At 34.6% G+C, this 72,089-nt stretch overlaps 1 protein-coding gene across 1 annotated transcript; it reads right to left on the reverse strand.

The window, feature by feature from the left end:
• Positions 1-22,148: 22,148 nt before the first annotated feature.
• On the reverse strand, positions 22,149-48,922 carry LOC138711847 (uncharacterized). Its single transcript, XM_069843109.1, has 3 exons — positions 48,825-48,922; positions 34,173-34,291; positions 22,149-23,032 (listed from the first exon to the last, which is right to left on the reverse strand). The coding sequence occupies exons 1-3, from the start codon at positions 48,880-48,882 to the stop codon at positions 22,577-22,579; spliced, it is 633 nt and encodes a 210-aa protein (XP_069699210.1). The 5' UTR covers positions 48,883-48,922; the 3' UTR covers positions 22,149-22,576.
• Between the last annotated feature and the right edge of the window lie 23,167 nt (positions 48,923-72,089).

The raw sequence follows: 72,089 nt of genomic DNA on the forward strand, positions 1-72,089 counted from the left end.
GTCTGTTGGACAGTCGGGCATGTTGGACACTCCGTACTTTAACGTGTTACCACGCCACTTGTGGGCACCACATTCAGCTAGAAGTCAATGACGGAAGTAGGCACGAGTGGGGCTACTTCCGTCATTGACTTCTAGCAGAATGTGGTGCCCACAAGTGGCGTGGTAACACGTTAAAGTACAGAGTGTCCAACATGCCCGACTGTCCAACAGACCCTAGTTTACCCTATGTCATGGTTGTCGGAAGAAAAATAAAGAAGATCAATGCGCGAATACTAAATGAGGCAGCAGGGCAAGTGGACAGCTTTAAATACTTGAGGAGTACTATAAGCAATGACATGAGCTGTTGCCGTGAAGTCAAAGGATGGGTAACAATGTCAAAGGAAGCGTTTAATAGAAAAAGGAGCATATGCGGACCTCTGCGGAAAAAGTAAGGACGGCACTAGTGAAGTGCTTTGTATGGAGTGTGGGATTGTATTTGGCGGAAACATGAAAATTACGACAAGTGGATAAAAGCGACTAGAAACTTTTGAAATGTGAATATGGAGAAGATTTGAGCGTGTAGAATCTACAGATTGAGTAAGAAATGAAGCTGTGTTGGGAAGAATGGGTGAAGAAAGAATGATGCTGAAACTGATCAGGAAGAGAAAAAGGAATTAGTTGGGTCACTGGTTGAGAAGAAATTGCCTATTTAAGCATGCATTGAAAGGGATGGTGAAAGATAGAAGAGTTCGGAGCAGAAGAAGATATCAGATGGTAGACGACAGTACGATACATGGATGATATGCGGAAACTATAAGGCAGAAAATAGGAAAGATTGTGGAAAAGTGAGTTCAGTGAAAGACTTGCCATCAGGCAAAACACATTTGTTGTATAATAAAATGCATCTATGTAAAAAGAGTTATGGCTACAAGACATAAATTTGTGCCATAAACCATTGAATCCTATTTAAATACCAAGCGTATTTTATTTACCAATATCCTAAAATGTTTAATACATTGTTCTATGAGTCACAGAGGAACTCAAACAGGAGAAGTTGGCTTCGAAGCGACGTTCTCATAAATCCTCTTAGAATTAAGAAATAGGAAATACCGGCGTAGGTCAGGCGGTAACAAGTTTTCCTGCTGTGCTAGAGTTGCGCTCGGACGTCGGTTTCATTCCCGTTTGATGTCATCTTGTTGAGTTTTTTCCCCGAGGCTTTCCGCAACCATAACGCAAATGTTAAGTATTCTATGGCGAATCGTCAGCCTTAAATCACCAAATGTCGTCTATCACCAATTCCGGCGACGCTAAATATTCCAGTATACAGCGTTGTTAAATAACTGAGTAAAAAAATTAAGAAGGAACAAGTGAATAATTTAGCAGAGATAAAACTCTGACTTAGCCTACAGCTTAATAAACAACAAATAACTCATTTTTTCTTATGTTTTTATTTATCTAATGTAAGCCAAATGACAATGGCACAAAATTTATATATTTTTCCTTATAACAGTTTCTGTAGAAGAACTCTACCATTTTATGACTCAGAATCCTGGACTCCAACGAAAATACAAACAGAAATAAGTAAAGTTCAAATGACATTTAATAGCTCTGTACCTACTTATATATGAGCAGACCATAGAATAAGCACCGAGGTTAGAAAAAATGTACACAATCAGTTTGAATTCACTTGCACATAGATACAAAACATGTATTGAGACTGGATACAGGTAGTTTATCGCATAAATTGGCATTTCACGGATAAATTACACGCTAATGAACGTTGTATGATTCTTCTGTGGCATAAAATATGATTGCTGATTTTCGTCATAGTTAAACATTCTCTTCTTATCATATGACAACAAACCACAATAAATTACTTCAGTACAGATATATTTACACTGATCTGCCTTACGTAAAGTGTTTATGCATAGACAATAAAAATCGACAGAGTTAACTTTCGCGTGGGATCATATTTTATAACGGTAATTTGTTTCAACGACTGATACGCCTTAATTGTGTTTCTACGGTAAAGCTGTCACCAAGTAAACTGACGGGAAGTACTGCCATAGTGTTATCTATGGTAAACGAAATCGAAAATATCTGTAATAGCTGGGACTGGTCGCGTTTATTAATTCCACGAAGACTGGAGAAAGTTTTGTATTACTACATAATATTTGATTATTTTATTGGTATCCTACAGAATGTAATTAATAAGCTGCGGATTTTTAGGCACTAAAACAGTTGAAATAGGCAGGCAAAATAGGCATTCAAATTCTAAAATAGGCATTTAAAAAGGCACTAACAATTTCTAATTCTTAATGGCTAACACTACTATAGCATAGTATTATACACTAGTTTCTATAATAATGCCATTATGGCAGTGAATAACTAAATTGCCTCCAAATGTTGTAATGAGAACTGATGCCTGTTGTCTGTAAGAATGTTCTTAAATTGGGGGGAACTTCTCTCCACTTCACATGAAGTGATGGGACAATACTTCAGGGATCCAATCTCAGCTGAGGACCAAACCAGTGGGGACGCAGTAATGTCAATGTCATTTCCAATCAGCAATAACACTTGCTCCCAACCAGGATTTCTTTCCACAATTTTCAAATACTTATTTCTCATTGTTTCTCCCACACTGCTTGGTATTTTCTTTAAGAATAGTTTCTACTTTCTTCATATCCTGCACAGCACTGTGGAGTGGAATACTCCTCGTTTCCAGTTTCGTTATGTAAGCAGACAGCTTTACAAAGTTTGCTTTGAAGAAAGCAAGATCAGATGTTAGCTTTGGGTTTGCCAGGATAATATTTGCTAGTGGATAAAAAAGAAACAAATTACAGATTTTAAAAAATCGATAGAATAGTCAATAAATTCAAATATAATATATAATACGGATATTTAGGTAACTTTTAGGCATTTATAAGCAAGTAAGCATTTACTAGTGAAATAGGCAATAATTATAGGCACTAAAGAATTCGCATATAATACTCACAATGCCTTCAAATGGATAGCCTATGTAACCTAAAAGCTCACGTCTTCAGGTTGAGGATTAAAATAGGCATATAAGCATAAATCCGCAGCTTAGTAATCTTAATATATAAAATTGAATGTGGGTATGTATGTATGTATGTATGTATGTATGTATGTATGTATGTATGTATGTATGTATGTATGTATGTATGTATGTATGTATGTATGTATGTATGTATGTATGTATGTGTGTATGTTCTCTATACAAATCTACACGCTTTGACCAATATTTGCCAAAGTTTGCACATTTAATCTTCATAACCCAGAGAAGAACATAGGCTACATAAAAATTGGACAGATGGACGTTAAATTATTGAAAACAATAAAAATTAGAACGTAAAAAGGCCTTTATGATATTAAAATGGCCTCTTCTACAATCAATTTTTTTTATTGACGTCATCCAGTCACGTCTTCTTCCGTTGTAAAAGCGGTCATATTGTTATTGGAATATAAAATAAAATAATATTAAATTAAAACTACGTAAATGAGGGTACGATCTCTTGATTGAATGTATCATAGGCAATAATATACAATACAAAATGACATAAAACACATATTTGTTTAGTTTTTATAAATTCAAAATCAAACATAATAGACAGCAAATGTAAAACATTCATAATGCTTAAATTCAGGCATTTAAATACATAGATTTCTGTAGCGTAGTGGTAAGATGAGTGATTATAGTGTAAGGGATCACAGGTTCGAACCTGAGCTCAACTCCTCTTTTTTTTTGGATAACTTATTTACATTATTTTAGATACGTTATTTTATTTTAACCCGCCATAAAGGGAGTTTATTACATAAATAATACACCCGTAGTATTTTATTTATGCTGTCTCAAACAAAGTTACCATACAATTATACTGATATCTTAATATAGGCCTATATGGTAAACGTGAATGTGGGTATGTATGTTTTCTATACAAATCTACACGCTTTGACCGATATGTGCCAAAGTTTGCACATTTAACCTTCATAACCAGGAGAAAAACATAGGCTATATTAAAATTGTACAAATGGACATTAAATTAATTAAAATATAAAAAATAGAAATAAAAACGACCAAACATGTGATATTAAAATGCTATCTTCTATAGTCAATTGTTTTTTTATTATTGTCTTTTGTATTCAACATCGACTTTCACAAGGCCATGGAAATTATAGCACGAATAACATTGTTGGTAAACATCATGAAGGCTAAAACTATATAATTCGTAGAATAAAATAAATATCTTTACGCAGTCCATGACCGTATTATGAATTTCTCGATGCAATTGTAGATAGTGAGCAGGCTGTGTTTTATGCAACTGAATTCTAGAATTCTTTCAAACTACAAGGATTGCTACCGGTACCACATAATTTACTTAATATTGAATAACCAGACGTAGCCTACTACTGCGAAATATTAACCCACCAAAATTATGCACCAACATGAATTGGTGTGAAGAACCCATGCGAAACGTAATAGAAGTCGCAATATTAACTGGAAAAACGAAAGGATAAGACGTTTTTATTTCACGTATTGCTATGATACCCATTCTATTTAATGCAATTGCAATTGCAATTCAGTGCGACTAGCATTTGTAATGACCATATTAAAATGAAGCTCAAGGACAGTACCTCAAATTTGCAGACATTTACTTAAAAACTGCGTGTTTGTCACATCCTCGACTATATTTTGTACAAAGGAGTGGGGGAAAAAAAAGAAAAGATTTTACACATACCAAAAAGCAATTCAATGATATTTCTGCCATGTTGCTAATGTAGTATGTGAATGTATATAAGCCGACTGACAATAGCATTGTATTAATTCCAAAATATACGTCTCTCAAAATATTGTTGTTCACGTCCGAAAATATGTTACTGCGAAATTCTATCTGTATAATCACGTTGCAAATGTAGTATGTTATGCGTTGTGGAAATAACAATCTCTTAATTTCTAAAATACCTTCAAGCCTATACGTCTCTCAGAATATTAGTCTATAAGTTAAAAAATTCACTTATTGCAAGTTTATATTGTATCTGCATTATGTGTATAAAATAAGAATTAATATAATATGTTCTGAATTTGTGAGATATAATTTTCCAAGTCATATTAAAAAAAACTGGGTATGATATAAGTGGGTGTACAGCGGTCAAGGGGTAAAAAATCTTCCAATATAAATTAAATTATATATGTACATATTGATTCGATGCTGACACTGATCAGAAAGAGGAAAAGGAATCATATTATCGTTGGGTTTTACTTTGTTCATAATTCGATTTTTCTATTATTTTATTTGTATTTCTGGCGGTGTGGAAGAGAAGGCCTAATGGCCTTAAATACATCAGAATAAATAAATAAAAACAAATATATAAATAAAAAAACCTTGAACATCGGGCACATGATGACATGTTTTCTTTCGGTGCCTGATTTACAACTGTTTTAAATTGAGTTAACGCTGGCAGGCACTTCGCTAAGGAGTTCATCAATTCATGTAAGTGACGCTAAGTAAAGAATAAATCTTAGCTTAGTAAAGGCAATTCGTTTTGGTTGTCTATAGTTAGGTTTCCGAGATTTCCGAAAATATAATAACCAGTTTAATTAAAAACGGAAGCAGAAAGGAAAACCCGTGCAACGCCGGTGGTTTTAGCTAGTTAAATATATAAATGTGATTGCAGAAGTATATAATTTGTTATTTACATGCTATATTTCTGTCCTTCCATCCACGTGCTCGATTTCGTGCAGACTTTTTATATCTTATTAAAATATTTCAGTCCACTTTTCGAGTCTGACGTAAGATCTATGTCTTTCGATAATAAAGCAGTTGATTATAATAATCTGTGTTGACGTCATTAACAAAGCTTCTTCTGGAACGTCAAACCTAGCTCAGACGGATTTTTACTCTGTAACTTGTAAGGCTGGCTTATAGGGACTCAGACACAATACGTGTCCATGTCACTTGTTTGTTTACTGTTAAATGTAATTTTATATTTTGAAAGATGTGAGTTTTCGGTCCTTCATATATACTCCATTCATTCATTCATCCATCCATTCATTCATTCATTCATTCATTCATTCATTCATTCATTCATTCATTCATTCATTCATTCATTCACTCAGCAATAATATTATTTTATCAGAGCGATCAATTATAATTTGTAGAAAGTGGAGAATAAAAATAATTTGATACAATGTTTATATTATATATAATACGTTTATATACAGGTGTTTAAAAAATACGGGGCATAATTTCAGGTATGTATTTCCCACATGTAGACAATCAAAATAGTTCATTACAACATGTGTCCGGAAATGCTTTATTTCCGAGTTATGGCCTTCACAACATTGAAATTCACCGGAACGTTTTTCTTTCCGCAGGTCGTTGCCGTCAAAGGAGACATTAAGAGGGCACTCCGACAGTTCATTCCGAGGCGAAGGTTACATTCAGTGTTGTGTAGGCGTTAGACTGTGCGACATGTATTCAAATCAAGAGCTGGCAGAGATACACTTCATGTACGGTAAGGCGGACGGCAATGCTGCGCTGGCTCGTCGTTTGTACCAGGAGAGGTACCCACAGCGACAATGTCCAGATCGGAAGACATTTGTACGTCTCCATTACCGTCTGTGCGAGTATGGAAAATTTAACTCTCCTGGTTTGGGAAGGGGACGACCAAGATCTACAACTCCAAATGTACAGGAGGAGATTCTGGAGGCTGTGAACATGACTCCTTCTATCAGCACACGAAGGGTAGCGTTGCAAGTCAATGTTCCTCATACGACTGTCTGGAGACTGTTGAAAGAGTATCAATTGTATCCTTATCATTTGCAACGTGTACAGGCCCTGTCACCAGCAGATTACCCTGCACGAGTTAGGTTCTGTAAGTGGTTCTTGCAGCAGTGTGGTGTAAATCCGAACTTTCCTGCCTTAGTATTATTTACAGATGAAGTACAGTTCACACAAGATGGCGGCATAACAAATTTCCACAATCAGCATGTATGGGCGTATGAAAACCCACGTGCAACTGTTCCATCTCATCACCAGGTGCGGTTCTCCCTCAACATGTGGGCCGGTATCATTGGTGATGAATTAGTTGGACCCCATGTACTTGTAAACAGACTTAGGGGGCAGGCGTACACAAACTTCCTGGAAATCACCATACCTCATGTTTTAGAAGACACTTCACTGATCAATCGTCAACACATTCACTTGTTGCATGATGGCGCTCCTGCACACTTCAGTCGTACGGCTCGCCGGTACTTGGATCGAAGGTTTCCTGATCGATGGATAGATAGAGGTGACCCAATTGCTTGGCCTCCACGCTCACCTGATCTGAACCCTCTCGATTTCTACTTGTAGGGCCATTTAAAATCATTGGTTTATTCGTCTCCGGTGCCTGATTTGGAATCCCTTCGGAATCGAATTGTGGCATGTTCTGAGGACATACGCAATACTCCTGGAGTTTGGGATGGTGTTCGCAGGTCAATGAGACATCGATGTGAGGTCTGTATTCAAGCAGGAGGTGGACATTTTGAACATCTTCTGTAATGACAACGACCTGCGGAAAGAAAAACGTTCCGGTGTGTTTCAATGTTGTGAAGGCCATAACTCGGAAATGAAGGATTACCGGACACATGTTGTAATGAACTATTTTGATTGTCTTAATGTGGGAAATAAATACCTGAAATTATGCCCCGTATTTTTTAAATATCCTGTATAATTATATGTTTAATTGTGTACTACACAGAGCTTTATCAACAACTATGGTTATCTAGCATCTGAAAATGAAAGCTAGAGAAATCAACACAGAAGGGAAATGAAGGGGGAATATATGAGAAAATAAAATATCAGACGCAAAGAATACTCGATAAGTAAAAGAAAGAGATGAGCTAAGAGAAATAATGCTCAAATTGTCAGGAGTAAATCTGAATTAAACGCAATATAATAATAGGATACAGAAGCAAGATTTAACATAAAAAACAAAAGAAAATGACAAAATACCGATAGGTAATAGTAATACGCGTTACAAGAGCGGTATGTAAAAGTTTTCATGTTCGAGGAAAAGTTTGAAAAAGATAAACGTAGTTGAGCTTTTTTAATTTCCGAGAATTGAAAGAAAACATACCGCTCGTATATCGTACATTGTTTTGTGCGAAGCTCTTTTATTACATACCTAAGAGAGGAATTTCTAATTAGTTGCAATGAAATCTCCATCTTGATTTCTGTTCAATGAAGGCAAATTTGCAAAACAAAAATATCCATCTTCAACATTGTTGTTTTAAAATATTTTCTGTGTTTACTATACTCCAGCAGGCCGTGATATACGTCTGTCTTTTTTTTCCCCCAGTCTATGTAATCTTGTTGATTTTTTCACGGCTTCCTTAATGTTACTTGCATCACGAATGCAGTAACTTCAGTGGAGTTGTAGAGTTTACTTAATTTTTTGCAAGTATTTAGAAACAATAATTAACATTGCAATTTAGGTGAAATTGCAGTGGTAAGTTTCCAATTTATAATTATTACTATATTGAACGTCTCTAAAAATAATATGTTAAAAGCCCAAAGCAGTGAAATCAATATGTCACTTAAGCGGTAAGAAGAGGGAAATTATGTGTGTTAGGTTGGGAATACTGAATGTGGAATTTTAGACTTTCCGCGGAATGGGGTTTGTGCGGAAACCAAGCAAATACGCACGATTTCGCACAAAAGAAAGATAAATTTTACGAGTCAATTAATTACGTTTTTTTCTCTCGCTGATATTTATACTCGCTTTAACATCTTTGGTCATATCACGAGTTAATCTTTTTGTGTGAAATCCGAAGGTACTGTGTACTATTGTTGAGACTGGTTCTATTGTTGTGAAATAAGTAGATGGCGATTGTATATATATTACTGATTTGTTATGAATATGATTTCGGTAATGAATGAGGCCGGTGATATTCAGGGATGTTGTGGCCCGAATTTCCTAGCATTTTGGAATTTGCCTTACGGTTGAGGAAAAAGCCTGAAAAACTTTACTTACTTACTTTTACTTGTTACTTCTATAGGCGTTTCCACTTTCAGCGGTTGCCTTTTATTCCCCTTTTCCATTGTTGTTGGTCATCCCAAGATCCATTTTCCAACCTCCGAGCTTCCATAACCTCAGCAACTCTTCCTCTCCATGTAAGTCTAGGTCACCCTGGGGGTGACCAATTCAAAAATTTTTTAGGCCATCGCTCCTCGGCCATCCTCTGAACATGTCCAAACCATTGAAGTCTTCGACATTCCAAACGGTGGATCACATCTTGCGTGTGCAAACTGTGCAACGAAGTGTGTCCAAAATATAATTTTAGTAAATGTGTGAATAGAACGAAGTCACTGGTGGAATATAGTAAAGATAAGTAACTCATACCAAACTAAATTGCACGTTTGTGCGCACTTCTTTCTTAATAACATCTTCTTGTTTGTTCCACTTTTCCAAAATTGTGTCATTTCTCTTGCCCTCTGCAGACGAGATATGCATAGACTCCTTTCCACAGATCTAATACAGTCTTTTTGTCTTTCTGTCAGAGTCCAGGACTCTCCTCCATAAGTCAAGATACTCTCTACAATTACATCAAGTATCATTTTCTTTGTCTCCATTCTAACATCTCTATTCCAAGGCACACCATTAAGTTGTTTTATAGCATTTCTTGTTTGTATGACTCGATTTTCTATATCTTTAAAGCATGCACCAGATTGGTGGAGAATCGATCCCAAATATTTAAATTGATCTACTGACTTCACTATTCCATTAGAGAATTCCAAATTCCTGCCATCTTACCATTTACTAGATATTCTGTCTTTGTAAAAATTACTACAAGGCCTGCCGAGTTATAATAATCAATTAGTTTTCTCATCGTAAAATTGCCCGGACAGGTGCCAAGGAAATTGTGGGTTTACCGCACGATTGTCCGAATGACATGCTATATGATCCGAAGAATCTTCGTGGCCTTGGTTTATTTAATGCTGAATCGGAAGTACACCTCCAACACTATAACATTGCCAGAAGCCATCTAAAAATAAATGACGAACATCTCCATTTCTGCAGGAATCTTGAAACTGAAAAGCAAGAAGCTCTTTCACAATTAAACATTCCCAACAACGCAGAAGCCCATTCCATGACAGGACGACGTTTAAGATCTGAGTTACGGCGGAGGTCGTTTAATAATTGGTGTGTCTTCCACAAAAAGGGAAAGGAGTTATAAATTACAGTGAAGATCAAAAAAACAACTCTTGGATTAGTAATAGAAGAGGTATATCATCCTCAGAGTGGACCAATGCCATAAAGATGTCCACAAACATCGAAGCAGTACGATCTGTGCCAGGTCGTTCCTTTCAAGATCAAAACTGTCGTCATCCAGGATGCAGTGAAGTAGAAACCCTTGGGCATGTTTTGGGTTATTGCCCTAAAGGAGAACTACTGAGGAACAATCGCCACATAAAGGGAGAAGCTCCATCTCAATCATTCTTCGGAAGGCGAAGTGGGAGGTTTACGAAGAAGTGCACTGCTTGGCTGAGAATGGGTCAACGACAAGAGCAGACATTATAGCCATCGATCGCCGGAATCAAAGAAGCCTCATTCTTGAAACCACTGTCCGTTTTGTGAAGGATGATCAACAAGCCAATAACGTTAACGATGAAAAGAAGTCTATTTACAACCCACGTATTCCTCACTTTAGTGAGAGATACAAAATGAATATTAATATATGGGAAGTGAAAGGACTTCTTTTTGGCGCTAGGGGATCTTCATTTAAGTTAAACAAAACCATTCCCCTTTCTCTTAAATTTTCTAATGAGGACATTAACAAAATTTGTCTAATGGTATTGAGAGATTAATTATCCATTTTACGCAATCACTATAATTACTCTTCAATGTATTTTCATCTCATGTATCTTCGAAATCAAATTGTACTTCATTTTTTAAGTTTTTCATTGTTCCGTATTCTCTCCGCAATCATATTGTATTTTTAATTTAACCTCTGCTTTGTATTCTGCATCCTACAGGTCAGCCGTAGATGTCGGCCAGATGTCCAAAATTGTGGAATTTATGTGTGTGCATCTCGACCTTTTCTCTGATTGCCTGATCATAGGCGAAGAGTAATGAATGAATAAATCGATCTTCCACTCTAATTCCCATATTTCGACATGAATCATTCCAATGTACTTAAACTTTGTCCAAATAGATCTTAAATCAAGATGGGGACATCCCACATTCTTGTCTCAGTCTTTTGGATATATTAATCTCAGAAGATATAAATTCTCCACACTTAATAGATGCTCTAGAATTATACATCCTTTTAATAAGATATATTATTGGTTGTGATACGTTCATTCTCTCTATTGATTCCCAACAGGAACAGAATCATACGCTTTCTCTAAATCCACAAATACAATAATGCGTTTCTTGAGATTTGGCAGTCTTTTTCTCTGTAATTTGTCTCAATACAAATATGTTATCCAGGCAAGATCTTCCAGCAGTGAAGCTTGCCTGGTCTTCTGATATAGAGGGAGATATAATTTCTCAAGTCTTGAAGTTATTATTTATTAAACAACCTACTCAGTGAATCCATCACACTACTACCTCTATAATTTGATGGATCTTTCGTATTATCTTTCTTAAAAATTGGTGTTATATTGATAGCTTCCAGTCACAAGGGATACCATCTCCTTCCAAAATTTGGTTAAACATTCTAGTTATTGACCTTAACAGTTGTGCACTTCCATACTTCCACAATTCCATCTGCACTCCACCTGGACCAGATGCCTTATCATTTCATGACCTTGCAAAGGCAACTTTTACCCCTTCTTCTAAAATAGGATCTAAAATTCTTTCGATTTATAGTAACTACATATATTTTCTTCTAAAAATTCGTCTCTATCCTCAATTAAAATACTTTTAAAATATCACCCATAAAGTCATTGGTAATAAAATCACTGGATTTATTTTATTCCTTGATGTTCTCATTTTTATTATGGTCCTCTAAGCTTGTGCTGATCGATTGAAGCCAAGTGAATGCTCAATTTCTGAACAAACTCTATTCCAACTTTCCTCCTTGCTCTTTCTAACAATTTGCTTTGGCTGTCTCTTAATACTTTGATATTGTTCTCGATCTTCTACTTTTCCTGTTCTAAGCCAATAGTTGTAGAATTCTTTCTTCTCAATAATAATTTCAGCTGCGTCTCCAGTCATCCATTCACATTTATATCCAAATACCTTCTTCTCAAAACCTAGAGCTTCTTTTGCAGCATCATGCACAACTTTTGTAATATGGTTATAAATATCCTGAGCATTACAATTATCCTTCGCATCTAATTTTGAATCTATTTTCTTTTGATAGAGTCCTTTAATGCTTTCATCTTGTAGGAGACTTGTCATGTATCTCGGCTGTTCTAAGACAGTTGCTTCTGCTGAAAAACCTCAACCAGGAAATTCAACACGACCGGGAATCAAACCCGGGCCCTCTGCGTAAGAGACCAGCTTGCTGACCCCTACGCCACAGAGATGGTCTTAATGAAGTTGTGGGTACGCATATTGAACATATATTTTGGTTTTAATATAGCCGTAGATTACTTATATAATTTTACAAAAAGTATTTCGAATATATGGCATAACAGAAATATGTACTTACCTGCAAAAGTCATCTGTTTGATTTTTTAACATACAACTGTGAGTCGGTCTGATTGGCGAGTTGGTATAGCGCTGGCCTTCTATGTCCGAGGTTGCGGGATCGATCCCGGGCCAGGTCGATGGCATTTAAGTGTGCTTAATTGCGACAGGCTCATGTCAGTAGATTTACTGGCACGTAAAAGAACTCCTGCGGAACAAAAATTCCGGCACACCGGCAACGCTGATATAACCTCGGAAGTTGCGAGCGTCGTTAAATAAAACATAACATTACAGCTGTGAATGAATGTATCTGTAGGGGAGAGTCGGGTAGTATCGGACAGTGCGTTTCTTTCATCTACCTGAATGACATGGTTACGTTTCTCTATGCGACATCACAGAAACGTAACCAAGTCAGTCAGGTACTATCATCGTGTGGTAGATGAAAGAAACTCAATGTCCGATACTACCCGACTCTCCCCTAGGCTATATTGCGACACATATATTAAGAGTTCTGAAATTATGAATAATATTCAAATATTAAAATATTTAACTCATAGGGCAATATTTGTTATTTCAATAAAGAGCTTTTAGAGTCGATTCTATTAAATGAAATGTAATTTGAACGCAAGTTTTCCTCCTGAAATAAATTTAACTAAAGGAAATGTTAAAGTGAGCCGCAGAGTCCTGTCCTTTCTATTTAAAAAATCTGCCGTTTGAGGTGCAGTACAAACTTTATCTTCAGTACTTGCACGCCATCTGTGGAGAAAAATCGCAAACTTCTTAAAGTAATGTAATTTGTATCATTTCCTATATTCCTTTGGACGCATTCGTGTCGACGGAATTTAGATACCATGCGGATACCAAAGATTATAATATGCTACATAATTGAAGAGGAAGGGTTGATATCAACTGAAACTCTAACCAATCAACAAGATAGACGACTTGTGTATCATTTCCAGTTGACTCGTGTTTGATAACTATTTATCTATACGTAGTGATTCAAAAGCCCGCTGAAAGAAAAACTCCGTTATTAGTGCAGATAGTGAAAAATTGAAAGAGGGGGAAGTTGTCAGAAATACGTAATTTTGAATCTAAAGTGTTTGAAATTGAAACGCAGAATATACCCCTGAGATTCTACACTGGTACGAGCCCCAAAGAGAAAGGCAAATGCCCTGCTACCATATGCTTCGTCCTTATAGGGGAATTTGCCTTATCGCGATCACTGTAGTGCATTGCGTAAATTACGAAATTATGACAATAATTAGCAGTGTTACCAATACACGTTCAGGGGAAACCGCCAGGCAAAAATGAAATTCCCCTAAATTCTTAGCTAACAATGTAAAGAAGTGTTTGAACACAATGTCCATTTCACCTGAACCTAGTAATACACTTCTCTAGAACATAGCCTATTTACCTTTGATCATGGCTAGACAGTACTTTAATAACAAATTTTAATTGTGAAGTTCTTCTGATTTGTTTTATTACCTACTTTGTGTTTCTCCATAGGAAACCATGTTGAATATTTAAATAATTCATTTTCAAGAAAATAAAATAGACCAAAACCTGTTAATAAGTTATCATATTGTTTCATAATGACTTCATTTTCATTGGCGTAATGTCGAAAATGGTAATTTCGTTTCTAAAATGTTATATATGTTATACGTTTTTATCTAGTGAAATTTATTAATGTGGGGCGTTGTGTGAAAATTGATATTTCCAATTATATATATATATATATATATATATATATATATATATAAACAACCATTAATTCTATTTTCAGCAAGTTTAATGTTCCTTGTTATTATAGTTAATGCTATTATTAATATTTACCTTCATCCCAAGAGTATATTTTGTAAACGAGAGAATACCTCAAAGATACATACTTATAGAGTCATTTGATTAAGGATGACATCGATCTGTTATTAAAATTCACTGATATATTTACTAATGCTGAGTAAGGATTGTAACTATGCAATGCAATCGTCTTAGATTGTATACTAAAGAACAGAACCTCTGGAAAAGTTAATTTATAATATTTGGAATATCTGTGTAAAATTTTGATTTAGTAGGATACCTCCTTTCAGAATGAAGTTGGTAAATATAGTATCGAGTCTCATAGGTAAGAAGTAATTATTTGAGCCAAAACTTAGTGTCAATTATTAATGTGCGTTCAAAGCAGGTATTGAGTTTCACTTTCACGAATTGATATCCACGATTCTGCTGCATTAAACTGAAATACCGTATCTCCTCCAGATCTGATTTTGAGAAAATCATAAAACGCGTTTCTATCCAGCAGCAATGTTTCACGTTATTTTTATGATACATGTGGATGTATTTTGAGATTGTGAGGGAGGGAAAATGTTATGATGTGTAATTTAGGCCGAATTTTCCCTCCAAATACATAGAAATGGAGATACGTTGATTTGGCTTCCTAATTGGGTTTCGTTTTTAATATGAAAAAGATAAGTAAACTGTATGTCCATGTGAGATCAATTATTTATTCATAAAGTTGCAGGCTTACGATGGTATAAATTACAATTTGAAATGTATAGGGTAAATTAGGGTCTGTTGGACAGTCGGGCATGTTGGACACTTTGAACTTTAACGTGTTACCTCGCCACTTGTGGACACCACATTCTGCTAGAAGTCAATGACGGAAGTAGCCACAAGAGGGGCTACTTCCGTCATTGACTTCTAGCAGAATGTGGTGTCCACAAGTGGCGAGGTAACACGTTAAAGTTCAAAGTGTCCAACATGCCCGACTGTCCAACCGACCCTAATTTACCCTTTTACTTAATTTTTGAACAACATAATTGACAAGTACAAATTATTAAACAAATCTTTTTACATTTGCTGACAAGAACTAAAATGACATATTCGATGTTACAGTCGTTAGGTAGGCCTACTATTAGTCATGTATGATGAAATATGAAAAAGTAGAAAAGAAGTAATAACATAAAAATTGAAATACGAAAAGGTAGAAAAGAAGTAATAACATAAACATTGAAATACAATAAAACATTTACATGAGTAGCCTAGTTGCAAAGATGGACAAGTACATTTTTTCGAAAGTGGGGTTAAGAGTTATTTGTATGGAAATTTATACATGGACTCCGAATTTGATACTATTTTCTGTCAAAAGTGTTCAGAAATGTGTTAAATTACACTTTAAAAACAAGCCTTCGTTACAAAGATGGCCACCTCCTAAGCGTATGTATGACAATAGCCGCCAACTCCACGCGAAACCAATCAGAGGCTTGAATTAGGTCATGTGACTGAGCAGGTGGTTGTGAGAGATGGCAGAGTATGTTAATAATATTCTTTGCAACAATGTTGAAAAGCAATAACTTTACTATCAAAGCGTCAGTGAATTTCTACAGTGTTTTCTACAATTTGTAACATGAAATTACTTTCTATTAAAAGTATGTTTACAACATTGATTTATTTTTATTCTGTGTAACAGTGTTGTAAAGTATTAATAAGTATTTAATGAATTTCAATCTTAAGGCATATAAACTTGCAAATGTTTATTTGCTATTTAATAACAATGTATGAACGTTTTCGCCGTTTAGGGCATCTTCAGATATAACAAAACATGTTATCTGGACCTATAATAGTATATTATGCAAATAACAAGGAAATAGAGAACAATATATGTGATACATGAAATTCATGAGCTTTATGTAGATATAACATGATACAGGATGAATATTGAGATAATCTTTGAATTTGAACTTAGACTGGACGAATGTGTTATTTTATACATATAGCTCATGTTGCAATTAATATACAATGTTTAAAATTTGTCAATGATGTTAATTTTAAAATTTACAATGATGATAATAAAATATTTAAAGTAATCATGGCTGAAAGTTGTCGTAAGTTGCAAGATAGTATGCGCAGTTAATGTTCGTGTGTTTTGTAATTATTTCACTTAGAGAGGCCGTTGGCATTTGAGTGAATGTTGTTTGACGTTGATGACTACTTTACAATTGATATACAGTGATTAAATTAGTCAATGTTAAAATTTAAATTTTATAATGAAGATAATAAAATATTTAGAGTAATCATGGCTGAGAATTGTCATAAGTTCAAGATAGTTTTCGTAGTTGATGTTGTGTGTTTTGTAATTGTTTCACTTAGAGGTCATTGACTTTGAAATGGCTACTCTGATGTGATGACATCCTATTACGTGTTCTCAGGTTTATTGAAATATATGAATGAAGAAGTTCTATAAATTTGTATGTACTGGTGTTGATGTGTTGGAGGTTTTAAGAGAACTTAAGATTGAAATTCATTAAATACTTATTAATAATTTACCAGGCATATTGATATATTAAAATGAATTGTAATGTTGTAAAGGAATAACTTTACTTTCAAAGAGTCAGTGAATTTCTGCAGTGTTCTCTATTTATTATGTTGGAATTTTTTCAAGTCCTTTTCATGTGGTTGCACTAATATAATGTACTTTTCTCAAAATAAATGTGTTTCAGTTTATTCTTAAAGAGGTAAAAGATATTACGATTTTTAAATCACTCTGTTTCCATATTCAAATACTTGGGATGTGCTGTCATTTATGTTACAAAAACAGCCACCTCCCATTATTTGTTACAAAGATGGCCAAGTCATTCTAATTTTTCAATAACTATCTTATTATATACTTACATACTTACTTACTTACTTACAAATGGATTTTAAGGAACACGCAGGTTCATTGCCGTCCTCACATAAACCCGCCATCGGTCCCTATCCTGTCTCTATCATCATATCCCACTCCACTCAAATCCATTTTAATATTAATCTCCTATCAAAGTCTCGGCCTCCCCAAAAGTCTTTTTCCCTCCGGTCTCCCAACTAACACTCTATATGCAGTTCTGGATTCACCCATACGCGCTACATGTCCTTCCCATCTCAAATGTCTGGATTTAATCTTCCTAATTATGTCAGGTGAAGAAAATAATGCGTGCAGTTCTGTGTTGTGTAACTTTCTCCATTCTCCTGTAACTTCATCCCTCTTAGCCCCAATTAATTTCCTAAGAACCTTATTCTCAAACACCCTTAATCTCTGTTCCTCTCTCAAAGTGAGAGTCCAAGTTTCATAACCATACAGAACAACCGGTAATATAATTGTTTTATAAATTCTAATTTTTTTATTTTTTGATAGCAGACTAGACAGCAAAAGCTTCTCAACCGAATAATAACACGCATTTCCCATATTTATTCTGCGTTTAATTTTCTCCCGAGTGTCATTTATATTTGTTACTATTGCTCCAAGGTATTTGAATTTTTCAACCTCTTCGAAGGATATACCTCCAATTTTTATGTACAATATTCTGGTCACGAGACATAATCAAATTCTTTGTTTCTTCGGGATTTACTTCCAAACCTATCACTTTACTTGCTTCAAGTAAAATTTCCATGTTTTCCCTAATCGTTTGAGGATTTTTCTTCTAACATATTCACATCATCCGCATAGACAAGAAGCTGATTTAACCAGTTCAATTCCAAACCCTCTCTGTTATCCTGAACTTTCCTAATGATATATTCTAGAGCAGAGTTTAAAAGTGAAGGTGGTAGTGCATCTCCTTGCTTTAGCCAGCAGTGAATTTGAAAAGCATCACATAGAAATTGGCCTATACGGACTCTGCTGTAAGTTTCACTGAGACACATTGTAACTAAGCGAACTAGTTTCTTGGGAATACCAAATTCAATAAGAATATTATATAAAACTTCTCTCTTAACCGAGTCATACGCCTTTTTTAAATATATGTAGAACAGATGTATTGTACCTTTATACTTCCATTTTTTCTCCAATATCTGTCGAATACAAAAAATCTGATCAATAGTCGATCTATTACGCCTAAAACAGCACTGATGATCCCCAATAATTTTATCTACATATGGAGTTAATCTTTTCAAAAGAATATTCTCATTAAGTTATATATTGAAGATGACATATTTAAATTAAGCAAATTATTTATTATAAGCTGCCAACATAGTGTAGAAAAAAATTCAACTTCCTGAGTTCATTTAAACAAACTAAAACAGTTTTTGACATCTACTGAAAATTTTTGACAAATGGACATGGCCGTCTTTGTAACTAGGCTACTCACATGCATTATACACTAGAGCTTTCTTTCATATTGCCTATTATAGGCCTATAAATAATTGTGTCTGTAATCACTAACTTTAAAAGGCAAGCATCTCAGTACTTATACATAGGTATAAATTCAAAACGTTCAGATGCTCTAATTCTAATACATCCTTGAGAAAGTTAAGTTCCTCGATCCATGTAGAGTCAACTAGTTCTGGACTGTATCTATTTTTCTATTATGAATTCTGATAAATATTCACGCAATTCAAAACACCTGGACAGAACAATATCGTAATAGTAAGAAACATCATTCAACTGAGAATTTGTGTACGGAAATCTGGACAATTTATAGACACAACTCCTGACTGACATTTAACGAATTTACACCATTAGCAGCACACACTTTTGTTTGTACTTTATTCTGTAAACATAAATACAATGCTGTGAGGAAGAAGCTCTACAATACATCTTTACATACATTTATTAGTATTAAAATGTCAATAAAAACAAACTAATTTGAATATTATACCATTCTGTAGTTGAACTAATAATTTCGGGCGTTCGACACTGCTTGTCTTTATAACTAAATAATTTCTACAAATCAACCTCATCTTTTACTTACATAAGAAGTTAAGAGTCTAGTCAGCCTGAAACTTACTGAACGACTTATTTATCAATGTGTAATGTACAACACTTGTGTTCACCAGTGACTTGTACCTGCGTGCCTTACGTGCTCTGATTAGCGCAATAATGAAAGTGGGGCATTACTATTGTTTCCACTAGTATTTTTTTAGTGATAGCGCGAGAATTGTCGAATGATGTTTAAGGAATGTAGTATGGAGAGCACTTGTTTTGATGATATGATTTATTTGGTTGTTCCAGTTTAAATGCGTATCGAAGTGAACTCCAAGATTTTTAACACAGGAAGCAAAAGGGATTATTGTGTAATTTAATTTAACTGGAAGAGCAGGAGTAATGTTGCATAATAGACGTTGATGTTCCACTAGGATTGCTTGTGATTTTCTTGCATTGTGAGTCAAATTGAACTTTCTGTTCCATGAAGATATAGGTTCAAGGTCCTCGTTAAGATTGCGTATTGCATCTTTGAGTGAGTCAGGGGATGTATGGATATTGATTTGTAAATCATCTGGTTTACAGTGTTGTAGAGTCGAGGGTTATCATTTAGTCTACGTAAATAATGAATAGTAGTGGTACTAGGACAGCTCCCTAGTGCTCATCCCGACATTTGTCTAGCGCCTTAGGAAAACAACGGAAATACCTTAGGCAGGACGAGTTGACTCAATTTAAGAGACTAGCCAATTGGATCTTAGGGAGGTGACTTTCGAATTATGACTCAGTTGACAGGATGCGTTGCATCAATATGGGAGACTAGCCAGTTGGAACTTAGGTGACTGTATTTAGGACTCGATCGGCGAGAGGGTACTGTTTGGGAAGTTGTTTGAATTTACTGAATAAAGGCTCCTTTGAAAAGGAGGTGTAAACTGTTAAGAAATTCTCAAGTACTGGATGGGAAGAAATAACAGCTGTTGATAAAATTAACATACACTTTGAGGATGATAAATTTCGTCATTAACATGGCAGTTCAGATTAAATTAAACGGAAACTATTCGAGCTTTTGGAGATTTTTTGTATTCTTCAGGAGAAATTCTGAAGAAATCTGACTAATAAAGAAAATGCTAAACATTGTAGCAGTTGTTTCAAACGAATGTAAGAGAGGCTCCTCCCAAGTCAATTTATTTTCTCTCCACTAAAATCAACCCTGCTAGTTAACACCATGGGAAACCTGTTTCTTATTAGAATTTGTTGGGCCTTCTTTGATAAACCTAAATTACTACAAATATGTTTAATCTTTGTTGCTAAAGGCCGTCATGCTGCAACAGACGTCACAAACGTAATAGCATGGGAGGAAAATAAATACTGAAGAGTTGACTATGCTATGAAATATTTTAAAACTCTTTAGTTCACTAAAAGACTTATTTCGCCATATAAGTTATCATCGAAAAATTATCTTTTACTGATATTGTCATCAATTCAAATATAGAAATTTTAGGAAATAACACCCATAAGCATTACGAATCTGGTCACATGTTGCGGTACTGTGAGTTAATTTCTATTTTATCTGGTGCACAATGGGTCATTAGTGTCCTACTTCTTGTGTAGCAGTGTTCACCCTAGTATGGAAGAAGGATTAGGTGGAATTGTCCTTTATAGTAAGTGGCATAGAGAAATAAATAATAAAATACGGAAAACTACTACTTGTTTTATTTAGAAATTTATACTGACAGAAATACAGTAAGTTTCTTCTTTCACCCTTTTTCGCTACCAACTAATAATCATAATATTGTGTTTGTGTATATATATATATATATATATATATATATATATATATATAACTCACTAGTTATATTTAGAGTTTACCATATTTTTTATTTACTTTTCTTGACACATTTTACAAAATAAAATTAGACATAGATCTACTGAAAATTTATATTTTGAGTGATTTAACTCCATTGCATTTAATCTTCACCTCAAATGTCATCCGTGTATCACCAAAATTCATTATTTCACTTTAATACCATTTACTCAAAGCTACTACATGAAATGTGTAATAAATCGAAAACACAATGTATTAATCTAATTTTGCAGATTCTATTACGTCATTATCTTTCATGGATTTCACATACATTATACATATTTAATTAACGAGGTTTTAATAATAACGTGACAAGTATTTCTCTCACAATATATTAAGACTGAATTCATAACGACATGCATTAATAAGGAAAATACATGTGGCTCTCTATTAGCCTACCTAGTTTAAAGTATTGTATAACAAACTGATGTCTTAGGAAATGAAAGGAAATATTTTATTAATAATGAAATAGTAACAGAGAAATATAGTGTTTGTCCGTCACTGGCTTGTACAAAATTGATTTTATGAATGGATATAAAGGTACTAGCCAGATTTTGCTATATCCAAATTATGCTTAGTACTCAATATTTTTTCTACTTTATAATTTCACAGATTGGTAGTCTTTAACTTCAAAGGAATCCATTTTTTAATTCGAAGAATATTCATTAATCCATTCTCCTTTGGGTTTTCCATTTAGAATTATTTGGGAATATCTATGGACCTACTTATATTTTACTCGAATGAGATAAAATTTACAAGAATAAAAACGCCATTGCAAGTTTTATTTTCTGTATACAGAAGTAATATCTTCTTTGAAGGGATAAACGTCTGTATGACTAGGCTGCCTGCAGAAAGAGGTACTTCCGTTTTCCTTTTGAAGACCCTCAATAAATCATTTCTTCACTCAACTCATTCTCCTTGGACGTCAACATACTACACATAAGCTATAACCATGGATTTTTGGGATGTATGAATTAATAAGGAACATTCCAAATATAGGGGAAATTTTTATTCCGTGTTTGTTTGCTAAAAATTATTTGCAGGTATTTTTCTAGCACTTCGTATAATATGTTCTGTTTGTGAATCAAGACAGCATAATATTCTTTGAAACAACATGTTATACTTCTATATTAACGGAGATAAATAAATGTGAATTTGTAGTTTAGCAGTATTTGTGTGTCATATTATACAGTAAATACATATTTGCTTGAAATAACTCTTCTCTCTTAACACAATATTCTTACGCTTAAAATTGTCGAAAATATTTTTTCCCGTGATTAATATATTTTAAACTAACTTTTATTACTGATATTCATACACTAATTTTCTTCCATTCGAAACACTGCATAGTGAAATAATGTGATACAAAAATTTCTAATTCACTTATAGAATTTGGAACAAAATAATGTCACTCATTTCCCTCTTTAATGGACTACCTCTGTTTTTGTAGTTATTACTGTGGTTCCATTCACGACTTGACTTGTCTGATTCGTAGTCACGTTCGCAGCTACTTGGACCGGGGCTGCAATTCTACTTGCATTCTCTATGACATTCTTTACGAAGTTGGTGGAGAATTGCTTCAAGGCCAATTGGTATTGTTTCAAATCTTTAGAGAATAGTTTAGAAATATCCTTTCCCATCGGTATAGTTTTTGTGTTAGCATCCTCAGGTATATCGGAATTGTTTATTATTAGTCCTCCGGATGCTTTAGCAATAGAATCGAGGAATCTAAAGATAATGATGTTCAAGTCGTGAACGAAAGCATACTGAAGTTCTGTCAATTCTACCTTCACCAATCTTATTATATAAGTTATTGACACCTGTCCTTTAGCGAAGTCTTTATCCAGGTTTAGAAGCAGCTTCTCTACCAAGTCTGTAATCTGAGAAAATAAGAGAGTGAATTAATTTATTTAAGAGTAGACTGATGTAAAATTTCATTTTTCTAAACTATTCTAGGTAGATCTCTACCTGAAATTTTGTACAGTTGTCCTGCTGAATATAAATAGTTTCTGTGCAAAGTTTTATCTCATTTGGTGCAGAAATGTATAAATTATTGACTATTTTGTAATTTTAAATTATGTAAATTTAGTTTTTCAAAAATTGCTACTCCTCCCACAAATTCAAATATTTTGGCCTGAAATTTTGTCTACGTACTTGTCAGACCCTCAGAAACAAAACTTACTATACAATAATTCTTTTTATTTTACTAAAAAATAATTAAACATATTTTATGCACTAAAGTGTAAAAAAGAGAAAAAGAATTCAACTCAAGTATCAAGAAAAATTAACATTAAAAATGTGAATATTAGGTATAATTCTGATTTTATGTTTTGTTGAGAACACATTCTAAAACCTCTACAAAAAACCATACATGTAGTACAAAATTTGTAGAAATAGTAACATTTTTAGCAATGCAAAATTTACAGAAAATGAAAGTGGAGAAAATTGACTTCAAAATTTGGGATGATAAAAATGAACCAGATCTCTGTCTTTTTGATTTTATAAGCATTTTGAAATATATAAGCCTAGCTTATTATATGCGAAACTTACACTTAAATGCACTACCACGCTGTGCACACCTAACCCACACTAGTAAATAAAGATGACTGATAAGAATATGTAACTCATAGTCTAATATATACAGTCGCGAAGCTTGGGATGATTTTTTCCTTTGCATTTCTTGCGATAGTTGCTAGCCGCTTGGAGCACTGTGAGTACTAGGAACAATAGACTGTGCTATTTCCATCGTGATCTAATACAGGCCGTAAGGTAGACCATGTGACTCCCTTAACCCGAATGTGAAGGGCGGCTTTTCAACCATATAAATTAGTTGGAATGAATAAAGAGTAACATATATTTCTTTCAAATGTAGTGTAATTGCTTTAATAAAATTTAAAACAATGATTATGAGACATTTCAGACATAATTCACTTGAGAGTTAAGTTGTAACATTATTTTTGGTGTGAAAATTACGTTGTTCGTATGTGTAATACCTGCCTTTATTTCGATTAAATATTACGAAATTCTTGTAAATTTATTTATGCACGATTCAATAATTTTAAGTTGCACCGCACGGATACTTAGATATGCTGAAATTATAGGTTATGTTTACTGTACCAATTGCCCCTTTCTGTCTAATTTTAGTGGTCTCCAATGCCCTGCCATTACATATGTACCGGTATATTATGTCGTATGAAAATTATAGGATATGTTTACTATATTTAACTTATATTCCTATATTCGCAAGTATACATTATAATTAAACATAATGTAATGTCACGTATGATACCCCTGACATTCAATTTGTCTGTATTTTAATACTACAATTGAGACTGAATTACTGTATTTATCTACAACCTAAGAGACGAAGTAACACAATCGTATGTACACTAATTTCATAGGAGTGATATAGTAAATTTTCTGTCTACAATTAAGGAAGGTAAATGTGCTAAATTAAAATCACATTGTAAATTCTTTTTTATTAAATCTCAAAATAGCTTCAGTTCTTAACTTAAAACGTTGATGCGAACAGATTATGTTAACATGTAAAATTCTCTTCACATTAAAATAACACAGTTTTATAATTATTTCTGCAACATATTATGCATCAAGAAGTACACGAAACTTATGGGTACATTACACTAAATAAATCTTAGCAATGATATGCAATAAAGTTATAATATAATATTTCATTGAACTCCATACACTGAAATAGAAAACTCGAACATACATTACGGCGGTCCAGATCGAAAAGGCATTGACTGTGCCGTATTTCGCATTGTTGTGGAAAGTTGTGTAAACTGTGAAATGTTTGTTATCTGTTGTATTAACTGTAAATAGCTAAAATACAATAATTTGAATAATAATATGGGACAAGGAGACGTTTGTTGCACTATAAATTCTAAGAAAAAGAGGTCAGAGTTATCCTTCTTCCGTAAGATCCAGGAAGGTGAGTTTATAAAATATAATATATGCTTTATGGAAATAATATATGAACCTTATGTATTTCGTATTTCAATAGTGGAAGGAAGGTGTTATTTTTTTCAAAAGGACACGATATCGAAAGTATACAATACATTTTATCGTCTGCTAGAGAAAGAGTCTGTGATGAGGCGATAGTAGCGATCCTAGTGGCTAGCAACTATCTGTGGATGCATATTTCAACTGTCTGTGTATGCATATTTAGTAAGTATTGAGCTTCGTGACTGTATATATTAGACTGTGGTTAACTTATGAAAATATTATGCTAGATAACTATTATTTACAAATCCTATAGACTGTAGACACTATTATAACACTAACAATAAAACTGTTAGAAACTTGCAAATATTTATTGTCACAAGACAAAATCCCACCAATGAAAACACGTTATGTCTACTACTAGCAACAAGTGGAATTTTTCTTCAGACAAGAGTTGTGCTCTCCTTTGTAACATGATACCTTTCAAAGAAAGGTGACATCTGTTGGATTCTATGAAGAAATATTTCGAGAAGTCGAGAAGCTACACTGGCTCAATCGGATTTCTAATGTAATAAATAATGTATGAAATACAGCGTAATTTTCAAAATAGTCGCAGAATTCAAAGAGGAGAGCCTGGACGGGGCATTTAAATTACCATTCAGAGCGCGCAACCTTTTAGAAATGCGGCCCTAAACAGCTGATAGACCTGTCGTATGGCCATGAAAATTGGCGAGGGCATCTTTAGACCGTAAACAAATTTTTAAAGTTAAAAACAAAAAATCATTTTTTAATCAAAAGTGACAAAATTTCACATTAGTGTATCCTTAAGAACAAGAGGGACCAACCACAAGAAAAGCTATAGGGAGGAAAGAGCTACAGGACCTTACATGGTTTTAGTGGACGTAAGTACGGCTGGAGTTTATTTATAATCTTCAAACTTGAAATCTCAATCTGAGAATATGCTATTATACTGATATTTGGATTATTTTCAGTAGAGAAGAAGATTCTAGAGCATAGCTCTGCTATTTTGCAAAGTTTTAAACCTAGGAATACTATACGTGCTACTAAACGTGATTAAATAGATTGTGTTTTTATTTAATCTCTCTGTTCCTAACAGTAAAAGCAAAACAAATACTATGGAAATATGACACATTGAAACATCTGAATATCACTTTATATCAAAGTCATCTATATCATTATGCAGCAAATAGCTCTGTTTCTAATACATATTGGGGAAAAATTTCATTTCTCGTACGCGTCCTTCAACAGGACCCTATACTCTCATTTTCGTTCGGCCCCCACATAATATCTGGTCTATTCTGAATCCTTGTACCCTTGACGTCCCATCTTAGTGCATATTGCCTGTCGCGATGTTGTTTCGTTCTTAATTTCTTGAGCATGTTCGAAATTCTCATTATTATTTAAATGAACTGAGTCTCTTAACTATCGTAATTTAACTCTCAGATAAACGATACCTCACGAACAATTCACACAATCGATCCCTTACCCATACCTCGGCGCCACGCCGAAGTGACTAAAGACGGAAATTGCTATCTCAACACGCTCGTCCCTCACGCATCTCGTTCAGCTGGTTTACATATTGTTAAAAGTGACGTCCGTCCCATATCCAACTGTAAATAAATCTTTAACGTATCACTTACAATTTTTGTTCAGTAAGTATTTCAAATTGTGCAGGTTTTGGGACATCCGAAACTCCTGAAACACCCAAGATCGGAATACGAAGTAGTTCTAAGTAAAAGAATAAAGGAAATAGTATTTGATTTACTAATATGTGCTGCTATGTACTTCTTCACTAAGTACAACCACAGTCTAAGACATACAGTCACGAAACTTCAACACTTTTTCTGCCAACATTCGCGACACTAGCGCCCAAGCGGCAGGCAAGGCACTGGCCATAGTCTCGTTCAGCCAGCACGTGCTTTAAAGGGATGCGAGATGTTATAATAACGTTTTAATCATGCATCGGAATAAAGGCAATGTGTGCAATGACGAAAATTGCAGTAACAACAAGTTTAAATCTCCGAATTTGTCGTTCTTCAGATTCCCTAAAGACCATGAGAAAATCATAACTCAGGAATAACCAATAATCCACGTTGTAGGTAGCCTACGTATTGTGTTCTATAAAACATTATTATTACTTATCAGTTACCTATTTGTATGTCAGGAAGGAGAGTTTAAATAAAAACAAAGTAAATACCTGTTACAATATATTATTTTTTTGTAGAAATCATATGTGTAAATGTGTAACCATTCCGATTTTGGATAATGTATCTACAGTTTTTAATGCAAGTAATTCCATACTTTTTGTATTCGTGTTTTTTTTTTCTATATATTTTTCAAAAGTTGAACGTTATATTGCATTCAAGTAGGGATCATGGTGTTAATTTTTCAAGAATTCATGGAGTATTGTAATCCTTTTGCAAAATATTCACTTCTTGAATAAATCCAGACTGTGTCGATAGATTTCTGATGTGTTGGTGTAGATTCATGTGGCAGACGTATTAAGTTCTCAAGAGCCTTTTTAAATTTAATATAAAAAGCAATCTTTTCTGTAATAATTTGTATGACTGCTATTGGTGTTGATTTTACATTCCCAGTGATTATTTGAGCTGTTCAGAGCAGAAGTGGTGTAAGTCAAAATTAGGCAATGAGATTTAAAGTAAATATTCTGTAAAATACAGCGCAAAGTAGCAATTAATATATCCTTCGTGCTATTCACTGACTACTAATAGTTTAAATAAATTCAATATTAACTGCTACTTTGCGCTGTATTTTAAAGAATGTTTACTTTAACCCTCATTACCCATTTTGACTTACACCACTTCTGCTCTGAAAATAAAATTAGGCCTACATTTTCTGAGTTAATTGAAGTCACAATTTTTTCAACAAAATTGTGTGTTCATTTATTTGTTTTCACCTACGTCATATTAACAGTAAGGGCATGTAAATTACTTATTATATAGGTAGGATAAGTTAAAATTAGGCATTATGTGTGAAAACTGGAAATGTAATGTAAAATGCGGTAAACTTGCCATAAACATTTAAACCATAATATCAGCACTATTTGTCACTCAAAATAATAAAGGAAATACCTGTTCTTAAGAAATGAAAAATAATAAACTTCATAAATCAATGTCTGTCATATTAAGGTTTAAATCTTCCCCTTTTTTATTTTCAAGTTTACCTCAGCGGCCGAGTTTACCCCAATTTGCGGTATGGAAAATGATTAATTTCTGAGAAAATAGGGAGAGGAGTTCACCACGCAATGTACTCTACGAGATATGCCCTACAATTTTGACTCTTCTCACAGGAAATATAGAGTTCTAATTATTCATAAATATATTTAGGAATGAATTTAATTAACCATCCACGTACGAACAATTATATTATTTCAAACCATGATACGTGAACAGGGCCATGATTCAGTTGTAAGGAGCAGAAATAATTACCTTTATTCCCAGCTTTTCAAACTTGTAGATTAACTGCGTGTAAAATTCTTCTAGGATTCTAAAGTAAAATTAATAAGAATCATATACACTTACTGTATAGAATAAAAATATAAAACAAATTACGCAAAACCCGTTTTCTGATGTGTTATCATATGTCGTGTGCACACTTTTAACTTGCCTGCCGCTAGAGGCTACTGTCGCGCCAGCTGTCAAATGTTGGCATATTTTATACGTATGAGTTGCGTGACTGTATGTCTTTGACTGTGGTACAACTATCTCAATCGCAAGACCAATCGACATCTTAATGGTCTGTCGTGGCTCTATTTGTCACAATTATTAGGATTTGAACCGGAGAGTTACATACAGTCGGATTGAATCGCTAACTCACCTAGTTCTTACTCTGAAGGTCAAGAAATCGCTAGCCGATAGAGGTGAAAGGAGTGAAGTTATGAAATCTCATAATCAAATAGCGCACAAGCTTAGTATAAAAATTGCGATCTCATATTCACATAGGACAAAGGTTATTAAAAAATTGTAGTTTCATAGTCACATAGCGCTGACAGTTAGTATAAAAGTTGCGGTCTCACAGTCACAAAGCGTACAAGGTTATTTTAAAAAATTGCGATCTCATAGTCACATAACGCAGAAGATTAATTTAATAATAATTATGGTCTCATAGTCAGAATGCGCACAAGTTTAGTTTAACTATTGCTGTCTGATAGTCACGTAGCGCACAAGGTTAGTTTAATACTAGTGGTCTCATAGTCAAAATGCGCACAAGGTTAGTAAAATTACAGTCTCATAGCACGCAGACCTCGCACCTCGCAGTTATAGAAACCGCTCACTATCTTTCATGTAGTCCGGATTAGTGCGAGTCGGGCCTCGCACGTCTCATGCGTCAGTTCAGAAAAACCAAGGCTTTAGTGTCACTATTAAGTAAGAGAGGTCGTAAAATAATGGTAGATAGAGGTTTTAAATGTCTATATACAAAATTACTTGGAAAAGGACAACGAGAAAGTTGTACTGTAAAGAATTGTAGCACACGACTACTAACATTGTGAAATTTTGAAATCATTATAGGGCCATATTCTTGAAAATTTTTATATTTGTTTATCAAATGTTGCTAAACATAAAGTCATGCATGATATATCTGCAAGATCTTCGAAGTTGGTACGAAGTGAAATTTTAATATTAGGCCTACTGATTAAATTTCTGGTCATGTTACAAAACACGATGTCCTTAATGCACGAAAAGCTGTGGACAGAGTTGCAGAAGAATTCTTCCAACTTTCCTTAAAACTAGAAATGGAATCCATGCCTCAGTCAATAATATTGCTATTGTCACAAATGAATTTGAGCAATTCTTAGTAACGAATGATTACAGAAATAATATTATAATATTTGGTTGTGAAACTAACCTAAGATAATTTATTGACTTTTTTTGGTACTCAAAGGACACACTTCTAGAAAGAGTGAAGGGAATTTGGTTTTCGTAATTGTAGTGACCGCAGGTATAAAAGTTCCACATGCGCGCAAATGTTGACAATTACTGCAGAAATGAAACTGTCACGTGTGCACAATATGGCTATATCATTTTAACAGTACTTATCTTAACTTTTTGCACAATATTTCCGACACACTTTATTTGGATAAAACGTAATACAGCGAACGCGAGTAGGGGAAATTATCCCCACCCTCGCCGCATGGCACCTAGCTCGCCTGCTTTCTCTCTCCCTACTGTCTCTCTCTCTCTCTCTACTATCTGCCCCCGCTTCGGTGGATCACTGCATACCGCCTCGCACGTATTTCATATTTAATACAACCAAATTTTATGTGCATTAGACACAACGTTCTTTCCTCGAAGTAACACATGGTTTACTGCCTACCGCCTCGCACAACACAACACAACACAACACAACCAAATTTAATGTGAATTAGACAACATTTTTTCCTCGAAGTAACACATGGATCACTGCCTACCGCCTTGCACGAATTTCCTCACAACACAACACATGTAATGTGTATTCGACACTACGGCACAATGAAGCTACATTGCATTTCTGCAATACGTTATGGCAGTTCCCTTGAACATAAATAGATTCATTTCCCCTTCTACCACCAACTCGTCTCGGTAGCCGAGAGGTCTAAAGCGTGACCAAAAAGCGTGCGTGCGTTTCGTTGGGAGGATCGACGGATCGAATACTACCTTCTTGAAAATCAGAAGAAAAAAATAAAGAAAGAAACAAGAAGCAAGAAAGAGAGAAGTTGTGGCTGAAGAGAGAGAGAGGAGAGGCAAAAGGACACAGAACAAAGTTCCTCTTTTGCTGCGTAGATGCCGCATTCACTTTTTTTGTTCCACTTTTCCCTACTAGATGTCACCCATCCTAAACCCCTATTTCCACTCTTTCCCGCTAGAGTGTCTGGTGAGCTTGTAGGGGAGAAGTGGAAAGGGGTCGTGGGCGGCGCTTTGCGTTCGCTGTACGTATTGCCATTTGCACTTTTTATACTGCAATAAATTGGTGAAGCTTAAATTGCAATGTGAATAATTACATGATAATCTACCTATTGACATCTCAAAAGGAATAAGAATGTTTAAGAACATCTAGAGAAGAATGAACACAGAAATAAAGGAAGTATTCAGTTGGGAATTGAGAAATAAATAAACGATGTCAGGTATTAACGAGAGAGAATCAAACAGAAAATTTTATTCAAGACACTGAAATAATTAATGTAAATGAGGAAGAAACAAAAGATAGGGGAAATATGAACAATATTGTATATTAACGAAAGGAAGAGCAAACGAAATACTATACGAGCGAATGGTAAGGTCATCCATGAAGGAGCATTGATGGCACGGAGACACAGCTCCAAAATTTCAAGACCTCTGCACTAGAATGGGGTTGTGTTGCGGCATCAGTCTGTGACCACCTTTTACCTCCGGAAAAGACCCGGTACTACATTTTACAGGAGGAAAAGTCAACCCCAGGACAATTGTGAAAGTTTCGGCAAGAAATTAAATCCTGTCACCTAACCCTTTTAGCCTGTATAGAGCGTCTGTACCAATTGAGCTACCCGACCGTGTGAAATTGATATAAAAGTCTTGATACGGGGAGCAAGATGAAATGAAAATTCAAAAGACGAATATATATTTGAAAAGAAGAGGAGAAAAAATCACAAAAGGAGGAGGGAAAGCAGGGAAAAAATAAAAAGGAAAGTAGGAGATTAGGAAATCTTAAAAGGAAATTAAAAGTGGGAGGGGAGGAGATACTAGGAACTTACTTACATACTGACTGGAATTTTAAGGAACCCGAAGGTTCATTGCCACCCCCACATAAGCTCGCCATAAATCCCTATCCTGAGCAAGATTAATCCAGTCTCTATCATCATATCCCACCTCCCTCAAATCCATTTTAATATTATCTTCCCATCTACGTCTCGGCCTCCCCAAAGGTCTTTTTCCCTCAAGCCTCCCAACTAACAATCTAGAGGCATTTCTGGATTCGCCCATATGTGCTACATGTCCTGCCCATTTCAGGCGTCTGGATTTAATGTTCCTAATTATGTCAGATGAAGAATATAATGCGTGCAGTTCTGTGTTGTGTAACTTTTTCCAGTCTCCTGTAACTTCATCCCTTTTAGCCCCAAATATTTTTAAGCACCTTATTCTCAAACACCCTTAACCTATGTTCCTCTCTCAAAGTGAGAGTCCAAGTTTCACAACCATAAAGAACAACCGGTAATATAACTGTTTTATAAATTCTAAATTTCAGATTTTTTGACAGCAGACTGGATGATAAAAGCTTCTCAACCGAATAATAACAGACATTTCCCATATTTATTCAGTGTTTGATTTCCTCCCGAGTATCATTTATATTTGTTACTGTTGCTCCCAGGTATTTGACTTTTTCCACCTCTTCAAAGGATAAATTTCTAATTTTTATATTTTCATTTTGTACAATATTCTCGTCACGAGACATAATCAAATACTTTGTCTTTTCGGGATTTACTTCCAAACCTATCTCTTTACTTGCTTCAAGTAAAATTCCCGTGTTTTCCCTAATCGTTTGTGGATTTTCTCTTAACAAGATACTAGGAACAGTTGAGGAAAATTATAAAATAAGATTTAAAAAAATGTGAAGACACTGAATATACGAAAAAAGGAATTAATAAGAATTTGGAGAGAAGCGAGCAGAAGAGGAACTATTATGTAAGGAAAGAAATTAGTACCGGTGAAATTGGATTAGGAGACGCAGAAGAAGATAAAGATGTAGTTAGTCATTATGTAATGCAACTTCAACTTTGGACTTATGATACTTCATGAAATCCCACCGTTCATTCTTGAAGACCCTGTATTAAGTGTGTAATGGCATTGTTATTAAATGTATAGTATTGTGAGATAAGTGTATTATGATCAGTCAGAATAGTAGACTTGATCCTGTAATTACAGGTTGTTCTGCCTGTTTACCGCAGAAGAAAAAGCTGCGTGTGTCTTATTGTTGGCGGAACATATTACAACGGCGATTCCAACAAGAGTACTCCAAGCAGATTCTAGCACATTATAACAATATTCGGCGGTGGCATACACATTTCCAGGAGACCAATAGTAGAAAAAAAAAAATGCGAGAAGACGTACAATATCTGAAGAATTAGCGGAAATATTCCGACAGTCCTGTGTTCGGAGTGCTCAAAAGTCCATGCACTCTGTAGTCCACAAAAAGGTCTTCCTAAATCGACGTCGTGTGGAAGCGATTGAATTTACATGCCTATAAAATCAGACTGTTGGTTGCGATCAAGCCACACGACAAGGTGCGCAGCATTGGATTAGCGATCAACTTGCTACAAAGAACTGTCCATGATCCAGGATTTATAGATAGTGTAAGATCCTCTTTTCGGATAAGGCAATATTCAATAACAGCGGTTGTGAGGATCGGCACAATTTCCGCATTTGGGGATCCGAAAATCCACTTGTCACACACGAACACTTTTAAGATTCTCCTAAAGACAACGTTTAGTGCTGTTTAATGCACAACAAGATTTTTGAGCTCTCTTTCTTTGCTGAAACTAACACCAACCACATTATGTATATGAACATGCTTGAGAATATTCTGTTTTCTGAAGTCGAGGAAAAGATGGGTGCTGGGTTTCGAATCATCATAAAATAAGATGGAGCACCGCCCCACTTTGTGAATTATGTGAAAAAAAGTATTAAATCGTCGTTTTTGTGAGTGGTGGTTAGTTACCCATAACGTGGCCCTCAAGAAATCCCGCTTTTACCACTATTATTCTGGGGTTATGTGAATATTAAGTTTTACAGTGACATTCCGAATCTTGTAGTCCTTAAAGAAATAATTAGACAATCAACTGCAAACGTTACTCTAGAAGTTTTTGCTACAGTTTTGACAGAAATTGAATATCGTTATGACGTGTGCCGTGTTAATATTGCGCGTATTGAAATTTACTAATGCTGTTCGGATTCTTTTGATTTATTGTACCAAATAAAATAATTTTCAATTCATTATACTTCATAATAACTTCATGAAACACCACCATCCGTTCTCGAATTCACTGCATTCACGATATTTTATACTTACTCTGTGAAATGTTATTGCGATGAGGCCATAGTACTCCTCGGCAGCTTCCTTAATGAATTGAAGTGTACTCTTGGCGAGGTCGTATTTCGCAGCCGCCGCTGCCGACACCAAAGTATTCTCTGAAGAAAGAAAGAAAATAATTGTGATACTTTCTTTAAAATCTGTGTAAGTAGCAATACTGTGAGAGTATATCTATATTTATACAATTCCTTTTATAAATGACTATGAGAAATTTTCTTATTATACTTCGTTCCGTAAACTTTGGCCGGCAGAGGAGGAGAGAAGTATAAATGCTATTCAACCAATGGCAGAGATCTCATTCTACGTTTGACTTGAAGTTGGGCGTGGATAGAATGCTTCAGATTGCCCAACTTCAAGTCAAGCGTAGAGTGAGATCTTTGCCATTGGTTGAATAACAATTATAATTTACTCTTCCTCTTCCGGCAATGTTTACATCTCTTGTCAGACATTATGGAACGAAATATAGAATGACTGATAGAAGTGCTAAGAATTAAGGACCAAAGACGCAATTTTAACTGGTACGAATTTTTTTGGATTGAATATGCGGTTTATATTGAAAATTTTTTTTCTAATTATGGTTTATTTAACGACGTTCGCAACTGCCGAGGTTATATCAGCATCGCCGGTGTGCCGGAATTTTGTCCTGCAGGAGTTCTTTTACATGCCACTAAATCTAGTGACATGATCCTGTCGTATTTAAGCACACTTATAGCCGGGATCGAACCTGCAACATCGCTATACTGACTGTGCCGTCAGGGTGACTTTATAATGAATTATTTTGATAACTCGTGAAGTAAGAACTAGAAATGAATATTGAAATGAACCACGAAAGAAACATTTAAAACATATACTTTAGTAATTCAAATGTTTTACAGCAATACGTAACCTAGAAAATGAGAAGCACAGAAATAGAAACAAATAATTTAAATTATAGTTTTTGATTAATAAAGTTGATGTAGTTTCTTAAATAATATTTCTTCATTAATATCAATCGGTTTAGTATGCCCGACATAACAAATAATCTTAAGATAAGAAAATCTTTTGTAGTTGAGATGCGTGAAACACATCTACAACTTCATATTAATTAAGTTATGTACAATATTACAGGAGGTTAAGTAATGCGGTAATGAAATAAAAAGCATCGATAAAATAAAAAAAACAAGAAAAGTTTTATAATAGGCTATTCGTAGCCTAATTTGTGCAGATATGGAATTAAAACATGGGCCGCGTCTTGATAACAATCCTTCTCTATGTAGGCAACAAGTTTCGCAAGACCGTCCACAAGTGGTATATATTCCGACACCCTTGTTTACTGCACATGCACAATGCGCTTTATCAGGAACTTGGTAAAATTAGGTGGCTCAGATTTTGTTTCGGGGTCTGTACTTAGGACAGACACAAAGTTACAATCTAGAAATGGGACTTACACATTGCCACAGGAGAAATTAATCTGAAAGAATGCTTCGGATAATATATTCTCTTACTTTTTATAAAGTGAAGTAATTAAACTCAAACATAAATTTTAGCACCTAAATTGGCACATAATGTTTATATTATACTTTACATTTCGCTGTAAGAGAAAAATAATTATCTACTAAATTGTCTACCATAATAGTATATATGGTACATTCAATTTTATAGTTGGTTTAATACTTGTCTCTACAAGTTGTCCATATCACCTATCTTAAACAAATTTATAAATATATAAATTGTCTAAATTTTTAAATATCACTAATACAGGGCGTTCAAAAAGTCACGCAACCTTATGGGAAATCATGTATTTTAGAGTAAGTGGTGGTCGTTCTGTGCTCCACACGAGTGGACACATTTGACCGTAGACACATTTGACCATGTTCTGAAAAACATGTTGCAATATTTAGCGTACGATGGCATAGACACAATTATGAATATTCGCTTGCAATTTCGGAATACTCTGCGGATGAGTAACGTGGGCAGCATTCTTGAGGTGCCCAGCAGGAAAAAGTCTCTTCAGTTCAGTGTTCTTTAGTACCTGAGAATTGAAAGAAAAGAATTGATAGATAAATGAAGACAATTACATGTGTCTGCGTACAGTTGCGTGACTTTTTGAACACTCTGTATAAACGATAATACCAATATGTGTGTCTTTGTTACGCATAGTGAAGCAGTAAAGTCCATGAAAACAATTATTTGATACATAAATTAATGGGCTAAATTTCAGCTGACTTCAGACATAGGTAGGATATGAAGATTCCTTCAATGTACTGGCTGCAAGCTGTATATGTAATGATTAGAGCTAGGAGGTTGGTACCAAAACTGTTAAGTTGTGTGAGCTTGACTATATCTCTACCGAGTGAAAAGTAATAGAGTATCTCTCGATGTCAATGAAGCAGTACGACAAACATGTACAGCTGTCAAAAGAAAAAGAGGCCGCTCTCCTGAAATAAAGTTCCCTTCGGGTATCTTCGCTACAATTCGGAGACAGGCGATGTTACATGTTGTTGGACCACGTTGCCTGATATCTACAGTTATAATTGAAGTATTCTGTGTGTTATCGATAGCATAATGGTAGCGTTCAGGCCTTTTATTCATGAGGTCCTGCGTTCGACTACAACCACGTGCTTTTTATGTTCTTTTTTGTTCTGTTTTTGAGAGAGACAAACTATACATAATGGCTCCTTTCTCTTTTACGATTATTTTAGTAATTAACATCAGGTTCATTAATATATTATGCCATGACTTTATCATTATGATATTGTGGCTGCAAATGGAAAGAAAAAAGATTTTATTCTCAATAAAAATATCTTTCGTGGCATAAACAAAACAAATTTACTGGCGTCGGCCTTAAAACATTCAAACAATTAAGCGTTCAAAAAACAAAACAAAAAGCCACAATTCAATATTTAGTCTATCTTCCTCCTATCTCGATCATCTTGCAGTCGAATGGGCATGGAATTGACTAGTCTTTGCAAATAGCGACTGTTTTTAGACACGATATTCCAGGCATTCTGAACATACATACATAAGTGTTCTGTCCATGGGCAGGTCTTTCATTGCAAACCCAGCAATCTCCAATCTTTCCTATTTTCTGCCTTCCTCTTAGTCTCCGCATATGATCCACATATCCTAATGTCGTCTATTATTCTTTTCAACCAGAGACCCAACCAGTTACTTTTTATCTTTCTAATCAGTTCCAGCATCATTCTTTCTTCACTCACTTTTTCAAACACAATTTTATTTCTTATTCTATCTGTCCACTTCACACGCACCGTTCTTCACCACATCTACATTTCAAATGCTTCAATTCGTTTCTCTTCATTTCGTCGTAATGTCCATGTTCCTTCCCCATACAATGCCACACTCCACACAAAGCACTTCACTAGTCTCTTCCTTAGTTATTTTTCCAGAGGTCCGCAGAAGATCCTTCTTCTTCTATTAAAAGCTTCCTTTGTTCATGTTTGCAGTTTTTCTTGGGAAGGATAGGCCTAAATGCGGTAACATCCCGTTGCTTTCCGCACACCACTATCTCTTTCGCATCTTATTAAATTCCAGGGGTCCCAAGCGTGGAGATGAGGAGAGTGGATTTGACTAATTGGGCTCTCCGGACTTCACCGAAAGTCACGGCAAGGGTTAAATATTAATTCTATCAGGATGTTTGATCCTATCAGAGATCGGGAAATCTCAATTAGCCTTTGCCCCCCGCATCCTGGACTAGCTTCTACGAATCATCAGAAAATCTTAGAGTGTGATTGGGCCAATTTTTTCGAAAATGTTTCCACACTTTTGCCCTCGTAGCTCAGCGGACGAACGTCGGAATTTAGATGTCAACGTCTCAGGTTCAATTCCTCGTTACTCCTTTTCATTTTATTGTGGTTCAAGATAGTATAATGTAATAATACAAAAAGAAAAACTAATACTAGTGTTATGCAACTGGATTTTTCCAAACCTAATATTAAATTTATATTATTTATATCGCTAAAGAGCGATTACAATATAAATAACTTGAATATTATTTATACAGTATCACTAAAGAACGATAACAGAATATAAATGATAAATATCGGTTTGTTTAATTAATATAAGAAATTATATAATACGTATTTAATTATCTAAATAAAATAATCTATTTTACAAAGAAAGATGTTTATTTGTGTTACAATAATTACCTACATAAAATACAGATTATTTATATTGCGAAAGAACAATAACAATATAAATAACTTGAATATTATTTTATAATGCTAATGAAGGAAAACAATATAAATGATAACTTGAATATTATTTATATCGCTAAAGAACGATAACAGAAAAAAAAAACGTGAATATTATTCATATCGGAATTTCACAGATTTATTACAGATGTATTTAAGAAATTGTAGAAGAATAGTAATTAGTAACAGTGTCCTATTTATTCTTCTTGGAGCCAAATTTGTAACTTTTAAAAGTGTGGTTACTATGTTGAAGTGTATGTGTTGCAACGGATGCTTGATTTGTTATGTATGTGAGTCAGTTATGGGATGCTTGATGTCGTCGCAATGTCGTAATTATAGTTTGATTGTGTTTGTGTGACTATTGTGTATTAATTTATGATGTATGGTACGGAAAGTTGCATATTTGTATTATAGAAGTGTTACGTATGTGTGTTGTTAATGTTTTTGTATGTTTCAAATTGATAACTGATATTTGTTTTGCAATCGCAATGCCTAATTTACGGATTGTTTATGTTTTGTTTACATCGCGTAAGCTAATTTAATTTTCTTTTCCATTTCTCTTTATGCTTATCTTTTTGTGTATATAACTATAGCCCTAACATACATATGTAAAATAGGGCTAACCCCCATTGGAGATACTGTAGCTACAATATTAATAATTATTATTCGTATCGTTATAAAACGATAACAGAATACAAATGATGACTTGAATTTTATTCATATCCCTAAAGAATGATAACAAAATATAAATAACGTGATATCCATCAAGAACGATAACTGCATATAAATGATAATTTGAATATCATTTACATCGCTAAAGAACGATTAAAAAATAAAATGAAAACTTGAAGAAGGCGCGAACCCAGAACCTTTGAATCAATAAACAAGCACTCCACCGCTGGTCTGCGAGGAGCAGATATGGAACACTTTCATAGTTCCGGAACTGCTTGTACAAGCACATGCATCGTCTAACATCGCCGCGACCCGAAGTGGACTTTGAAAATATTCGCTGTTCACGAGTGCGGCCACTTTTTTTTTTTTTTGACAGCTGTACAAACGGGTGGTAACTAAGCTTGTGGTCCAAATGTCCACAACCTTAGAACAAGAAATTAGTATAAAAACAATAATTTGTAATTATAAAGTTCGTAACTCCCAATCTAAATTAATTTACCCATACATAGGCTATAAAAATAACATACAAAGTATACAATTATGATTCTAGCCTCATTATAACAAATAAGAATGGATATTTTGATTTTCCCAAAAGAAATACTCCTTTTAGGTTCAGAAAAAAAACAATATTTGTACTCTGAAAATATTCGTTCTTCGTAACAAGACGTTATTGGAGCAAATCTGAAATATGATACAATGAATTTATGTTATTATCCAATTAATAATGAGAAAGAATGGTGATAGTGTCAGAAAATTGTCATTTCATTTATTTGTTAACTCTGTATTGAAGGATTGGTGTAATGTTATATAAAATAAGAGTTTTTTTTTCTATATTTTACTTTTCATTCGAATATGAACAAGTTTAGTGTGGCAATATTGTTATTTTCAAAATAATAAAGTAAAGGATAAGATTATTTACAGAAATATGTTATATAATGCATAAATTGAAGGAATATTGTGTTGTAATGCATTATTTGCAGAAAGAAAGACTAATATTATATTAGCAAATAGTAATAGATCAACCGATGAAAGAGGAAGGCTATGTCGTCTTTGAGACGGTCTCGGAGTTCACACGAACAGTAAAGGAATCGCTGCGGTCTTCAGGGAGGCCTGCGTGGACTCCGCGGACCAGCGGTCTCGGGCTCAGTCGGGCTATAGTTCGTTGCATCCAGCACGAACACTGAAGCAAGAGTTCACAGAGATAGCGGATAGGCTTGGTGGTCTTACTGCTGTACAGGTAGTCGGTTGGAGGACCATGGTATGCCCATGCTCATCTCTAATGTCTAGCAAGTAATTAATACCAGGTTATTTGGACGCCACGGTAATCTAGTTCTGAACTTATGATGCTGTGGACCAGGGTTCGATTCTCGGCGTGAACCCGATTTCTTTAACTTGTGTTAGGCAAGCCCGTCGTCCAAGTAACAAGAGTTTTCCTCCGGGATTTCCTGTTACTCTCTGACACGACAACAAATCTCCATCATTATTTCATGTTAAAGGAGGTGTAGCGTAGACCAATATCCTATGGCACACCTGGGCAACGAATCTGTCGGTAAATTGGTCTACACAACTGGCTTCATATGGATAAATGGCGAAGAATCAAGTGCCCACCGTTAGTAAAAGAAATACCTGGTTATTTCATAGTCTTCAATAACAGAATATATCAGGCTTCCCAGCCTATTACGGCGAAACCAAAGCAACATACCTCCTCTTCCAGAGTCGTCCCTGTCTCTTGTTTTCCTCTTAGGATTATTTCAATTTGCTGGTTTGAATGATCTTCCATTTTTCTTTTTTAGAACATGTCGAGATATGTTATAATGAATCAAGTTTAATATGATATACAGTGACATCAAAAACTTTTTCCTTACGTTTTTAGTTACTTTGGTTTTACAATACCATGCAGTTTTAGTGGTCATGGTAATATTTTACACTGCATAGGTACAATCAGAACATAGTTAAAAATACACTACCAGCGGGCGGTGCGGTCGAAGACCTATCCGCGGTCAGCGTAGACCTGCAGTGACGGCGAGGTGCCACGGGGATTCAGAATGTTCAAGTAAGGACAGGCCTACTAAGACTACTGCAGGTTAATTGCCGAAGTATTAGAAATAAACTTATTCCGTTTTGGAACTTGGTCGATGTTTATAAACCAGATGTAATAATTGGGACGGAATCATGGCTTAGGGAAGACATAAATGACTCGGAAATTTTTAGGTCGGATTATAGAGTCTTCAGAAAGGATAGAAGTGAAAAGGGAGGGGGAGTTTTCGTTTGTACTAAGATAGAAATAAGTAGCAATCTTCTGTGGATACATGAGGAAGTTGAAATATTGAATGTTCGGATAAGAAATGGGCGGGAAACCTTAGATGTAATAGCATGTTACAGACCACCCAGTGAATTAAACAATTTAACTTTGCACAAACTAAATGAATATCTTAATACAGTATCAGAAGACCGAAACGTAGTAATTGCTGGGGATCTAAACCTCCCGAAAATTAACTGGAACGGGATTTCAGGTACAAATTCAGATGCACAGACTCTTGTTAATGAATTGATCTGGCGTAAAGATTTCACGCAGGTAGTAAATGGTCCGACGCGTGACAATGCCCTCTTAGATGTTTACCTACTAAGACCTGTCTCTCTCTTTGTCAACTCTGAAAGTCTTCATAAAATAAGTGATCACAATAGCGTCTTATTAGAAATCTTCTGGGAAAAGACAGTGAATCCGAGGTCAAGTCTGGAATTTTAACAAAACCGATGTCCATGAATTACAAACGTTTCTACGACAAAAGCATGACGACTTTCTAAGGACTGAAGGAAATATGGAAAATGTGTGGCATAAATTTAAGTGTATAATTTTCGAGGCATTAGTAAAATGTGTACCTTCTAAAATAATTAAGAAAAATCGGACCCAGAATATTACACTAATTATATTCGCTACTTAAAGAAAAAGACAAGGCGCGCATTTAGCAAACGTAAACGGAGCCATGAGCATTGGGAAAAATATATCGAATTAATTAAGAAACTTGAGTGTGAAAAAAGGTTAGCTCAGGAAAATTTTCTAAAAACTATTTTAAAAGAAGATGAAAGTAACAATTGGAGACAGTTTTATAATTATGTAGGCAGGAGAAAAGGGAAAAATGAAGGAGTAGTGCTTTTACGAAATTAGAACGGAGAAAGTATAACTGATGACAAAGAAAAGGCCGACTTATTAAATTCCTATTTCATTTCGGTTTTCAATAATAATAATAATAATAATAATAATAATAATAATAATAATAATAATCCCGCTGATAGGAGTGGTTGTGTCACAGACCGTGAATGTGAACCAAATGCGACTTTCAAAATAACTTCCAAAGGGTTTAGAGAGAGAATAACGAAATTAAAAAATCGGAAGTCTCGAGGACCAGATAGTATTGCTACAGAGATTCTTAAATTAGGTTCCGAGGCCATAATTCCATACTTAATGCGTATATTTCATGTTTCCATAAACAATGCAGCTATTCCATGTGACTGGAAATCAGCTATAGTGGTACCCATACATAAAGGTGGAAATAAATTAGATGTCGGAAACTACAGACCGATTAGCCTTAAATCTGTCGTATGTAAAGTCATGGAGCATTTGATATCGGATTATATTCGTCATGTTCTAAATGCGAAAGACTGGTTTTACAACCGCCAGCATGGTTTTAGGGAAGGCTTCTCATGTGATAGTCAAATTACGTCGCTGGTTCAGGATCTAGCTGAAGAGGTAGATAGAGGCGGAAGAATCGATGCAGTTGTGATTGACTTTTCGAAAGCATTTGATTTGGTGCCACATGACATATTAATAGATAAGTTAAGTAGGCTAGGAATAGATAAAAGAGTGGTGCTATGGATCCAAAAATTCTTAAAAGGTAGAACCCAGAGAGTTAGAGTAGGTCATGAAATATCGGAAATTGGAAATATAAGTTCAGGGGTGCCACAGGGCAGCGTTCTGGGTCCATTACTCTTTATAATATTCGTAAATGACCTATGCCAGGATATTACATCAAATGTGAGGCTATTTGCAGACGACTGCATTATCTATAGAAAGATTAGAAATAATTCAGATGTAGATGCTATTCAAACAGACTTGAATAACATTTACAACTGGGCGTTAAAGCATAGGATGAAAATAAATGGTTCTAAAAGCAAATCTATAACATCTTGTAAAACCCGAGAGGAAACTAGTCTTAATTACGAAATCAGTGGTGTTGTAATTCCGCAAGAACAATGTTGTAAATACCTAGGAGTGTATTTAAACTCCAAACTTTCTTGGGGAGAGCATGTTGATAATGTTACAGGCATAGCATGGAGGACACTTCACTTTATTATGAGAATCTTGAGAAAGGCTAGCCCCAAATCGAGGGAAATAGCATATCTAACATTAGTGCGACCGTTAATGGAATACGGAACTACGTGTTGGGATCCCTATAGAATATATCAGATAAATTCCTTAGAAAGAATCCAGTATAGGGCAGCTAAATTTGTTAAAGGTAAAAGAGAAGATGGGAACGATACGATAATAGAACTTAAATGGGAAACTTTGGAAAACAGACGTAGGGAAACTAGAATAACATCATTGTATAGAGCACATCTAGGTCAGAAAGCATGGGTAGACATAACGGCTCGGTTAGAAAAGCCAACGTACTATGGTAGGAACGATCATGATTTTAAAATCAAATGTAGGTCAGAAAGCATGGGTAGACATAACGGCTCGGTTAGAAAAGTCAACGTACTATGGTAGAAACGATCATGATTTTAAAATCAAATGTAGGAAACACAAAACGGATGTAGGTAAATTCTCATTTTTAAATAGAACTATAAATGATTGGAATGACCTACCTGCAGCGGTCTTTGAAGGCTGTCCTTCCTTAAGGAGATTCAAGAATAATTTAAAGAGTTGTGTATAAAGTGAAAATTAAAATTAAGGTGACATTCAACATTTAATTTTTTAAGGTGACATGTACTTATCTAGCCTGACGAGTTTACTTCCTTGGTTTGAATTGTAAATTTAAAAAAAAATAGCGTGTAAGAGGGCCTTAGACTAGAAATTTTTAGTTTAAATGTAGTTCTGTTTATAAGTATGCATAAGAATGCAATTATTTGACTTATTTGAACTGTTGTATCAGTGAAGCGAGGTGAGTCAGTGAAGTTATGGTTTTACAGTGCAGTGAACAGTTCCGATCAGTGATAATTTATAGCGTCAATGAAATGTGTTCTATAGTGTCAGTGAAATGTGTTACAGAGTGTCAGTGAAATGTGCTAAAGTGTCAGTGAAATGCGTCACAGTGCCACTACAGGGAATGAGATGAGAGTAAAGTGAAAGACTATTGAAACTAATGTAGGACCTATACATAATTATGTAGGTTGTGTTGTAAAATTAGGTGTTTTATTTTATGTTTTATTTTTATTGTGTTAAATTGTATTGTGTATTATTAACGTATTGTGTATAAAATTGTATATCTGTTGTAAATTGTATTATGTATTGTAAATTTTACTGTGTATTGCTTATCATTTTAACTGTGTATTGTTAAAATTGTATATACCACTGCCACCGGGTGCTTGCCCACTTGCAGTGTAAATAAATACATACACACATACATACAAGGAAAGAGTTTTTGATGTCACTTTATCCCATCACCAACTTCTAATTCTTGTCTGATGTCGTCGCTTTTATTGTTCGTTGCCCAAGAATTCTGTTTCAGATGTTTCCAGTCCACTTTTATATTTGATATCCTCCTGAGTTCGTGAGACTTTTTTGTTTTATTTTTAAAGTTCAATATAGTTCTGTACTTTAAAAAATCCCTAAAATGAATAATGCTGAAAGAAATTCTGCTGGTTACAGTTAAGGCACAAAATGCAGGTATATTATGCTATACTTCCAGTCTGTGCACATACATCTTGTTCATATTTTTTTTTACACTTTAAATATAACGTTCATTGTGTATATACTTCGAAAGCATGTCCTACAGTGTCTTAGCGTTGCGTTACTGGTCGCCATTTTCATTAATAAATAGTTGAAACACTTACTGCAATGATTGAATCGATTTTCTTGTGCTTTCCCAAGAGATGTCAGGAGCTTGACAAGGACAGAAAAGAAGTGATCGATAACGATTGCACCTAGTGGCAAAATTTGAAATAAATGCATGGAGTACGGTATACTATACTCCAGGACCCAGGATGTTAAAATTACTCAAGCTTCACAACCTTATAGATTATACATGCAAGAAGAGTGAGCGTTTTATTTATGCAATATTTTTATTGCGTTTATTTTCGTGTATTTTTCACTAGTGATTTTTGTAAAGTTCGACACATCACTTGTAGTGTTGCTCTTTTTATAGTATAGTTTTGTTTTTTAAATAGGTGATATCACATCTCAAAAATTCAAAATTGCGAATGTGATACTCGCCCAATAATTGAATTTTTAATTTTATTTTTTCTTAACTGGGTATCAGCCCTCAAAATTCTTTTCTTTGGCCTTTATAACGGACATAGGTGTACTGTATTAACATTTTTATCCATTATTTTCTTTCGCTGCAGTTTCAGTCTCCGAACCAGTTGTTACGGACGTTGTTACTTTATCTTTCCTTGTGATTCTTCACTGCTAGTGATCCCAACATTAATAATAATATTTTCAATTCCTTCTTCTATCAGTATATCGCATCTGAATTTAGTGAATTCAATATTTTTCATGCATGTACATAAAGCGATAGGTTTGGAAGTAAATCCCGAAAAGGCAAAGTATATGATTATATCTCGTATATGATTATATATCTCTGAAAATTGGAAATTTATCCTTCGAAAAGATAGAAAAATTCAAATATCTTGGATCAACAATAACATATATAAATGACACTTCTGACGAAATTAAACGCAGAATGAATATGAGATATACCTCTTATTATTCGGTTGAGAAGCTTTTGTCATCCAGTCTGCTGTCAAAAAATCTGGAAGTTTGAATTTATAAAACTATATTACCGGTTCTTCTGTAGGTTGCGAAACTTGGACTCGCACTTTGAAAGAGGATTAAAGATTAAGGTTGTATGAGAATATGGTTCTTAGGAAAATATCTGGGGCTAGAAGGGATGAAGTTACAGGAGAATGGAGAAAGTTACACAACGCAGAACTGCACACATTGTATTCTTCACCTGACATAATTAGGAACATTAAATCCAGACGTTTGAGATGGTCAGGGTATGTAGCACGTATGAGTGAATCCAGAAATGCATATAGAGTGTTAGTTGGGAGACGGTGGGAAAAAAAATCTTTGGGGAGGCCGAAACGTAGAGAGGAGGAAAAATAAAAATAGATTTGAAAGCGGTGGGATATGATGATAGAGACTGATAGGGATCGATGGCGGGCTTATGTGAGGGCGGAAATGAGCCTCCGGGTTCCTTAAAGGCCATAAGTAAGTAAGTAAGTAAGTAAGTAAGTAAGTAAGTAAGTAAGTAAGTAAGTAAGTAATGTATTGTTAATATTAATTTGTGTGAGAAGTGAAATTCGAAGAAAATTTTATTGCAATAGACAAAAAAATAAATCTTACCGAATCAGTTGTATGTAGTAAATAGTAATACCAGTCACTAAAATCATGATTATTAATTTGATTCTAATCTGAAGGGCTCAGAAAAAAGGTGGTACAAGTGACATTTCTAAAACGTTTGGGAAAATGTGAATGTGTTATAATATGAAATTAAAAAATCTGAACATATCTATTCTAACTGTAAATTGTATTACCTTTGCCATAAATACATTTATAAGAATTGTAAAAAATCTTAACCTGTAAAATTAAATTAATTGTGAGTAATACTAATATGATTAATAGTATGCTTGAAAGTGAAGTGTGTGTAGTTAAGAAAAAATGGTACATGTGTACAAGTTGTGAAAATAATGTGAATTTAAGTCTGAGCAATATTAATATGATTAATAGTAGGTATACATAAAACTAAAATATGTGTAATTAGGACAAAAGTAGTACATTATGTGCACTAGTTGTAAAAATATTGTTTTATTTGTTCAATATAAGCTTATAGGATATTTCAAAAGTCAGTTGAAACATTAAACCCCTATAAATATTATAATATTTGAGATGGGGAAAAAACAAAAAAAATCAGTGTTGGACAAACATCGGAGTTTACAAAACATTGGGAAGATGTCCGCCGTTCTCTTGTTCAACGTATAGCATTCTGTCTGCGACACCATCCACAGCATTTTGCAGATAATGTCTTAGAATATTGGCAATTTCTTGCGAGATGGCATATTTCAGTTGCAGTAAGGTTGTTGGATGTGTCAGGAAAACTCGTTCTTTAAGGTACCGGTAACCCCACAACGAAGAGTCTCCTGAGAGAGCACACGAATGTACTCACAGCCACAGCAGATATAAACAACCGACGGTCCTCACTCGCCTTGGACGGGTAATAAGTAATGGAGACAGTTTTATCGTGTCACGATTTGTAGGGTTGTCTCGCCCTATTAACAAACAGTTGTCCCAATACTCACTTCCTCTTTGAAGTAGAGAATCTCACAGACCAATTAATCGTAAATTATCAGCTCGGAATAGCATCAAACACTTCGACAAAATTCCAATACTCTTTAATATTAAAATGTATAAATATTAATAGAGTACAATTTTTTTTAACTTTCTGTTTTATGGAGGTAACAATTATATATGAAAAAAAAACTTAATTTAAAAATTAGAAGATTTTCCTCAGAAACTCAAAATGTATATTTGAGTTGAATTATATAGTGCGATCAGACATGCTTTCCCCCGCGGTGCGGGATTTTTCCTATTAGCGAGCCCTCACTCCTTTGCCGCGCACTGGATGGAATAGCAAGCCTGCTTACTTATTTGTTGACCTTGCAGTCGTAGCGCAGTCCTCGGGTGTGTTGTGTTCGTTTCTTAGTTCCACAGTATACATGAAGTTTATTACGCCTCGTGAGTTTACAACGGCACAGCGTATCTTTATTTACAATTCATATGTGTTAACTCGATCAGCTCATGAAGTTCGAAGACGGTTTCAAGAAAGATTCTCGGGTGTAGACGCTCCAGATCATAAAATAGTTCATAATCTTTATAATAATTTTCAGGAAGTGTCCAGCTTAAGAAACAAAAAAAAATCAGCGTAGGGTTTCAACAGAAGAAAGATTACATGACATTCGTAATCGTTAAGAAAATTCTCCTAAGAAATCTCTCCGTCGTCTTGCACAGCAAGTGGGATTTTCATGTGTGTCTGTGCAAAAGACTATTAAATTATTACGCTTCAAGCCATATAAAATAACTGGGCACATGCTCTTCAGTCAGGCGACCTGTACGTAGGCGCATATATTGCGAGTGGATTCTGGAAAATGTGATGAATAAATTTCCTAAAGGGATGCGAAAAATGTTTGGAGAATGAAGACGGGCAATTTCAACGCCTCATTTCATAATTTGGTAAGTAATGAGCCTCTTAAATTTGTTTGTATCTTGTTGTATGGTTGATTTGTCTTATTGTTTTATCCTCCCGCTTATCACCGAGACCTGGCTAACTGTCTAACAAGCGGCGCGATCGCTCATAGGCAGAATACTCCGGCGGAAAGCAAAACTGATCGCACTTTAGACTATATCTGCTTCTTTCCTCTCGATTAAAAGAAATTATTACTGTTATTACTGTTGAACGAAAAGGTGGTCTGCTAATTTATTACCTTTTTAATACAAAATTTGTCTCGTTTCACTATTGCTTTTGTTCCTAAATTTAATGAAAATTTTACTCACCATTGAACGAGAAGATAGTGGCTAGTGTTAGCACAAATATGATAGGATTCTTGACCATTTTGCCAGCTGAACAGTTAGACTGCAATGAAGAACATGTAAATAAGCTTCCGAGACTTTATAAGCTCAAAATTCTATCGCCAGCATGACATAAATTTATCAGATGAACTTTGAGTACGCGGCTTATGAGACAGTCATTAAATTTTTTATGAAGCTATTTGTTTTAAATTATGCAGATATATTCTATGTATTACGTTACAGATTTTACGACTACGGCATGCATTACTTCACAGCCTTGTATTTACAAGATAGAAAACTTGTGGTTCGTGAGGAAACACTTTTGCATGTATTGTGTTTATGAAACTGAAATTGTGGTTACAAATATAAATATTTGCATTTCCAAATAAGACCCTAAATTATAACCTAGTGGTGTTAACGTAAAATGTTGCAATGTAAATGTCACACAAACCGAAATGTTCGAAGGAAATGTTATAAAACCAGCTTATATATTTCTGTAACTTAACGAGATTTTTATGTCGTTATGTAAAATATGTCTCAATCTTTAACGTATTTCAATCACAAATAAAATATTACTATCGAATAAAATGTTACAGAAATATTCACAATGGTCAAGAATTCGCTAAATATAATAATTGTAAAATATATTCCGAAGAACCTACCTTTACTCTAATCGATTAATAAGTACAGTAATTATATTATAATTTGAATGTGTTACTTTTCAATACATGCAATTACTGTTAAACTACTTAAGGTAATTTTTCATGACGTTTTAATTATCCGTCTATTATCCCTTTGAAGATGTTTATAATATGCAATAATTTAGTGGCTTCTTTTTTTTTACTTGGTTATTTAACGACGTTGTATCAACTACTAGATTATTTAGCGTTGATGTGATGACGGCGAGATAAGGTCGAATTCGCCATAGATTACATGACTTTCGCTTTACGGTTGGGGAAAACCTCGGAAATAACCCAAACAGGTAATGAGCCCAAGCGGGTGTAGTTTCTTTCCTTTGTCTGCAGTACATGATTGATAGTATGAGTATCAAGCTCCAAATTCTTGAGCATACTCACCTTAAATTGTAAATTGTGGGTGTTAATATTATGTCTTCCTCAATTCTCTTCCAAGTAATATTCATCATTCCTATGCTGACGTCACTATCAATGGAGCTGATCTTCACTCTTTTATAGTTATACATTTTCAAGTATTCTTTGAAATGTCTCTAAATTCGATCTATATCTCAAAGTAATTTTACCTAATTTTGCTTCGAAGTTGAATTTATAAATAGGCCTATATAGAGGAAAATTTGAAATTTCTAAAATATTAATTCTATCGATGATATAATGATAAAAATAATGTCCAGATCTCAGATATAAGTATACCAAAATTAGCCTAAACTTCAAGCACGTAGTGTCCAACAAACAGTAACTTAATAGAGAGACAGTCAAAGGAACTGAAGTCACATGTTAAGTCAGCTACTAAACTAAATCAATTCCATTACAAATTCTGTAAAATTAAATGGATATATCTGTTAAATATCTAAGTGTGAGGATGAGAGCCTCAAGTGGAATATCCAAGTCACACTCACATGCAAGACCGTCTTCTCTATTCTACATTAATTAAATCGCCTGAAAAATGTTCTACCCTTTCAATTAAAAAGAATTCCCATACAAGCATTGGTGATGACACATTTTGACTATTGCGACATTTTGCTAACAGATATAAATTTATTCCAAAGATTTCAGCGCATTCATAATGCCTGCATACGTTTCATTTGCAACATTCGCAAATACGACCACATTACACCTTCCAGTGTTGTGGAGTATGTTTATTGAATATCCTTAAAGTAAATTTATGTTAAGGAAAACAGTAAAATCTAGATGCATGAGAAGCATATTTTTCGATATTTTCTTATTACCTTAATTGTTCGACTAATTTGATATATCCATTGTCCTTATTGTGAGAATCAGTTTAAGATCACTGAATATCTCTCTAGTGATTAGAACTCTAGAATCAACATAAAGTAGGCTTGTTCATTATAATATCTATACAACGGCGAAAAACCAATTGCAAAGTGAGGCGTATGAAATATTTTATGTCTAAGATATACAAAGCATCACCAGTGCGTAAAGTGAGGTGTATCATTAATTCATGGTCTTTAAGTTTTTAAATTATGCTCTGTAATTTCACATTTTCTTTTGTTGAATTTTTATTTACTACACGATACATGAATTGAGATAGTGGATTATTATTATTTTTAGTGGCACATAACCTGGTAAAAACCTATTCATAGTTAATCAACATTCATCCATATATGACCATACATAGAACTTTTTTTAAATACTATGTTCTGATCTCGTCAACTAAATTTCCTTCAACAGAAAATGTTTTGTAAACGTTTTGCTTCTCAGAATCAGCTCGGTATCATTCCTCGGAAGTAAATTAGGTTGTTTCTTGAGTTTGACTTGTAAGGCAAAGTGTGCCAATAAGATGTAAGTATTAACATTTATTTATTTCTGCTCTCGTTTTCTGGAATACACAGTTTATACTTAAGTTGGTCGCTAATCAATTAGGCCTACTCATTTATTAATGTCAAGAACAGCAGTTTGCAATAGATATATATGTTTCAAATTATAAGATTATACATAATATAATATTTCTCATAAAAGTTAAAAACAAATATAAAGAAACGATACTAATGAAAAATTACTAGTTCATATATTTACAGAATTTTTACGGTTCTCTTGACCGTACGTGCTTTGTAAAACAGACCTTAATTTGCCAATAATGACAGTAATATTACAGAATTTCATTAGCTGTAAATATAAGAAACTTACTTTCACAAATAGTGGAATCAAATGTGCCTCCCTTGTGTCCTTGGAAACGATACAAATGAAACGAAAGTATTAACGAGGTAGCCAAATCAGCCTCCTCCAGTAGCAAAACTTCTTTAATATCACCGAAACTCTTTTTCTTTGTTCAATTTTCATAACGGTTGTAGTACATTATCAATCTTAAAAGACAAATCTTGATGCAACTTTTAAAACGGAGATATATTTCTATAAATATGAATAAGTTTTACAGAAAATTGAAGTGTGGATTGCTCAATTATTGCAAGAAGATGGCTATATTAGTTTTGAAATCCATTTAGGTAGATATTTGTGACCCCCAAATTGTCAATGGACATGGTCCAGGAAATGTTTGACATGTATTGTCAAGAAATGGCTACTTCCTTGGCCAGCTCGCTCCCCAGATCTGACGATGTGTGATCAAAGGTGTATACTCAAAGACCTTGCACTATTGAAAATGGCAATAATTTTTGTAAATATTGTGATGATTAAACTTTATTCGACTTTGAAATTCCTTGTGGCATCAGCTTATGCCTATGACATAAAAACATAGTTTACTATCAATAATTACCTAATATTACGAAATTTCCTAACCTTCTATTTTCTGGTTTAAATATATATATAGAAACAGTTATAAACACATCTTGCCTTAAGTCCCAAGAGGACGAAGAATTTCAGAACGAACTAATAATTCTGGCACGAGACAGTGACAGATCCACTGGGGTCTAATACACGAAGGATCATGATGATGACATATATATACTGTAAAAACCATCATGTCAATGAGGTCTCAACAAAAAATATTAAATCTTTCACTTCATATCAGTTTTTTAAATGACCATATACATGGCCTGCTAATACGATGTCATAAAGTGTAAGATTTTACGAAATTTGTAAAGAAATGTATTAAATGTGGTGGTTTCCAATTTAAATATAGTTATTTTTTATTTCAACTCCGATATATTAATATAATATATTTAAATATTTAAAATTCTTGAAAAGTTCTTATATTAATAATGAATAAAATGGTTCGATTTACACACACAATAAAAATTCTCACGTGCAACGGCATCACTGACACTTTTTATTTTCTACAGAAGCTCAGTGAGTATGTAGAGCTGTGAGTGACAAATTCTTCAGTAGCATACTCCTGCTATCTTATGGCCAAATTCGGAACCATTACATAATAAGGATACTTTGTGATCTCTTTTTGAAAAACTGTCACAACTTAGCTGAATAATATATTTTACCTTACTCCTTTCTTATAAAATTGTTATTTTTGATATTCATTATTAAATTCTTATTATTACTATTATTAACACTCCTATCTAAATTCATTGTAAGCATACATAATCCAATGTTCAAACACGAGAGGAGATATCAAGATAATACAAACTTCGTCCTATTCTTCAGGCATCCAATAATACGTTGCCTACAAGTGAAGCATGTAAACTAAAATAATCAAGTCCGTTGAAAACCGGTAATGTTCGGTACACGTTAGCCGAGTCTCTCTAGAACCAAAGGTCCCTTTACGTTTGTTCAATCTTTCCTCTTCTTTACATATTATGTACGGTACCTTTCTCCTTAGTTTCTGCTCTTCCTGCGCCTTTATGATTTAGCTGTATAAGAATGTGAGACACATAGGCTATCTTGCGAAGTTGCGAATGGCAATGAGTATAGGTAATTTTTCTTGATAGTAATATTACAAAATACTCACAAAAAATATACGTATAAATAAATAAAACAAAACATATTTTTTAAAAGCACACATGTTCATATTGTTCATAGTACCGACTGGTATTGTGCAATGTTAGAACATAAGAGTGGAAACCAAGACTACATAATTCATCTGAAAATCAAATCGAAAGATCTTTGCTAATTTCCTTAAGCGTTTAAAACATAAAGAGATGGAAGTGGAGGACAGTGAGTATTTTCATAGCAAGATGAAACAAAGACAACAGGCCTCCTTCTGCAGAGCGAACATTGGAGAATATCGAACTTCGTAATACTCATCTAACTTGAACAAAATATAATGGCTGTAATGTAATACTTTCATTATCCGTAGAGTCATGCAAATAATGTCCCGGACTGCTGTGATTTATTTTAATATTGTACGAAGTATGTAAACGAAACCATGCCAAAAAATTAATAACAAATGCACATAAAGAATCTTGGGATCAATTTATAACCAGATTGAAAATGATGTACATGGTCGACAAACTATGTCTTATAAAATTATGAAGCATCTCAATCAATCAGAAAGAGATAAAGCAAATATAAATGTAATAGACAAAGAGCAGTGGAAGCGACATTATAGATCATTGTGGTGCAACGAAAAATCAGGAATGGAAATAGAAGAAAATACACCTAGCTATGATACTTCGGTCGATCCAATTACATTAGAACTGAAAACAGCACTAGGCAATATGAAAAATAGAAAGACTTGTGGACCCGATGGCATAAATACTGAATTATTGAAATATGGAGGTTTAATCCTGCATTTGAGACTACTACATTTACTAAATGAATGCTGGAGAAGTTACACAATTCCCAAGACTTGGAAAGTAGCAGAAGTAATTTCACTTTTTAAAAAAGGAGAAAGAAATAATATTGTAAAAACTACAGAGGAATAAGCCTTTTAAATACTACTTATAAAATATATACTAAAATAATTAATAATCGCCTAAAATGATATCTGAAGTGAATCTAGAAGAAGAGCAGATAGGGTTTAGAAAAGGGCGCTCATGCAGTGACAATACTTTTAGTATAAAAAGAATTTTAGAGAAACGACGAGAAGTCAATCTAGAAACGCACATAGCTTTCGTTGACTTCGATAAAGCTTTTGATTGTGTAGAACGATCCAAATTATGGAAAATAATGCACAATAAAGGTTACCCTCCACATTTGATAGAAATAATAAAATGCCTCTACACAGATACAAAGATAATTATAAACACAGGAACTTCGAAAACAGAAGAAATAAGAATAAATCAAGGAATCGGACACGGTTGTAGCCTATCACCTAGTCTCTTCAACATATATCTAGATGACTTAATTAAAGAATGGAAAATGGAGGTGAATCCAGGTATAAAGATTAGTAAAGATACATTTTTAAGTCTTCTAATGTTTGCCGATGAAGTAACATTAATACAAGGCAGTGAAGAAAAATTGCAATATGCCATTCACAAACTACACCTACTAGGAAAAGAAAACTATAATCTGAGCATATCAACTCATAAAACTAAAATAATGGCCTACAGTGGTAAATTTCCAATTCGTACAAAAATAATAGTTGATAATAAGCCCATAGAACAAGTATCTCATTTTGATTATTTAGGTTGTAATATAACTTATGATATAGATAGAGATATTGACAACAAAATAAGCAAATTCCAGTGGATATGCGGAACAATAAATAGAACACTAAAAAATAAAATTAGGAAAGAAACAAAACTAAAGTTCTATAAAACTATGGCAGTACCCGTGTTAACATATGGAAGCGAATCATGGATAATTAAAGGACGAGATAAAAGTAAATTACAGGCTGCAGAGATGAGGTTTCTTCGTAGAGTAAAGGGATGTACAAGAAGGGATCTGATAAGAAATGAGGATATCCGTAAAGAATTAAATATATACAACATAAACGAAATAGTTGAAGATTATAAAGAAAAGTGGAAAGAACACCTGTCTCGAATGGATAATGAAAGAATTCCAGGACTGATACAACAGTACCAACCTAAAGGCAAAAGAGATGTCGGACGTCCTAGGAAGAGGTGGAACTGAATAAAATGTGAAGACGGAACAGGCACTAAGCCTAAACCATGAAGTGAAGATGATGTTGATGACGAAATATGTAATTTTAGCTATTTTCTGTCGATAATTTAATAGTAACATACTACTGTAATGTATATTTAAAGCATAATGTGATTCACAAAATTTTTCTGAAAATATTATGCAGCTAAAAGTATGAAGGGTTGGAAGGGGAGCGTAAGAGAGACCAGCCAACTTCAAGGGACAAGTTAGAGCAAGCAGAATAGATCCACTTCTTCAAAGCAGACTGTACTTGTCACGTTCGACAAACGTGAACCGAACATAGAGCTTGAAATTCACGACACTAATCAATATCTTTCGTTAGTTTGTTTAATTTCATTTCTCAACATCTATATAATATTGTGTGTTAGTTGTCGCGGATATCTTGCTTTCAGCTCCTATTTATATAACATAAAATGTATTCAACACGAGTAAAAGTGAGTAGAAAGTTCGGAAGTTTGGTTTCAAAGAGAAGTTATTTAAATGTAATATGTAGGCCTATAGTGGATAAGAAATGAAAGCTAGAATTTCTTAAAATAGGTTAATTAATTAATTAATTTATTTATTTATTTATGTTCAATGGTAAAATTGTTTATAATTCAAAATGAGAGGAAATGAAGTACTAATTATAACATTACCTTTCGCTACCCTATTTCAGCTACATTTCTAACTCTGTAAAGTTGATTTCTTTTGTGTATGAACATTTATAACTTTGCGTTATAATATTAACAATTTCGTTAATACTGATAAAAATATTTGAGGAAACTTGTTCTGTTACTGACAAAAAAAAAATTGTGAGAGACCAAAAGTAGTCAATGATGTCACTGCTGGTGAGATGTTCGATACAAGTAATGAATTAATTAGAAATACATTTTATGAATGAAGCAGTGTAAGTAAGTTGTCCATACATATTAAACTCGGTTATAGTAGAGTTTGGAGTATTCTAAGAACGCGTCTTATTTCGTATACACATGAACCAAGAAGAACGTTCGCACTCAAGAAGTTACAAGCACATAATAATAATAATAATAATAATAATAATAATAATAATAATAATAATAATAATAATAATAATAATAATATTTGAGCTAACAGAGATTGAACTGAATTGGCCGGAGAAAATTGTCTATTTTGACAAATCACAATTCTTTCATAACGATGGACTTATCATAAGTAATTGTAGAATTTGGTCTGAAAATGACACCCAGGTTTTAATTTAACGAGCTCTTCATGACTTGAAAGTCTCTGCAAGACGTGACTTTATTTTGTAGTTCATCTTCGGCACATATTTTTTTGAAGAAAACAATGGGATATTACGGACTGTTAAAGCGAACGGGAAGCACTATCACAGATTTTTGTAAACCTTCCACACGACTGGACTAAGGAATCATGTCCCTATTCACACTGGCGAACCGTCTTGCTTTTACACTCCTCTATAACAATTAATTACACGAATTGTTCTCAATCGTATCATCAGCCGGCATTATCTATCAAAATTGCCTTCACGTTCTCCAGATATCTGGGATATGAGATTATCATAAAGAATTAGTTTCCACAGCCATTAATCCTAAAACGACTGTAAGATGCTCTTTCGCAAAATTTGGGAATAGTCCAGGTTGTTATCTGCAAAGAGCCATGCATAATGTCGCAGAGAAAATGGTGCTTTTTGAACAACAGAACGCCCGACTTATTCTCAACGTTTTGTAAATTCCAAGGACCAGTGTTTGCTCAACACACTGATGTTTAATTTTTTTACACTTCAAATACTGTAATATATTTTATGCTCGACCATGGCGAAATGTACTAATTATACACCTAGTAGCAGTCCTTTAATGCATGTCATTAAAGTACACCTACTCATTAAAGTACATGTCTTCAGCCAATGATAACTCAGCTTACATGTGTTCAGCCAATGAGAAGTCAGCTTTGTACCGTTATAAAACCGCAAGTATCGATTATTCTCGGATATGCAATCGAAAGAGAATTAGCGAAAAGTCACGGAGGTTGAAATCCAATACTGTCGCAGAAGGTTATGTTCTGTTACTATAATAATTAGCGTTAATTGTAAATAATATTCAAATAAATTCAATTTGTCATCTCGTTTTTCAATGTCGAATTCAATAATCAAGGTTATAATATTATAATATTATTAAGTTTAACGGGATTATACATCAAGTTCAAAAACATTATTGTTCCTCGGAAAAAATCAATACTTTCGCGTCTGCGCACATCTCACAATTCACGACCTAGAACAAGGTCACTTCCGATCTTGTCAGATACAAATAAAATGTATACATCTGAATACCGGTAATTTCAAGTTAGAAATATGGTCGAGCATAAAAAGTCGTATGAAACTCGCCTATAATGGTAATTAAGAAGCTCGTATGAAAATTATGAAACTCGCTTGCGCTCGTTTCATAAACATCCATACTCGATTTCTTAATTACTATCATTATAGGCTCGTAGCATAATGTACTATTATAAAACAACAAAGTTTAAAGAGAATTTTTAATTGCCTTATAGCCAATGTTTCAGCCCTATCCTTTCCATATGCTAGATTATTTTTCAATAGGAATTAAAACTTTGTTTATCTGGAAACAAATGTTATAATTTAGTTGTAAGAATCATTGGAGAGATTACTTGTTTCTTAACGGTAGGTTTGTATTTGGTTATCTCTTCTTGTGCAATAGAGGAATTTGAAATTTTCATTAAATAAAAGAATGTGAATTTATTTGAAATATAATTTTATGCTTGCTCTTTTGTTAGTCTCCGTCTCGGCTTGAATTTCACTATGTTGCTGGATGTCTGTTTATTATTTGTAATGTGATTTTAATTGGTGTAGGGTAAACATTGGTAATTTCGTGGCAGTGGTTATTTCGTGATACTTTTTCTTTGCTCTTTCGTGAACTAACCAATGGTGTTACGAGATCGAAATTTCCGCCAAGGGAATGCATAAGTTGTCCGGTTTCCAGAAACATACAGCTACGCTTTGTGTGTTTATTGTAGCCGCTTCAGTGAGCTTTTATGTTTGGAGAGAGCAAGGTAGCGTCGACTTCTCAGGCGTGCAAATTTTGTGGATGTTTGTAATTACATTACAGGCTTATTACTAAAGTAAAGCATATGGTATTTGGTGTAATGATTTATTATGTCTTAATGAAATTTTAGGAAATGTTTTTGGAATTTTAGATACACTGTAGTCGCTTAGCTTTACTGATAGAAATCTTAGCTGTTTGAGGCGAAATTTTGCTGATCATTAAGCGTTACATTTTAAACTATTTTAAAAATTGTATTACAATACGAATTTTAGAAATTTCAAGATACTATGTGATAAAATTGAAAAGGGGGACGCAATGGGTTCAGTGTAGCTTCTGTTTGATTTGTTATCATGCTAAGTGCCAATGATAAGTGCTAGACGACTTACTTGCAAGAATTGTGACAGAAGATGAAACATGGCTCCAACATTTTGGACCGGAGACAGAGGCAGCCAATGGAGTGGCATCATGCAAATTCACCAAAGAAATAGAAATTCAAAAGTGCACCTTCGGCAGGAAAAGTTATGGCTACTGTGTTTTTGGATTCAGAAGTACTCTTGTTTGTGGACATCATGCCACACGGAACCACCATTAATTCTGACCCGTATGTGGTAACTCTCAAGAAACTTCAAGCTCGACTGAGTCGTCTTCGACGACATCGGGAGAAGCAGGATGTTCTGCTATTACACAACAACGCACAGCCATATGTCAGTCACAAGACCACAGACCAGATCAGAAAATTCGGATAGACAACACTGAAACATCCGCCTTACAGTCCTGAACTGGCACCGTGCGATTACCATCTTTTTGGTAAACTGAAGGATCCCTTCGCGGAACGAGGTTAGAAGATGACTCCCTTGTGCACGCTGCTAAAGAGTGGCTCAGACGTGTTGGTCCAGACTTTTACCGTGCTGGTCTACAGGCTCTCGTTCCTAGGTTACGTAAGGCAGTTGAAAGGGACGGGGGTTATGTTGAAAAGTGATATTTTGTTCCTAAAGGATGTATCTACATTCTGTGAAAACAGGAAATCTGTATGATAAAAATATAATTTTTAAACAAATGTTATGCATTACTTTTGGAGTTACCCTAGTAATATAGGCTATAGTAAAGTCCGTAATAAAAGTGTACACCCTTTCAGGGCAAAGAAGATCCCTTTTAAATTTCAATTTCAATTTTTATTTTGATTTCATTCATATTATGTGTTGATATGTATTTCTATGTTTTCGTGCTATGAATATTAGACGGAATTACTATGTTTGAAGTTTTGTAACAATAAATGAGAATTTTATTCGACTTTGATAATTTGGTGAGATGTAGAAGAATTGTGAAAAAATTCATTAATGTAATATCACGAAATTACCAAGGTTATCATGAAATAACCAACCTTTTCGCTTAAGTTGTAAAAGTGGTTTTTGGCACTTGTTCAAGAACGTGTCCAATCTTTTATGTCTCCAGATTTGTACAGCAAATTATCGTCTTTTACATGAAAAAATCGGAATAAGGACATATTTACACATTTTCATTTTTAATTAATTTTCATGAAACTATCACGAAATTACCAATGTTTACCCTACTTATCAATTTTTCTCTTATTCCTATGATTTTATTTGGCTTTGAAAAAACGCCTATACTTAATACAGTGTAGTAGATATTTGATTCTGTTTCTCCTAGAATCTACAGTACAATAAGATGTGTTACTATATTCGAATTTTGCAACTTCATTAATGTTTATATAGAGATGTATTTGTCACTATTAAAATTAAAGTAATTATTAATATATAACAAAAATTAGACAGTATTAGAAAAGAAAATCACTTCTGAAATACAGAAAAATTATTTAAATCTTTGTTTGCTACAGTTGAGCATACATGACAATCACCCATTCGGCCAGCACTGGGTGATTCACAAGCAGTTACCGGTACTTACGGAACATATTTCCAAAGACATTTTGAGGAAAAAATGGCATATATATACATGGATCCTAATCTCAATATTTTTAGAGTTATACTAATTTGAAATTGTTTGTAAAATACCATTATACTTTATTTTAAGGATAAAAAAAAATATTACAGATAAAGAATAAACTATTCAGGTGGACCACTTCTTTAATTGGCTAGTATTCTGAAGCTAAAAATGTGTTGTGAATTGCATAGTTACTTTGTACGTATTCTTTTTTTATTTTTAACTACAACATTACATTTTTCTTACGCACTTATCACAACAATTGTTATAAATCACGTCCCTCTTGCAAATTCTTTAAGACTCTATATCAGGATGCAGAATTAAACTGCAAAGAATATTGCATGATTTGTAACAATTGTTGTGATAAGTGCGTAAGAGTGATCTAATTTTTAGTTAAAAATTGAAAAACAAAATCTGTAGAAAGCAATTAATAACACATTTTTAGTTTCAGAAGACTAGCTAATTAAAGAAATGATACTTTTGAATAGTTCCCTATTTGAAATATTCTTTTACTCTTAAAAAGGAAGAATAAATATATTTTACTAACAACTTGAAATTAGTCTAACTGAAAATATTGGTATTAAGACACATGTTTATATGACATTTTTTGCTCAGAATGTTTTCAGAAATAAGCTCCGTAAGTAGCTGTAAATCTTCTTGTATCACTCTGTAGATTAATATGTCCTTTGTCGTCATGGAATCAGTGTTACTTAGAAGCCGCTCTGAAAATATTGAGGTAGGATACATGTTTATATTACATCTTTAGCTCAGAACGGAAATATATTTTAATATTAACAGTGTGTTTTAATACAATTCTCTAATGAAATTTTCCTGCTATTTTATACTTTATGAATAAATTTGATTATCTCTTTTGCAGCTCTAAGCATACTGTTTGAATGCTATGTTTTTTTTTAATGTCATGAATACAGTTTGTACAGAAGTAATGTATAAATTCTGTCATAAATTCCCATAAAATGTATAAAATTGTTAAAAATGTTGTACGTGCCTTTTTATGTAAAGTTATTGAGTTCATCTGTTTAATGACTTTATAAGCAGACGTAATTGGAGGCCCTCACTTCATTCCATCGACAGTTGACAGACCTTTCAGACGTAACGAGGAATGTTAATTGCTACTTCGTTTACGTTTTAGTTTAGATAGAAATTCTTAACCTATTGTATTGTACCTAGAAGCGTTAAACGAACACTTTTTTTAAGAGAGATCGAAATGCTCTTAAATTTCGAAATAGAATTAATAATATTTTGACATATTAATCTAAATGTCTGAAAACGCACGTAGATATATTTTAGGTTAATAAAATAGTAGAATGTCAGAATAAATTATTTTGAATATTTATTGATATTTACTGTCCTCAAAATTTTTTGTTAAAGCGAATTTTCACATTACGATCAACAAGCCAGCAGTAGTGCAGTTACTTCAAATGTTTGTTTTAATTGCACAAATTGTTTCTCCCACAAGAAATACATTTTAATCTTTTTACTGATATATTTTGTCCAAATTGATCTTCATTATTTGACGATTCGTGTAATGTAGGTATAAAATATATCTATCATTTATGGCTTGAATAAAATGTGGCTGACGAAAATAAAATGACAATCAAAGACATAATAGTTTGTACAATATCCTTACGAACTTACTCACTTAACACACTCATATTACCTTCACTGGCAAACCTCTACATTTCTTCAGCTTCTGAACTTTCGCATTTTGCTCGTGACATTGAAAAATCGGCTGTGCAATCACATAGTGCGCAGTTGGACTATTACTACTATTACGCCTTCACCTTAACCATAAACTACTAAGTGTTCTTAAATAATACTCTGTTCGCAGCAAGTTGGTATTATCGCCGCGCTCTCATGGTTAACATTCCGCAGATCTTTGAAATTTAATTGCATTACTGTTTTCAATTTCTTATGTCGCCGCTCCAATCACTCGCCTAAATTTCAATATTGCAACCAATAAGCTGCTTCCATTATTAAATTACACCTACTTGTATAATCCACGTGGACTAAAACCGAGGTTGCAATGTCTTGTGCCGAGGACGAACATTAAGGTATGTGATTAAAAATTATTATTAAAGAGTTAAGATTGTCAACGTACTAGTATATGAAATAATAATAATAATAATAATAATAATAATAATAATAATAATAATAATAATAATAGCCATTTATCAATATAACAAACTAGTGCTTATTCTTAACGAGGAAATAGACGTGACAAGGTGACGCTTAGAGTGAAACCAACAGAGCAACAATCGGTCGGCAAAATTATGTTTTAAAACCACACCGCACGTTATTGTATGATGCCGACATGTTAACCATGAGAGCGCGGCGATAATAACACGAAATGTTTAATTTTTACATGTTTATCTTATGTATAGCAGTATGTGAATGTTTAAGTAAATCAGTGTTGTGAGTTTTCAGATTAGTTAGATTAGTTACATCATCCTTCTTTACAAACTTTATTGCCATCCTCTGGTGCCTCCTCCAACCAACCTATAGTAAGAAATATTTATTATGTTTTGAATAATAATAATAATAATAATAATAATAATAATAATAATGATAATGATAATAATAATAATAATAATAATAATAATAATGGGGATCATCAGTGTGGTTTCAGGCGTAATAGATCGACTATTGACCTGATTTTTTGTATTCGACAGATATTGGAGAAAAAATGGGAGTATAAAGGTACAGTACATCAGTTATTCATAGATTTCAAAAAGGCGTATGACTCGGTTAAGAGAGAAGTTTTATATACTATACTTATTGAATTTGGTATTCCCAAGAAACTAATTCGATTAATTAAAATGTGTCTTAGTTAAACTTCAGCAGAGTCCGTATAGGCCAGTTTCTATCTGATGCTTTTCCAATTCACTGCGGGCTAAAGCAGGGAGATGCACTATCACCTTTACTTTTTAACTTCGCTCTAGAATATGCCATTAGGAAAGTTCAGGATAACAGGCAGGGTTTGGAATTGAACGGGTTACATCAGCTTCTTGTCTATGCAGATGACGTGAATATGTTAGGAGAAAATCCACAAACGATAAGGGAAAACGCGGAAATTCTACTTGAAGCAATTAAAGAGATAGGGTTGGAAGTAAATCCCGAAAAGACTAAGTATATGATTATGTCGCGTGATCAGAATATTGTACGAAATGGAATTGTAAAAGTTGGAGATTTATCCTTCGAAGAGGTGGAAAATTCAAATATCTTGGAGCAACAGTAGCAAATATAAATGACACTCGGGAGGAAATTACACGCAGAATAAATATTGGCAATGCGTGTTATTATTCGGTTGAGAAGCTTTTGTCATCTAGTCTGCAGTCAAAAAATCTGAAAGTTAGAATTTATAAAACAGTTATATTACTGGTTCTGTATGGCTGTGAAACTTGGACTCTCACTTTGAGAGAGGAACATAGGTTAAGGGTGTTTGAGAATAAGGTGATTAGGAAAATATTTGGGGCTAAGAGGGATGAAGTTACAGGAGAATGGAGAAAGTTACACAATGCAGAGCTGCACGCATTGCATCCTTCACCTGACATAATTAGGAACATTAAATTCAGACGTTTGAGATGGGCAGGGCATGTAGCACATATGGGCGAATCCAGAAATGCATATACTGGGTATTCATTTCAAAGTGTGTCATGACGTCACTGTTGTTGGTTCACCGATTTGAAGCGAGTTTCAGCTTATATGTTAGAGAATTTGCCTATTATTTAAGGCGTTCTTCAATCTGAACTTGAGAACGTGTACGGTATAACTTGAACGTCGTAGCAACAGATGGCGGTCTGTACGGTCTGTGTGCTACCATAATCTCTTTCGAACTGTGTTTTGCGCCGGCAAGTCGTACGCAGGGTATTTGTTATCATCGGTTGCGTACGGTAACATTCCACAACACAAATCAAATGCTCCGTGTCCATGTTGACCGTCGAAGTTAGTAATGTCAACAAATGCGTAAGTAATCGTCTTAACCCTCTCCCCATATCCCGACAGTACGTATTTCCAAACAGTTCACATTCCTGCCACTACCGGCGTTACCGTACGTATCGGTATGTACTCTTCAGAATGAACGCCGTACTTGCTAGGCAACTTTTCTGCCTCTTAGGTTATGCACCTCTGCGGAAGTGTAGGAAGATTGAATTCTCTAGGCTCATCGGCTAGCCACATGACGGCATACAGCGAGCAATGACACATTTTGAGCTGAACACCCAGTAGAGTGTTAATTGGGAGGCCAGAGGGGAAAAGACCTTTGGGAAGGCCGAGACGTAAATGGGAGTATAATATTAAAATGGATTTGAGGGAGGTGGAATATGATGGTAGAGACTGGATTAATCTTGCTCAGGATAGGAACCAATGGCGGGCTTATGTGAGGGCGACAATGAACCTCCGGGTTCCTTAAAAGCCAGTAAGTAAGTAGTAGTGACAATAATAATAATGATAATAATAATAATAATAATAATAATAATAATAATAATAATCGTCACGTGAATGCAAGAATTAGGTAACGCGAAATTTGCGTTTTTTAGTTACCTCTTTTATAGCATAGCAAAAATCGCACAAAATATAATGCAAGAACTAACTAACTGATCGAACGATACCAGCGACATCTATTTTCCAATATAACATATAGGTAAAAGAAAACGAGACATATTCCCTAGTGCAATAAATAAGTAAATATGCAATGTCACAAAATATGAAAAATCAAATGACCTAGTTCTTGCATTCAGGTGACGTAATAATAATAAGGAAAAGACTTAACTTATTAAAATGTGTGCTTACTGATGGAAGGGTGAAAGTATAATATTTTCATAGTGTACGTTAGTTTTAGATCAAAAGAATTTAAGAATACCTCGAGCTTGCAAAAGTAACTCTTACAGTTGTGATAGCATTTGGAAACTCGTATTTAGCCTATGCAAAATACGTTTCCAGTCTATGATTTCCATCAAAACAAAAGCGAGAAATCTCCTTGAAATTGGAAATGATACAATTGTGTGCACATTGAATATAGAGCGAAGATTTGAGAAGCTAAGTACTTTTTTAAAAACAGACACATTTATAGCATTAATATATTTTTTTATTTTATCTGTAGCTACTCAAACTTTTTATTTTACTTTTATGTTCAATTTTGTTTATGTTTCTGAATGCAACAGGGAGCCGCGACCCACACTTTGGGAAACGCTGATGTAGAAAAATTTGCGATAAATCGCCCATTCTGGTAACCCTGTCATGTAAAAATTTGCACTATCGCGTCAGTATTGTTGTTCAAGTCGTTGAAATCGGAACCATGTTGCACTAAACTTTAACTGTCATTTAGCTCTTCGTCATCTCACTTGGAGCGTCTCTTTGTTGCCAGATCTTAGTTAATGGTAGAAACCATTAAATTATTTTTATATTTAGACCATAGGCTTACTAAATAACCGCTACCGCTCACTGGCGCTAGTGTTATACTTCCAAATTGAACAGCCGACGGGCGGCCATTTGTTTGGTAAAGCTGAATAAGTATGGTTCCTTCGTGTGTTGCTTTTAATTGCAGCAATGCACACGGATGTAAAGAAAAGAAGGAAGGAATGTTACATTTCACTGGTTAGATAATACTTAATTACCACGACGATTTTTTCTCCGTATTATGTTACAGGAAACAAACTATTGTACTTACCGTGTGACTGTATATGCTTCAAGTTCCCTCTGAATAAAGATTCCCTTAACCGAAAGTGGATAGGTGCAATCCTCAAAGAGAATCTCTACGCTACAATGAATCATTCAGTGTGTTGAATTCATTTCTAAGATAGTTTTTATCTTTCAAACTGTCCACTGTTGTGGCTGAGGGTTTAGCGAGTCTAACTCCGAACCCAGCGGTCCCGGGTTCGATTTCCGGTCAGGACGAGTTGTCTGGGTGAGGTTTTTCTGGGTTTTCCCCTCACTCTTATGGATGAATATCAGGTAACTTTATCAGGCGATTGGAACCCCACTCATTGTCGCCACTTCCTTTCCTCCCCCATCAATCTTTCCTCATCATCCCGTTTCTGCTTTTTCAGATCACTCAGATCAGACCGACAAGGGGGCCTTAGGGGAAGTTGCTGAAGCAGGAATGGTATATGGATTTCTGTTAGCTGAAGGGACCGGTCGTTAGGGAGTCATGTGGTTGGGTTGGTGCTCGTATGGGATCTATGGCACGCAACTCATTCCATATCGAGGGTTAGCGCAATAGATCTCAAGAGGACGCAATGCTGGGCCATCCGTGCCGCCGTCATTTAATATAAATACGTCTTTCAACAAAACAACCATTTCCCATGTGCGTTAGAAAGAGAGAAAGATATGCCTCAGTTGTGCCAATACTACGGAAGTTACAAGTCACATTTCTTTCAGCATTCTTCTACAGGAGTTGTGTATCCAGTTTATTATGTTGAGATCACTGTTTAGACTTTTTAATGCTAAATACTTGATAAAAGACTTCCATTGCCGAATATCTAAGGAAGTTACCAATCTCTGAACTCGTATTATTGTGACATAAATAACCGCGCAGTACAATGAAACCTAGAGCCGAAGATGACAAATTATGACTTGCGTGGAAAGCGTAGTCACCATATCGATTTTCAAAGCATCTTTTATCCCTTTAAAGCATGTTTTTTTCATATTAGTCAACGACATAATGAAGAAAACTTATCTATAAAAGGGACGAATTAACCTTTAATTTTATTTTAATTATAGACCAACATTATAAGTTATAGTCGTACGAATGGCAAGCCTGTTCTGTTGTTAATATGTTCTTTTAATATATTCACAATACTATCACTATTGCACTCCTTAAGTTCACATAAACATAAAAATGTTAATACAATTTCCTGCTTTTTAGCAGACACATACCTAATTACCACACCAATTACTTTTGTAACGGAGATGTCGTTACTTTCGTCTATCAGTAAACTTTAACTACTCTCACCAATATCGTCTTTTAAAGTTTCTTCGAAATATCAACATAGAACATTTTTAAAAACAGCAGTACACTTAGCCATATGCATTTTAGGGGATTTGGTTGGATTACAGCCCTACAAAGCTCTGAGAGATGGTATATACCAGCAGTCCTCAGCGCAGAGCACCCTGGGGCTAGCGCCTCTTGTTACCCGCGGAAAACACAGTGCACCATCGTACACTCGTAGCTGCTAGCGGATATGCTCTCTACCTCTTCCTGCTGCACGACGGTGCACACGGGACGGCACCGCTTACCCTTTGCACATTTCAGCGAGTGCTGACGACCACTGGGTTATACAGTTAACCGAACAATGTTCAGCAATATACAAAGTTAAATGATCCTCTGCTAAAGAACTTTTGATGAACATGTTGTGTGGGTCCGATAAGCTCTTTTGAAATAATTGAATAGATATGTCCGTCAAATCGAAGTGCTATAATTAGCAAAATTTTACAACATTTACAGTGTTAAACGTTTTCGACATAAACTGCCATCTTCAGAAGACGTAACAATACAAATATTCATATTCATAGCACTGCGATATTAATAAGCAATTTGACGGACATACCTATTCAATTATTATAAAGAACCTTTACGTGTGGGTCTAAATATGGCTGAAAATTCACTTTTGGTTGTTTTTCTTCGAAAGGGATCGACAATTTTTATGCTTTTCCGTATTGAAATGTCTGTCAAGAGGAGATTTTTCGCTTCAATAGTGCACTTCCACTAGCAGGAACACTTGCTATCATCACCAGTTACACTCCGCACTTCAGGAGAAGATCCGAGCAAGGAATGCGAGTTTTTCCCCTTCTCTTACAACCTACTCCCCAACATGGAACCGGCCGGCCAATGACTAAACCTTGTTTGTCCCAGCCAGCCAATGACACCATCCCCATCCACCTGCTCTTTCAGAGGAGCAGAGTTACTAGTTGACCCTCTCCTCTTACCCCGCAAGGAGCATACCCCCTCGCAGGTATCTTCTCGTGAAATTTGGACTAGTAACCATTTTCATAAGAATCACATGTAAACCATTCATTTTTAAACTTCCACGAATATTGCGTTTTCCTCATTTTTCTAACACTAGGCACATTCAAGTTCAAGATATTTGTATTGTTGCAAAGTGTTATAGCAGAGAATATTATTGGTTACTAACTTAAATTTAGAACCGCGTTCCTCAACCCTCTTTTCAATAACTAGCGTATCAACACAACTCAAAACAACATGGTTATCCATTGTTCGATTGTTGCGTCAATTGAGGAGAAATATTTCGTAGATGGTTTAAGGAGAAAATTTTATAGTTCATTCATTCATTAAGACGTGTTCTGCCCAAGTGCAGGTCTTTCACTGCTACTGATAGGCTATGTAAATTTGTAAAATTATTGTTCTCAATTTTTGTGACTTGATTTTACTCCAAATTTTATTATTAGGGCTAAATAAAGCCCCTTAGGGAATTTTCAAGAACAAAGGGCTTAGAAGGTAACCAAAAGGGCCACGTTGGTAACACTGGTTATTTTCTTGTAATATGAAATGTCATTATCACGATTTTTAGCCTAATTCTATTCAAACATCACCGACTGTTTTAATGAATTGTTTATTGTTGCTTTGAGAATGAGAACGACACCGCTCGCCATTTCACAGTTCAATAGGTAATCGCTCTTTGTTGTAGCAAAGGTAATTCATTCATTCGTTTTGGGCTAGTTCGAATGTTGTAGCATGATATTTTTTTTTGAAAAGAATTACACGATATAAATTTTAGTGGCAATTGCCAAAATTGTGCTTACATAACGAATACTGTTTCATTTACAAAATTTCCATCTTCATTTTCAAAATTGATATTTTGTGTTCAACAAAAGTGATTTCACGCAAAACAAGATATCATCAATGTTTAGAATTTCAAATTGCTGCTTTTGGGATACAGGTACTTGAATATATTACGTATGTCAAAGAATTTTTAAATGTTCTTATTAATTCTGCATTCATCTTAGGAGTCACTTTGGCAACACGAAAAATATAGCTGTAGAATATATTATACAGAGTGACCCAAACTGATGTATACAGTCTTTGAAGTACTATTTCACAGCATCAGATAGAAATACGATTTTTGCTGTTTATGATACAGAGGTTAGTGGAAAGCATGGAAACATGTTCATCTGTTTATAAACAAACATGGCGGTGCAATTATCATTCGATGAACGTAAGTAGATACTGAAATGTTATTGGAAAGTGGAGAATGTTGTTGAGGTTCAACGAAGTTGGAGGGTTGAATTTCGAACACAATCACCAAAAAGGTTAACTATCACAAAAATCCGAGACAAGTCTGAAGTCGTCAGAACGATGCAAGAAATGTTGAAAGGGTGGTGCGGAAGAAAGAGATGTTTCACCGATGAGAGTGTTGATGTAGTAATGTAGGCTTTTGCACAATCCCCAAAGAAGTCAATGAGGCATTGTTCTCGTGAGATTGGTATCAGCAAATCCAGTGTTCTTCGAATTTTGCGAGCTCAAAAATGGAAGCCTTACATTCCGAGACTTGTCCACGCTCTAAATGAGGACGACACAGATAGACGACTAGCATTTTTTTAGTGGTTCTTGAACATGTGTGATGAAAGGGAAGATTTTCAAGACTTAATTGTTTGTTCAGACGTTACGCCACATTTAAACTTAATGACACAATTAACCGGCACAATTATGTGTACTGGGCTAACAAAAACCCACAGATCTTTCAAGAAAAGGCCGTCAATATTCCAGGAGTAACAGTATGGTGTGGTCTATCTTCCAGAAGAATAATTAGTCCACACCTGTGGAGTAACCGCTAGAGCGTCTGGCCGTGAAACCAGGTGGCCCGGGTGCAAATCCCGGTCGGGGAAAGTTGCATTGTTGACGTTTTTCCCAGAGTTTTCCCTCAATCTAATATGAAAAAAATGCTGGGTATTGGTGCTGGACTCCGCACTCATTTCACTGGGATTATCACCTACATTTCATTCACACGCAAAAAATCTGAGATGTTGATACAGCGTCGTTAAATAACCTACTTAAAAAAAGGAATAATTGGGCTGTATTTCATCGAAGGGACTGTTACGGGTGAGAAATACCTACAAATTTTGGAAACCAGGATTCCACGTCTTAATGACCGCTTTGAGAATGAAAATGGGTTTTACTTCCAACAAGACGGGACTGCAGCTCACTTTCATGTCAATGTGAGGAATTTTCTCGATCGCACACTGAATCAGAGATGGATAGGACGAAAATGAAGTTCTGCCGAGTTACCGCCTCGATCTCCGGATTTAACCCCTCCAGACTTCTACCTATGGGGGGGGATCTAAAGGACACAGTGTACGTCACAAAACCACAAACACTGGAGAAACTGAGATTTCAGATTGAACATAATTTATTACGATGTACCCAAGTACATATATTTCCGCGCTGAAATTCTGCGTCATGTTATGATAAAAGATGAGTGGAAGGGAGAAAAATTCTCTCCGACATCGGGGTTTGAACCCGGGTTTTCAGATCTACGTGCTGACGCTCTATCCACTAAGCCACACTGGATTCCCATCCCGATGTCGGATTGAATCCTGTCAGTTTAAGTTCCACCTCTTGGTTTCTCTCTAGTGGCCTACCCTCATGCACTGCGTCATAGATTTATGACAGTGGCATTCATCTTTCATCATATGATGACGCAGAATTTCTGCACGGAAATATCATATGTACTTCGGTACATCGTAATAATATATGATATGCGAAAAATAATCAGTTAGTGATTTAAGACGGCACTTAGTCACTCATAACGAGTGCACCTCTGCACATGTGTGGACATTGTGCCACTGTCATACATCTATGACGCAGTGCATGAGGGTAGGCCACTAGAGGGAACCCAAGAGGTGGAATTTAAACTGATAGGATTCAATCCGACATCGGGATGGGAATCCGGTGTGGCTTAGTGGATAGAGCGTCAGCACGTAGAGCTGAATACCCGGGTTCAAATCCCGATGTCGGAGAGAATTTTTCTCCCTTCCACTCAGCTTTCATCAGGTTGAACATGTGTGTAATGATATTCCATTAGCAACAATCCAGTTGGTATGTCACTCTGTTGTATTTATTTATTTATTCTGGTAGAGTTAAGGCCATAAGGCCTTCTCTTCCACACTACCAGAAATAAAATACACAATGAAACAATGACAAAAAATAGGAAAGTCATACTTAAATATAAAAATTATTTTCATGCACATTAACAAGCTTACATGGGCTATAATGAAATATTAACTAAACATGATATATAATTAAGTTATTTACAATTCATATCCTAATTATACTTTATGATAGGACTAAATGACAATTTATATACACACAGAATAACCTATAAAAATCGGCTAACATTCACAAATCAATTTCATGTAAAAGTATGTAATTCTTAATTTATATTGATTAACCGTTCGGCAATCCCTGACATGAAGAGGTAAGGAGTTCCATAGGCGACAAACTGACACTGTGAAAGAGGATGAATAGAAAGAGGTACGGTGACGAGGAATGAATAATAAGGCCTGGTGTTGATTCCGTAACGTTGTAAGATATTCAAAGAGAGTTCTCAGATATTTTGGAG

The sequence above is a fragment of the Periplaneta americana genome, chromosome 13, assembly GCF_040183065.1.
Source record: "Periplaneta americana isolate PAMFEO1 chromosome 13, P.americana_PAMFEO1_priV1, whole genome shotgun sequence".
NCBI lineage: Eukaryota > Metazoa > Arthropoda > Insecta > Blattodea > Blattidae > Periplaneta > Periplaneta americana.

Bases quoted from the DNA above. Each gene is read 5' to 3' on its own strand.
- LOC138711847 (XM_069843109.1), bottom strand. From the start codon at position 48,882: ATGGTCAAGAATCCTATCATATTTGTGCTAACACTAGCCACTATCTTC. The intron at 34,292-48,824 runs GTGAGTAAAATT...TTCTTTCTTCAG, and splicing joins CACTATCTTCTCGTTCAATG to AGAATACTTTGGTGTCGGCA. The intron at 23,033-34,172 runs GTAAGTATAAAA...TTATTTTCTCAG, and splicing joins TCGCAATAACATTTCACAGA to ATTACAGACTTGGTAGAGAA.